At 43.5% G+C, this 56,542-nt stretch overlaps 2 protein-coding genes across 2 annotated transcripts; both read left to right on the top strand.

Annotated features, from left to right (window-relative positions):
• The first annotated feature begins 29,734 nt into the window (after positions 1-29,734).
• On the top strand, positions 29,735-39,049 carry dnajc4 (DnaJ (Hsp40) homolog, subfamily C, member 4). The gene is made up of 8 exons (XM_064955117.1): positions 29,735-29,842; positions 30,562-30,633; positions 30,789-30,923; positions 31,157-31,247; positions 32,791-32,963; positions 34,627-34,794; positions 36,035-36,121; positions 36,286-39,049. The coding sequence occupies exons 3-8, from the start codon at positions 30,832-30,834 to the stop codon at positions 36,383-36,385; spliced, it is 711 nt and encodes a 236-aa protein (XP_064811189.1). The 5' UTR covers positions 29,735-29,842; positions 30,562-30,633; positions 30,789-30,831; the 3' UTR covers positions 36,386-39,049.
• Positions 39,050-39,152: 103 nt separating this feature from the next.
• On the top strand, positions 39,153-55,868 carry LOC135526606 (vascular endothelial growth factor A-like). Its single transcript, XM_064955118.1, has 8 exons — positions 39,153-40,692; positions 46,884-46,929; positions 47,190-47,386; positions 47,581-47,654; positions 47,748-47,780; positions 50,155-50,235; positions 50,642-50,827; positions 51,017-55,868. Exons 1-8 carry the CDS (start codon positions 40,621-40,623, stop codon positions 51,036-51,038), a joined length of 711 nt encoding a protein of 236 aa, XP_064811190.1. The 5' UTR covers positions 39,153-40,620; the 3' UTR covers positions 51,039-55,868.
• Positions 55,869-56,542: the final 674 nt, after the last annotated feature.

Genomic DNA, 56,542 nt, shown 5'->3' with positions numbered 1-56,542 from the left:
TGTTCTTCATACGTCTCTACCACTCGCACAGCCACCACATCAATGGGCCCTGCCTGCCCAGGGAGAAGGAGCCCCTAACCCCCACACCCACCATCAACCAGAGCTATTAGCATCTTTATCTAACGCTGGCCTTAACCCCAATGAAACCCCATGCAGCTATCCGACCAACACCCAGTGGTTTTATTTTACCCTAACCCTAATCACCTTTCTTCTGCTAAACCTCATCAGCTTTAGTGCTGCTTTTGATACCATCGATCACCACATTCCTTTGGAGAGATTGGAAACCCAAATTGGTCTACACGGACAAGTTCTGGCCTGGTTTAGATCTTATCTGTCGGAAAGATATCAGTTTGTCTCTGTGAATGGTTTGTCCTCTGACAAATCAACTTTACATTTCGGTGTTCCTCAAGGTGCGGTTTTAGGACCACTATTGTTTTCACTATATATTTTACCTCTTGGGGATGTCATTCGTAAACATAATGTTAACTTTCACTGCTATGCAGATGACACACAACTGTACATTTCAATGAAACATGGTGAAGCCCCAAAATTGCCTTCGCTCGAAGCCTGTGTTTCAGACATAAGGAAGTGGATGGCTGCAAACCTTCTACTTTTAAACCCGGACAAAACAGAGATGCTTGTTCTACGTCCCAAGAAACAAAGAGATCTTCTGTTGAATCTGACAATTAATCTTAATGGTTGTACAGTCGTCTCAAATAAAACTGTGAAGGACCTCGGCGTTACTCTGGACCCTGATCTCTCTTTTGACGAACATATCAAGACTGTTTCAAGGACAGCTTTTTTCCATCTACGTAACATTGCAAAAATCAGAAACTTTCTGTCCAAAAATGATGCAGAAAAATTAATCCATGCTTTTGTTACTTCTAGGTTAGACTACTGCAATGCTCTACTTTCCAGCTACCCGGATAAAGCACGTAATAAACTTCAGTTAGTGCTAAATACGGCTGCTAGAGTCCTGACTAGAACCAAAAAAATGTATCATATTACTCCAGTGCTAGCTACACTGGCTTCCTGTCAAGGCAAGGGCTGATTTCAAGGTTTTACTGCTAACCTACAAAGCATTACATGGGCTTGCTCCTACCTATCTCTCTGATTTGGTCCTGCCATACATGCCTACACGTACGCTATGGTCACAAGTCGCAGTCCTCCTATTGTCCCTAGAATTTCTAAGCAAACAGCTGGAGGCAGGGCTTTCCCCTATAGAGCTCCATTTTTATGGAATGGTCTGCCTACCCATGTGAGAAACGCAAACTCGGTCTCAACCTTTAAGTCTTTACTGAAGACTCATCTCTTCAGTGGGTCATATGATTGAGTGTAGTCTGGCCCAGGAGTGTTATATCTGGAGTACTTCTCCTGTCTTATCCGGTGTCCTGTGTGAATTTAAGTATGCTCTCTCTAATTCTCTCTTTCTTTCTCTCTCTCGGAGGACCTGAGCCCTAGGACCATGCCCCAGGACTACCTGGCATGATGACTCCTTGTCCACCTGCCTGCGGCTATGGAATCCTGACCTGTTCACCGGACGTGCTACCTGTCCCAGACCTGTTATTTGACCATGCTGGTCATTTATGAACATTTGAACATCTTGACCTTGTTCTGTTATAATCTCCACCCGGCACAGCCAGAAGAGGACTGGCCACCCCTCACAGCCTGGTTCCTCTCTAGGTTTCTTCCTAGGTTATGGCCTTTCTAGGGAGTTTTTCCTAGCCAATGTGCTTCAACACCTGCATTGCTTGCTGTTTGGGGTTTTAGGCTGGGTTTCTGTACAGCACTTTGAGATATCAGCTGATGTACGAAGGGCTATATAAATAAATTTGATTTGATCACCACCACCATTCACCACATATGTAACACATTCGTCTCTTATGTAACAAGGTTCAACCTCCAACCTCACATTATGCCACTTGGTAAATTGTTTTTTCAATCAAAAGGGATTACCTGAGTGTAACCAAAAAAGGAAGAATAAATTAAGCAGTGTTATGGCATTTTTTAAATCAAATGTTTAACTAGTACCAACTACCATCTCATCCTAGAGTTATATATATGGTTTCATGTGATCACAATCATTTTTATATAAGCTAAATTCATCAGTGCATAGCTCGCTAACTTCATAACAAGGTAGCTTACTGAATGACTGGACCATGCCAAATTAGTTACATATAAATATTATTTTATTATTATTATTTATTATTTTACAGGGTTGTCTGTTTCAACAAAACATGACCTAAAAGTGTTTGTTCAATATGTAGAGTACCAGTCAAAAGCTTGGACACACCTACTCATTCCAGGATTTTTCTTTATTTTTACTATTTTCTACATTATAGAATAATAGTGAAGACATCAAAACTATGAAGTAACACATGATGAATCATTTAGCAACCAAAAAAGTGTGAAACAAATATATTTTATATTTGAGATTCTTCAAAGTAGCCACCCTTAGCCTTCATGGCAGCTTTGCACACTCTTGGCATCTCATGTTCTTATTGGTGTCCTTTATTCGTGGTTTCTTTGCAGCAATTCGACCACGAAGGCCTGATTCACGCAGTCTCCTCTCAACAGTTGATGTTGAGATGTGTCTGTTACTTGAACTCTGTGAAGCATTTATTTGGGCTGCAATTTTCCGGATTGACTGACCTTCATGTCTTAAAGTAATGATGGACTATTGTTTCTCTTTGCTTATTTGAGCTGTTTGATTTGTTTAACACTTTTTTGGTTAACACATGATTCCATATATGTTATTTCATAGTTTTGATGTTTTCACTATTATTTGACAATGTAGAAAACATTTAAATAAAGAAAACCCTTGAATGAGTAGGTGGGCCCAAACTGGTACTGTATGTCTGTTATATCCAACAGTTCCAAAATTGGCAAATGTACCATTTGTATGTTAGCACTCAAGGAAAAAGTAATTCATTGTTTTGAGTGTGTTAAGGCACATTTGTACTGAGCCGCTTTCATTGAGAAGCAAGAAGCATGTGGTATTTGTGAAAGAGAGCCACTATATACAGACAGGGTCACTATGTGAGCAAGACACATGAATGTTCTATTGTGTCACAGAATCACTCTCTTCCTCATGATACCTTATGTGTAGATGCAGCTGCTTTCAAGGCATTTGAAGGATCCAGATTTCTCAGAAATATAGAATGTTGATGATAGTGTCATCAAGTGTAGTCTTTAGTGTGAACTGGGCTGAGCCAAGAAGGTTTGCAGAAATAAAGAGAATAGAGGAATGCCCAATACTTATTGGAAAAACAAGAAGAACACGTGTTCTCCCTCTCTGGCCTCTAGGTCACCAGGCTACTCTTTATGGTGCACACCTGTCACTATCGTTACGCACATCAGACTCACCTGGACTCCATCACCTCCCTGATTACCTTCCCTATATATGTCACTCCCTTTGGTTCCTTCCCCAGGTGTTCTTGTTTCTGTTCCAGTGTCATGTCTGTGCGTTGTTTGTGTTTCTTGTTTTGTATTTAGTTGTGTTTATTTATTAAAATACTCACTCCCTGAACTTGCTTCCCAGCGCACTTGTTACAATGCTCCAGATACTCAACTAGTCTAAAGAAGGCCAGTTTTATTGCTTTTTTAATCAGCACAGGAGTTTTCAGCTGTGCTAGCATAATTTAAAAAGGGTTTTCTAATGATCAATTAGCCTTTTAAAATGATAAACTTGGATTAGCTAACACAACACAGGAACACAGGAGTGATGGTTGCTGATAATGTATGCCTATGTAGATATTCCATAAAAGAATCTGAAGTTTCCAGCAACAATAGTCATTTACAACATTAACAATGTTGACACAGTACTTCTGATCAATTTGATGTTATTCTAATGGACAAAAAATTAGCTTTTCTTTCAAAAACAAGGACATTTCTAAGTGACCCCAAACCTTTGAATGGTGGTGTATATCACCGATGGACATCTCGTATCAAGACACAGGTACTTTGGTTGTTGGACACTCTAAAGACCATGCAGGATCAGCTGTGGAGGACAGTCTCTCCATGGTGAACCAGAGAGAGAGCAGCACTGAACCCAGCCTCAGTCTGGGATCTGTCTCAGTGACCATATAAAAAAAAAAATAGTTTAGACAACCTTTCTCTGCCTCTCCACCTCTCATCCTCCTGCCCCCCTCAAGCAAAAAGTATACATTTGAGATCTCTTGTTCTCCAGCCCAATGTCCAACCCCTCAGCTCAGTGCCAGAGGCTGCTGTGCTTCGGTGGTTTCAGGCGCAGGGCGGTAGTGGTGTTCCACTCCACAGAGGAGTGGAAGAGGTGTCTGCAGGAGCAACAGGAGGAGGAGGGGGATGAGATCCCTGAAACAGATTTCCACAAGGTCAAAGGTCAGAGAAATGCAATACAGAAGATAACCAATAAGCAATTACCTTTTATAGGATAATTTTGTGAGCATTCACACAATTCAAAAATGTCTATAGAGTAGCAGCATATCAATTTTTGAGTTGTTCTGAGTTGCATAATTTGCACACAGATTCAGTTTAATGGAGCGACATTCTGTTCACAGCTATACATTGAAAGGAGAACCTAACTGAAGGTATGGTTGTTTTTGATGCTGTGTTGATGTCCTCTCCTCTCCGCACTCATCTCTCCTCTCCTTTCCTCTCCAGTGAGCTGCACTCTAATTGGTGAAAAAAATATGTATATATATATTGGGGGGGGGGGTGGAAACTTGAGTGCCGCTATGACTGTGTAATTATTCCTTAGTATGTTTGGTCTGGTAATATGTCACGCCTTGGGGTTCCTATGGTTACAGCAATAGCGTTACTGATTTTTGGTTTGTTTGTCTGTAGGTTGGGACTGCACCTGGTTCAAGCAGGAGTATCCATATCGTATGGTCATCAGCAGTACTGGGGACCACAGTAGCCCGGATATGTGAGTCATTGTCTATCCAGTCAACCTCTGATAGACGACAGCAGCCCAGATATGTGAGTCATTGTCTATCCAGTCAACCTCTGATAGACCACAGCAGCCCAGATATGTGAGTCATCGTCTATCCAGTCAACCTCTGATAGAAGACAGCAGCCCAGATGTGTGGGTCATCATCTATCCAGTCAACCTCTGATAAATATATTTCACCTTTACATAGTTTCCTTCTATTCCTCCTGATTCATTCATACATTTGTGATTTTTTTATTGATTTAAATGATTTGTTTATAGGATAGGACAGAAATAGACTGGAATGTTAGAGTAGAGACTTGCTGATAGCAGTGGGCCGATTGGAAACCATTCTGCAGTGGTATATGATCTAGGATATCATTGTATGCTGTAGCATTAAGATTTCCCTTCACTGGAACTAAGGGGCCTAGCCCGAACCATGAAAAACAGCCACAGACTATTATTCCTCCTCTACCAAACTTTACAGTTGGGACTTTGCATTGGGGCAGGTAACGTTCTCCTGGCATCCACCAAACCCAGATGTGTCCGTCAGACTGCCAGATAGTGAAGCATGATTAATGACTCCAGAGAACGCATTTCCACTGCACCAGAGGACGCTTGGCATTGCGCATGGTGATCTTAGACTTGTGTGCGGCTGCTCGGCCATGGAAATCCATTTCATGAAGCTCCCGCCAAACAGTTATTGGGTTGATGTTGCTTCCAGAGGCTGATTAGAACTTAGTAGTGAGTGTTGCAACCGGGGACAGACTATTTTTACATGCTACACGCTTCAGCACTCAGCCGTCCCGTTCTGTGAGCTTGTGTGGCCTACCACTTCACAGCTGAGCCTTTGTTGCTCCTAGACATTTCCACTTCACAATAACAGCACTTACAGTTGACCGGGGCAGCTCTAGCAGGGCAGAAATTTGACAATATGATTTGTTGGAATCCTATGACGGTGCCACGTTGAAAGCCATTGAGCTCTTCGATAAGGCAGTTCTACTGCCAGTGTTTGTCTATGGAGATTGCATGGCTGCTTGCTCGATTTTAAGTACAAATACTAATTACATTTTTTTTTGCAGTATCTGTACTTTACTTTCCTATTTATATGTTTACTTCACCACATTCCTAAAGAAAATTATGTTTCACTCCATACATTTTCCCTGACACCCAAAAGTACTAGCATGAGAGGAAAATGTTCTAATTCACACACTTATCTGTCATGTCTTGTTATGTCTGTTCCTGTCCTTTCTCTTCATTCTCTCTCTCTGCTGGTCTTTTTAGGTTACCTTCTGTCTCTCATTCCTCAGCTGTTCTACATCTGCCCTAACTAGCTCTTTCACTCTTCCCCACCTGTTCTCTCTTCCCCCTCTGATTAGGTCTCTATTTCTCTCTCTGTTCCTGCTACTTTCAGGGTCTGATTCTTGTTTGTGTTTTTTGATGCCAGAAGCAAGCTGTCGTCTCGTTTGCTTCCACCTTGTCCTGTCCTGTCGGAGTCTGCATGGCAGGTGCATCCTGCATTATACTACGTTCTTTTGTTCCATTGACTACGTTGGAAGAGGATTTATGCCATTCCTGTTTTTTATTAAAGAACTCTGTTTTCTGTTAAAACCGCGTTTGGGTCTTCACTCAAGTTCATAACAGAAGAATCAGACCAAGAATGGACCCAGCGGCTCCGGACCCTTTTCACTCCGCCGTCGAGATCCAGGGAGCGATGCTAGGCAGACACGAGGAGGAATTGTCTGCTGCTCAACATGCCGTTGAGACCCTGGCCGTCCAAGTCTCCGACCTCACAAGACGGGTTCACCAACTCCACCTCGATCCACCGCCCACTTCCAGGGTTTCCGAGTCTCCGGAGCCCAGGATCAACAACCCGCCGTGTTACTCTGGGGAGCCCACTGAGTGCCGCTCATTCCTCACTCAGTGTGATGTGGTGTTCTCTCTCCAGCCCAACACTTACTCCAGGAGCGCAGCCCGCATCGCCTACGTCATTTCTCTCCTTACCGGACGGGCGCGTGAGTGGGGCACGGCAGTCTGGGAGGCGAGGGCTGAGTGTATTAACCAGTATCAGGACTTTAAGGAGGAGATGATACGGGTTTTTGACCGTTCTGTTTTTGGCGAGGAGGCTTCCAGGGCCCTGTCTTCCCTATGTCAGGGGAATAGATCCATAACGGATTATTCTATTGAGTTTCGCACTCTCGCTGCCTCTAGTGACTGGAACGAGCCGGCTTTGCTCGCTCGTTTTCTGGAGGGTCTCCACGTCGAGGTTAAGGATGAGATCCTCTCCCGGGAGGTTCCTTCCAGTCTGGACTCCTTAATAGCTCTCGCTATTCGCATAGAGCGACGGTTTGATCTTCGTCGCCGAGCTCGTGGAAAGGAGCTCACGTTCTCCGTTGCTCCCCTCTCCACATCACTGCCACCTGCCGCATCACTGCCACCCTCCTCCGCCGGCTCGGATGCTGAGCCTATGCAGCTGGGGGGTATTCGCATCTCGGCCAAGGAGAGGGAACGGAGAATCACCAATCGCCTCTGTCTCTACTGCGGCTCCGCTGGTCATTTTGTCACCTCATGTCCAGTAAAAGCCAGAGCTCATCAGTAAGAGGAGGGCTACTGGTGAGCGCAACTACTCAGGCCTCTCCTTCTGGATCACGCACTACCTTTCCGGTCCATCTCCGCTGGCCCGGTTCATCTGCTTCCTGCAGTGCCTTGATAGACTCTGGGGCGGAGGGCTGTTTTATGGACGAGACCTGGGCTCGGGAACATGACATTCCTCTCAGACAGTTAGGGAGCCCAGGGCCTTGTTCGCTTTAGATGGTAGTTCTCTCCCCAAGATTCAGCGTGAGACGCTGCCTTTAACCCTCACTGTCTCTGGTAATCATAGCGAAACCATTTCTTTTTTAATTTTTCGTTCACCTTTTACACCTGTTGTTTTGGGTCATCCCTGGCTAGTGCGCCATAACCCTTCTATTAATTGGTCTAGTAACACTATCCTATCCTGGAATGTTTCTTGTCATGTAACCTGTTTAATGTCTGCTATCCCTCCTGTTTCCTCTGTCTCTTCTTCACAGGAGGAGCCTGGCGATTTGACAGGGGTGCCGGAGGAGTATCACGATCTGCGCACGGTGTTCAGTCGTTCCAAGGCCACTTCTCTCCCTCCACACCGGTCGTATGACTGTAGTATTGATCTCCTTCCGGGAACTACTCCCCCGGGGTAGATTATACTCTCTGTCGGCTCCCGAACGTAAGGCTCTCGAGGATTATTTGTCGGTTTCGCTCGACGCCGGTACCATAGTCTCCTCCTCCTCCCCCGCCGGAGCGGGGTTTTTTTTTGTTCAGAAGAAGGACGGGTCCCTGCGCCCATGCGTGGATTATCGAGGGCTGAATGACATAACAGTTAAGAATCGTTATCCGCTTCCTCTTATGTCTTCAGCCTTCGAGATCCTGCAGGGAGCCAGGTTTTTCACCAAATTGGACCTTCGTAACGCCTACCATCTCGTGCGCATCAGGGAGGGGGACGAGTGGAAGACGGCGTTTAACACTCCGTTAGGGCACTTTGAATACCGGGTTCTTCCTTTCGGCCTCGTTAACGCTCCAGCTGTCTTTCAGGCACTAGTTAACGACGTCCTGAGAGACATGCTGAACATTTTTGTTTTCGTTTACATGGACGATATCCTGATTTTTTCACCGTCTCTCTCGATTCATGTTCAGCACGTGCGACGCGTCCTCCAGCGCCTTTTGGAGAACTGTCTTTATGTGAAGGCTGAGAAGTGCACTTTTCATGCCGCCTCTGTCCCTTTTCTCGGTTCCGTTATTTCCGCTGAGGGCATTAAGATGGATCCCGCTAAGGTCCAGGCTGTCATTGATTGGCCCGTTCCTAAGTCACGCGTCGAGCTGCAGCGCTTTCTGGGCTTCGCTAATTTCTACCGTCGTTTCATCCGTAATTTCGGTCAGGTGGCAGCTCCTCTCACAGCCCTTACTTCTGTTAAGACGTGCTTTAAGTGGTCCGTTTCCGCCCAGGGAGCTTTTGATCTTCTTAAGAATCGTTTTACATCCGCACCTATTCTTGTTACACCTGACATCTCTAGACAGTTTGTTGTTGAGGTTGACGCGTCAGAGGTGGGCGTGGGAGCCATTCTTTCTCAGCGCTCTCTCTCTGACGGCAAGGTCCATCCTTGCGCGTTTTGCTCTCATCGCTTATCGCCGTCAGAACGTAACTATGATGTTGGTAATCGCGAACTGCTCGCCATCCGCTTAGCCCTAGGCGAATGGCGACAGTGGTTGGAGGGGGCGACCGTTCCTTTTGTCGTTTGGACTGACCATAGGAACCTTGAGTACATCCGTTCAGCCAAACGACTTAATGCGCGTCAGGCTCGTTGGGCTCTGTTTTTCGCTCGTTTCGAGTTTGTTATTTCTTATCGTCCGGGCTCAAAAAACACCAAACCTGATGCTTTATCTCGTCTCTTCAGTTCTTCTGAGGTCTCCACCGACCCCGATGGGATTCTCCCTGAGGGGCGTGTTGTCGGGTTGACTGTCTGGGGAATTGAGAGGCAGGTAAAGCAAGCACTCGCTCACACTCCGTCGCCGCGAGCTTGTCCTAGGAACCTTCTGTTCGTTCCCGTTCCTACTCGTCCGGCCGTTCTTCAGTGGGCCCACTCTGCCAAGTTAGCCGGCCACCCCGGCGTTCGGGGTACGCTCGCTTCCATTCGCCAGCGTTTCTGGTGGCCCACTCGGGAACGTGACGCGCGTCGATTTGTCGCCGCTTGTTCGGTCTGCGCGCAGACTAAATCTGGGAACTCTCCTCCTGCCGGCCGTCTCAGACCGCTTCCCATTCCCTCTCGACCGTGGTCTCACATCGCTTTAGATTTTATCACCGGACTGCCTTCATCAGCGGGGAAGACAGTTATTCTTACGGTTGTCGATAGATTCTCTAAGGCGGCTCATTTCATTCCTCTCGATAAGCTCCCTTCTGCTAAGGAGACGGCTCAGATCATTATCGAGAATGTTTTCCGAATTCATGGCCTTCCGTCTGACGTCGTTTCCGACAGAGGTCCGCAGTTCACGTCTCAATTTTGGAGGGAGTTTTGCCGTTTGATTGGGGCTTCCGTCAGTCTCTCGTCCGGCTTTCATCCCCAGTCTAACGGTCAAGCCGAACGGGCCAATCAGACTGTTGGTCGCATTTTACGCAGTCTTTCTTTTCGTAACCCTGCGTCTTGGTCAGAACAGCTCCCCTGGGCAGAGTACGCCCACAACTCGCTTCCCTCGTCTGCTACCGGTCTATCCCCTTTTCAGTGTAGCCTCGGGTACCAGCCTCCGCTGTTCTCATCTCAGCTCGCCGAGTCCTGCGTCCCCTCCGCTCAGGCTTTTGTCCAGCGTTGCGAGCGCACCTGGAAGGGGGTCAGGTCGGCACTTTGCCGTAATAGGGCGCAGACTGTGAGGGCCGCTAATAAGCGTAGGACCAAGAGTCCTAGATATTGTTGCGGTCAGAGAGTATGGCTCTCCACTCAGAACCTTCCCCTTAAGACAGCTTCTCGCAAGTTGGCCCCGCGGTTCATTGGTCCGTTCCGTATTTCCCAGGTCATTAATCCTGTCGCAGTGCGACTTCTTCTCCCGCGCTATCTTCGTCGCGTTCACCCGGTCTTCCATGTCTCCTGTGTTAAGCCCGTTCTTCGCGCCCCCGCTCGTCCCTCCCCCCCCATCCTTGTCGAGGGCGCACCCATCTACAGGGTTCGTAAGATTTTGGACATGCGCCCTCGGGGCCGTGGTCATCAGTACCTAGTGGATTGGGAGGGGTACGGTCCTGAGGAGAGGAGTTGGGTTCCCTCTCGGGACGTGCTGGACCGTTCGCTGATCGATGATTTCCTCCGTTGCCGCCAGGTTTCCTCCTCGAGTGCGCCAGGAGGCGCTCGGTGAGTGGGGGTACTGTCATGTCTTGTTATGTCTGTTCCTGTCCTTTCTCTTCATTCTCTCTCTGCTGGTCTTTTTAGGTTACCTTCTGTCTCTCATTCCTCAGCTGTTCTACATCTGCCCTAACTAGCTCTTTCACTCTTCCCCACCTGTTCTCTCTTCCCCCTCTGATTAGGTCTCTATTTCTCTCTCTGTTCCTGCTACTTTCAGGGTCTGATTCTTGTTTGTGTTTTTTGATGCCAGAAGCAAGCTGTCGTCTCGTTTGCTTCCACCTTGTCCTGTCCTGTCGGAGTCTGCATGGCAGGTGCATCCTGCATTATACTACGTTCTTTTGTTCCATTGACTACGTTGGAAGAGGATTTATGCCATTCCTGTTTTTTATTAAAGAACTCTGTTTTCTGTTAAAACCGCGTTTGGGTCTTCACTCAAGTTCATAACATTATCAAGAGAACATCGCTGGTCATCCCTACTGCCTCTGATCTGGCGGACTCACAAAACACATGCTTTGTTTGTAAATTATGTCTGTGTTGGAGCGTGCCTCCCCCCACAATGTTTGTTGTTGTTGTGCAGTCTGGTTTGCTTAATATAAGGAATTTGAAATTATTTATACTTTTACTTTTGATACTTCAGTATATTTTATCAATTACATTTACTTTTGATACTTAAGTATACTTAAAACCAAATGCTTTAGACTTTTACTCAAGTAGGATTTTACTGGGTTACTTTCACTTTTACTTTAGTCATTTTCTATGAATGTATCTTTACTTTTACTGAAGTATGACAATTGGGTACTTTATCCACCACTGTACTTTTGTATATATAGTGTACTATGGGGAGTCACACTCTTGCGACATGGGTTGACTTCACCGAGCCCAGAAACGGGCAGTGCAGGGCCAAACAGGTGATGTACCTCATTTCCCTCCTTCCGGGAACAGTAGTTATAGTCATAACTTTATGTTCCCTTTTAGTCAGTCAGGTACAACATACTATTGGGAAATTTACAAAACAAAACAATATAAACACAACATGTAAAGTGTTGGTCCCATGTTTTATGAGCAGAAAAAAAGATCCCAGAAATGTTCCATATGCACAGAAATGTGTCGCACTGCATGAGGTCACACCAGATAATGACTGGTTTTCTGATCCACGCCCCGACCTTTATTTTTAGGTACTGTATCTGTGACCAACAGATGCATATCTGTATTCCCAGTCATTTAAAATCAATAGATCAGGTCCCAATGACTTGATTTCAATTGACTGATTTCCTTATGAACTGTAACTCAGTAAAGTCTTTGAAATTGTTGCATGTTGCATTTATATTTTTGTTCAGTGTATAATCACGGCCCAAACCGATCCCAATGGATACTAAATGAAACGGCCCATTGCAGACCACCCAGACACACGCTGCGCTGCCTAGTGACTAACCCCATCCCAGCTGTAAGCACACTGTGTGTTATACTGGGAGCAGTGACATCCAAGAGATAAAACCTCACAAGTGTGTGTTGATGCTCAAACTCGCCGCAACACAAATGTCTCTTATAATCAAGCAATTAAGCAACGCCCAAGATGCTGCCAGATCCCTGGTAGAGTGGGCACATACACCACTAGGTAAACATTGCCCCTTGCTGCTATATGCCAGGGAGATATCCTCCACAATCCAGTGGAAGAGACGCTGCTTAGAGAGCGCCCTGCCGCGAGCTGGATTAGCAAAACAGGCAAAAAGTTGGTCACATAACCGGATATCCCGGGTCCGTTCAATGTAAGTGCGTAAACCTCGCAGCCGACACAGGGCACGTACCCTCTTGCTCTTCAGAAGCAAAAGTAGGAGGTGAAAAGGGAAAATAGCTCAGAAGCTAAGGACCAGTAGGGCATAGCCATGACTTCCGTGGCGAAGGCCGTATTTGAATGCAACATCATCTTAGAGTCACCGAACTGAGTACAGGAAGGGTGTACGGATAACGCCTGGGAGGTCCCCAACACATTTAGCTAAGGCCAAAGCTATGAGCAGGGAGGTTTTGTAGGAGAGGATCTTCTGACCCCCGACTCCAGAGGCTCAAAGGGTGCCGCACACAGTGCCTCCACAACCAGCGCCAAATCCCATGTGGGCGCAATGGGTTTAGAGACCGGTCTGAGACGATGTACACCATTCAGGAACCACACCACCAGGGGATCAGCCCACGAATAGGTTCTGTCAATTCCCACATAACAATAGGGAGCGAGACCATTTTGAATTGTACTTTACATGGTAAAAATACACAATGATTTAATTGTATATCCCTTAGGGGCAAATCCAGTGTTTTTAGATAGAATAAAAGCCTAATTAGACCAAACCCAGACAGGAACTATTATTTTAGAAAGCTACCTAAATCACACATTCGGCAAGTTGGACAGACATAGCAAAAAAAAAAGGCTAATTCAAGGAACCTCCAGAGGCTGAACAATGTCATCTCTACAAATAATTTGCAGGACACCTGGAGATTACTATTCCCAACTACAAAAGACTAATCCTTTTTTTCTCAATGCAAGAAAAGTTATTCAAGAATTGACTAGGCCTGAATTTGAATTTCCCCAAAAACAGTCAACAATATACTGGGTTAAAAAAATCCATCACATTCTCCTGTATCATGCTGAATAACACCAACTGAAAATACATTTTAAGACATAATATGGAGAATGAACAAAGTGCATTTTCAGACCCGAAATGTATTACATGAATGAAAAAATGTAAGACCTTTACCATTACAAATGTTGACATAGAGGATGGAGAAAAATTGACCCCCGACAAAATGTAGGCGTACATTCAGAAAATGAATATCTCATACTCTGGCAAAAGTAAAATCTGAGTTAGAAATTGAAATTAAAGAAAGATAAATCACCATCTTAGAAAAAGGCCATAAAAGTATTTACAAGGTAAAGATGAAAATACAATCAAGTCTCAACTTGAGCAGGAACATGATATTTTACTTTTGAAGAGAGCCAACAACGACAGGATAAACTCAAATAAAGCATATTATTTAATGGCAAATAAACCTTGGAAACGCCTCACAGCCCTCACAAAACAAATTCATGCCAAACCAGTTATAATTTTAAAATGCTTTAATTATAAACAACAATGCTATTAATAACAATTTTTAAAGCTTCTATGAAAATCTATAGAAATCATAATTTTACAACAGTTGGACTGATCCTACAGCCTTCGTAGACTCAATAACCCTGAAGCAAATATCAGCAGACAAAAAAATGAATCATTCAAAATATAAATCACCCAAAATGAAATACTTTTAAAACATTCGCAAGAAGAAAAGCACCAGGTATGGACAGCTTTCCATATGATTTTATTTGACATTCTGGGACAAAGTAGTGCCCCTATTTACTCAAATGACAACACTCAAATCAGTGCTTCTGAGTTCCATGTATCAAACAGTTATTTCAGTTATATTAAGACCAGGAAAATCTGGAGAATTCCTTGCAGATTACAGACCCATACATTTAATGAATTGCAACAAAATTATAACAAAACTCATAAGCGACAGAATGGTAAAAGTCGTACCAGACTTGATATATATTAATCAAATAGGGTTTATTAAAAATAGACACAATGTCACGCCCTGACCTTAGTATTCTTTGTTTTCTTTATTATTTTGGTTAGGTCAGGGTGTGACATGGGTGATGTATGTGTTTTTGTTCCTATCTAGGGGTTTTGTATGTCTATGGGTGTTTACTAGTCTAGGTGTTATGTATGTCTATAGTTGCCTAGATTGGTTCTCAATTAGAGGCAGCTGTATATCGTTGTCTCTGATTGGGAACCATATTTAGGCAGCCATATTCCTTGGGTATTTCGTGGGTTATTGTCTATGGTTCGTTGCCTGCAGTGGTGGCCGTCAGGGCAAGGCCTTCTCTGCTGGCCTAAACATCATCAGAATATATATATATTTTTTAAATATATTTTCCCACAAATATGTATTAAATTATTCCCCAGAGTAAGAGTTATACTCTTCATTTCATAGCGTTCCTCTTGGTTGCACTGCTTCCAGCCCCAGGTTGAGATTTGGAGGGCTGGTCTTTATGTTAGATCTTTTATCCAATCCTATTCAGCCATCATGTGTTGCCAGGGGTCTAAAATCTGCCCTCAGGCCTTCAGAATCAACCGTGCGGGCGCTTGTAGCTTAAAGTGAATGGAAATTAAAATTTAGTGTCAACCAATCAGCTTTAGAGTTGGCTATATTGTATGCCTGCTGGCTGGCTCCAGTGTTACACAGGAGCCAGCTAGCAGGCGTAGTGCGTGTACGTCTTTTGATTGGATTACCAATATTGAGAGGCAGGTCTATGCAGAACCTCAGAACTAGGAAACTGAATTTGATAAATGAATTAATTTGCGTACTACTAAGCTGTTTTTTCAACCCACAATGGCGGAATGAGGAGAAGATATCGATTTGGTCGAAGATATAATTATAACGGCATTCTTTTCAAGAAAAGTTAGACATTGTAAGGAGAGGTCGCCCGACGCCGACACTACAAAGCCTGTCACAGGCGGGAAAGGGGTTCGTTCGCCACTTTCAAAGTTCCAACTACGAGCGCTATCAATGGCTCACAGGCTCCGAGAAGCACTGCAAACTGTACTGCTGGGAATGCCTATTATTACAATTGAGCGAGAGAGGCGCAGGTTCAGTCAAATCTACGATGACACAGTGCGCATCTCAAGTTCACCCAGCGCACGCAGAGGCCCAGCACAAGGAGACCCTCGCACATACTACCAACAACTCCACAGCAATATTCTAAATCAAATCAAATCAAATTTTATTTGTCACATAAACATGGTTAGCAGATGTTAATGCGAGTGTAGCGAAATGCTTGTGCTTCTAGTTCCGACAATGCAGTAATAACCAACAAGTAATCTAACTAACAATTCCTAAACTACTGTCTTATACACAGTGTAAGGGGATAAAGAATATGTACATAAGGATATATGAATGAGTGATGGTACAAAGCAGCATAGGCAAGATACAGTAGATGGTATCGAGTACAGTATATACATATGAGATGAGTATGTAAACAAAGTGGCATAGTTAAAGTGGCTAGTGATACATGTATTACATAAGAATGCAGTCGATGATATAGAGTACAGTATATACGTATGCATATGAGATGAATAATGTAGGGTAAGTAACATTATATAAGGTAGCATTGTTTAAAGTGGCTAGTGATATATTTACATAATTTCCCATCAATTCCCATTAATAAAGTGGCTGGAGTTGAGTCAGTGTCAGTGTGTTGGCAGCAGCCACTCAATGTTAGTGGTGGCTGTTTAACAGTCTGATGGCCTTGAGATAGAAGCTGTTTTTCAGTCTCTCTGTCCCAGCTTTGATGCACCTGTACTGACCTCGCCTTCTGGATGATAGCGGGGTGAACAGGCAGTGGCTCGGGTGGTTGATGTCCTTGATGATCTTTATGGCCTTCCTGTAACATCGGGTGGTGTAGGTGTCCTGGAGGGCAGGTAGTTTGCCCCCGGTGATGCGTTGTGCAGACCTCACTACCCTCTGGAGGGCCTTACGGTTGAGATTGGAGCAGTTGCCGTACCAGGCGGTGATACAGCCCGCCAGGATGCTCTCGATTGTGCATCTGTAGAAGTTTGTGAGTGCTTTTGGTGACAAGCTGAATTTCTTCAGCCTCCTGAGGTTGATGCTTCACGATGCTGTCTGTGTGAGTGGACCAATTCAGTTTGTCTGTGATGTGTATGCCGAGGAACTTAAAACTTGCTACTCTCTCCACTACTGTTCCATCGATGTGGATAGGGGGGTGTTCCCTCTGCTGTTTCCTGAAGTCCACAATCATCTCCTTAGTTTTGTTGACGTTGAGTGTGAGGTTATTTTCCTGACACCACACTCCGAGGGCCCTCACCTCCTCCCTGTAGGCCGTCTCGTCGTTGTTGGTAATCAAGCCTACCACTGTTGTGTCGTCCGCAAACTTGATGATTGAGTTGGAGGCGTGCGTGGCCACGCAGTCGTGGGTGAACAGGGAGTACAGGAGAGGGCTCAGAACGCACCCTTGTGGGGCCCCAGTGTTGAGGATCAGCGGGGAGGAGATGTTGTTACCTACCCTCACCACCTGGGGGCGGCCCGTCAGGAAGTCCAGTACCCAGTTGCACAGGGCGGGGTCGAGACCCAGGGTCTCGAGCTTGATGACGAGCTTGGAGGGTACTATGGTGTTGAATGCCGAGCTGTAGTCGATGAACAGCATTCTCACATAGGTATTCCTCTTGTCCAGATGGGTTAGGGCAGTGTGCAGTGTGGTTGAGATTGCATCGTCTGTGGACCTATTTGGGCGGTAAGCAAATTGGAGTGGGTCTAGGGTGTCAGGTAGGGTGGAGGTGATATGGTCCTTGACTAGTCTCTCAAAGCACTTCATGATGATGGAAGTGAGTGCTACGGGGCGGTAGTCGTTTAGCTCAGTTACCTTAGCTTTCTTGGGAACAGGAACAATGGTGGCCCTCTTGAAGCATGTGGGAACAGCAGACTGGTATAGGGATTGATTGAATATGTCCGTAAACACACCAGCCAGCTGGTCTGCGCATGCTCTGAGGGCATGGCTGGGGATGCCGTCTGGGCCTGCAGCCTTGCGAGGGTTAAGACGTTTAAATGTTTTACTCACCTCGGCTGCAGTGAAGGAGAGACCGCATGTTTCCGTTGCAGGCCGTGTCAGTGGCACTGTATTGTCCTCAAAGCGGGCAAAAAAGTTATTTAGTCTGCCTGGGAGCAAGACATCCTGGTCCGTGACTGGGCTGGATTTCTTCCTGTAGTCCGTGATTGACTGTAGACCCTGCCACATGCCTCTTGTGTCTGAGCCGTTGAATTGAGATTCTACTTTGTCTCTGTACTGACGCTTAGCTTGTTTGATAGCCTTGCGGAGGGAATAGCTGCACTGGACAACATTCTTTGCCAGATACGAAACAGGTTTCAAGATCACAAAAAATTAATGTTTCTCTTCCTCCTGGACCCCCAGCACTTTCAGACCTACCGGAAAAAATTCCCACAAACAACCTTCTCCAGCTTAACAGAGAGTCACGGAACACTGTTCCACCTATCCAAGCTAAAAACAGAACTGACTGTAATGTATGCTATGACTGATTTTGAAGGGAAAAGTCCCTCTGATCTCCTTTCCTTAAGCAGTAAAATCTGAATGAGGACATGGGGCAACTTTACACATTGGCATGTGTGACATGAAGGCCCAGGCCCCAGGCCCACGGCACGCCACTGGTTCCCTGTGTCTGCAATTGTTTATATATAGCGTCACCTTCGTTTTGTATAGTTTGTTTAGTGTTTCTTCGTTAATAAATTGAAGAATGTATTCACATCACGCTGCGCCTTGGTCTCCTCCATTCAACGAACGTGACACACAAACAAATATGAGAAAAGTATAATAGAATATGCTAAAAAACAAGATGTAGATTTATCAATAATGGCTGTTGATGCCAAAAGGGCTTTCGAACCTCTTGAATGGCCTTTTCTATTCAAAACTTTGGAAGCAATCAACTTTCCATCTGAAATATTTTATATAAATATCTTAAAACAAAAATGTACACTAATTATACATTATGTGATGAAATTGCTTTGGAAAGAGGCACAAGACAGGAATGTCCTCTCTCCCCCATTCTGTTTTCACTGGCAATTGAACCACTTGCAGAAAGAATTAACAGGACCCAAACATAACAGGTCAACAAAGTTGAGGAAATTAGTATTGGTAAACAAGAATATAAACAACATTTATTTGCAGACTGATATTATTATTATTGTATCTGATATTAAACCCTACTATTATTAAACTCAATGACCCCCTCGTTCAAAAATATTGTTGGAATACTGGAATATAAAATTAACATGGGAAAAATGAAATAATGGCATTTGGTAATAGGAAAAATAATAACTCATGATCTACAGCAATCCTTTAAGTGGACCACAAAAAATATGAAATACTTAGGATGCTTAACAACTGATAACAAACAACAAATACATAAAGATAACATCATCCCATTACACAACATAAGAGCAGATCTAATTAAATGGAACAATCTTAACATAAATCCTACAGGTAGAATAAACCTCTACATATCCCTAAGTCTTAGGTTGGTTTTAACCTTCCAGACTTGTAATTGTATCATCTCGCCACCCAGGGCTTTTATTTTTGAAATATTGTTAAATGCACCAGAGAGGAACAATGGGTGAAGATGTGCATTCTCATCCCCATAATCTTTTCATGTGTCTGTTTTCAAAGGATAAAGCTGAGAACATTAGCAATTTCATAGTTAAGAACACTATAACAATATGGAAAAACGTGAAACAGATTCTACAAGAACAAATATCACTCCCAAAAAAACACTCCCCTATGGAACAATCCTTGGATAGCTTTTCAGAATTCACAGATAAATTGTCCCACATGGAAAACTAAAGGACTAGAAACAGTAAATGACTTGCTAATAGGAAATAAAACGATTTCCATGACTGAAATAAAAAGCCATTTTGGACTGACCGATGTAAACATTTTCAAATACACGCAACTTAAAAGTTTTCTATCATGACTTTTTTTCCCTGAAATCTTTTGTACATCAGAACTAAGTTGAGAATTATATTTGAGTCAGAAAGGGATACTCATATGATAGGTAAGATATTTATAACCTTGCAGAAAGCTGACTCAAATACTGACAATGTCTTAGAAAAAACGATTGGATCCAAGATCTAAAAATAAGTGATATTGGCACGAGATGGAGGGAGTGTTGGAACATAATAACTGACAAAATTGTAGTTGACAAAAATGTACTCTTAATCCAGTATAAAGTAATGTACAGAATGCATTATACAAGAGACAAAATTCACAAATTCTACAGCACAGCGGCAGAGTCATGTCTTAAGTGTAATGATTCATGCCTTCTGGGAGTGCTATAAAGTCCAAAATGTATGGGTAGAGTTAGAAAGTTGTCTGTCAGAAATGCTACAATATAAATGTACTTTTAATCCATATACCTGCATATTTCAGACATGGAATATGAGGGTGCTGTGAGATACCCAATGGGGTCGCTGGACCGTACTTTCCTTGTCCATTATTTTGAAAGAATTTGTAAAAACTGGAAATCAAATGACCCTCTTTCATTTAAAGTGGATGACTCAAATGTATTATTGGGCTACAGAGAGAAACAAAATAGTACAATTTGAAGCCATATGGCATAAAATATTACAAGCCCTGGAGATATTCAAAGGATGAGGAAGGAGAAAAAAAATATTATTTTGAGACGGGCAGGATGGGTGTGGATACAGTGGGAATATGTGGATGGCGGCGGAGCAGAAGTCAGACGTTTTACGTGCCCCCAACCGGTTGTGTTTTTTTGTTTGATTATCTGCACTGTTTGTAACAAATGTTTTACTAATTTTGTACATAATGTTGCTGCTACCGTCTCTTATGACCGAAAATAACTTCTAGACATCAGAGATGCATACAAAGCTCTCCCTCGCACTCCATTTGGCAAATCTGACCATTCCTGCTTACAAGCAAAAATTAAAGCAGGAAGCACCAGTGACTAGATCAATAGAAAAATGGTCAGATAAAGCAGATGCTAAGCTACAGGATTGTTTTGCTAGCACAGCCTGGAATATGTTGCGGAATTCCTCCAATGGCATTGAGGAATACACCACATCTATCATTGGCTTCATCAATAAGTTAATCGATGACGTCGTCCTCACAGTGACTGTGCATACATACCCCAACCAGAAGCCATGGATTACAGGCAGAATCCGCACTGAGCTAAAGGATAGAGCTGCTGCTTTCAAGGAAGCTTATAAGAAATCCCGCTATGCCCTCCAACAAACCATCAAACAGGAAAAGCGTCAATACAGGACTAAGATCGAGTCGTACTACACTGGATCTGACACTCGTCGGATGTTGCAGGGTTTGCAAACCATTACAGACTACAAAGGGAAGCACAGTCGAGAGCTGCCCAGTAACACGAGCCTACCAGACGAGCTAAACTACTTCTATGCTCGCTTCGAGGCAAATAACACTGACACATGCATGAGAGCACCAGCTGTACCGGAAGACTGTGTGATCACGCTCTCCGCAGCCGATATGAGTAAGACCTTTCGACAGGTCAACATTCACAATGTTGCAGGGCACGACGGATTACCGGGACGTGTCCTGCGAGCATGCGCTGACCAACTAGCAAGTGTCTTCACTGACATTTTCAACATCTCCCTGTCCGAGTCTGTACTACCAACATGTTTTAAGCAGACCACCATAGTACCTGTGCCCAAGAACCCTAAGGTAACCTGCCTAAATGACAACCGACCCGTAGCGCTCATGACTGTAGACATGAAGTGCTTTGAAAGGTTGGTCATGGCTCACATCAACACCATCATCTCAGAAACCCTAGACCTACTCCAATTCGCATACTGCCCAACAGATCCACAGATGATGCAATCTCTATTTCACTCCACACTGCCGTTTCCCACCTGGAGAAAAGGAACACCTATGTGAGAATGCTATTCGTTGACTACAGCTCAGCGTTCAACACCATAGTGCCCTCAAAGCTCATCAGTAAGTTAAGGACCCTGGGACTAAACACCTCCATCTACAACTGGATCCTGGACTTCCTGATGGGTCACCCCCAGGTGGTGAAGGTAGGTAACAACACATCCGCCACACTGATCCTCAACACAGGAGCCCTTCATTGGTGCGTGCTCAGCCCGCTCCTGTACTCCCTGTTCACTCATGACTGCACGGCCAGGCACGACTCCAACACCATCATTAAGTTTGCCGATGATACAACAGCAGTAAGCCTGATCACCGACAACAACGAGACGGCCTATAGGGAGGAGGTCAGAGACCTGGCCGTGTGGTGCCAAGACAACAACCTCTCCCTCAACGTGATCAAGACAAAGGAGATGATTGTGAACTACAGGAAAAAGAGGACCGAGTGCGTCCCCATTCTCATCGACAGGGCTGCGGTGGAGCAGGTTGAGAGCTTCAAGTTCCTTGGTGTCCACATCACCAACAAACTAACATGGTTCAAGCACACCAAGACAGTCGTGAAGCGGGCATGACAAAACCTATTCTCCCTATTCTCCCTCAGGAGATTGAAAAGATTTGGGTCCTCAGATCCTCAAAAGGTTCTACAGCTGCACCATGGAGAGCATCCTGACTGGTTGCATCACTGCATGTTATGGCAACTGCTCGGCCTCCGACGGCAAGGCACTACAGAGGGCAGTGCGAACGGTCCAGGACATGACTGGGGCCAAGCTTCCTGCCATCCAGGACCTCTATACCAGGCTGTGTCAGAGGAAGGCCCTAAAAACTGTCAAAGACTCCAGCCACCCAAGTCATAGACTGTTCTCTCTGCTACCGCCCGGCAAGCGGTACCGGAGCGCCAAGTCTAGGTCCAAGAGGCTTCTAAACAAATCAAATCAAATCCAATCAAAGTTCATTTGTCACGTGCGCCGAATACAACAGGTGTAGACCTTACAGTGAAATGCTTACTTAAAGGCTCTAACCAATGATGTGGGAAAAAAGGTGTGTGTGTGTGTAGGTAAGTAAAGAAATAAAAACAACAGTATAAAGACATTTGAAAAAAGAGTAGCAAGGCTATATACAGACACCGGTTAGTCAGGCTTATTGAGGTAGTATGTACATGTAGGTATCATTAAAGTGACTATGCATATATGATGAACAGAGAGTATCAGAAGCGTAAAAAGTGGGGTTGGCGGGTGGTGGGACACAATGCAGATAGCCCGCACTGGTTGGTCGGGCCAATTTAGGAAGTATGTACATGAATGTATAGTTAAAGTGACTATGCATATAAGATAAACAACTTCTATTCCCAAGCCATAAGACTCCTGAACATCTAGTCAAATGGCTACCCAGACTATTTGCATGCCCCCCTCCCCTCTCCACACCACTGCCACTCTCTGTTGTCATCTATGCATTGTCACTTTAATAACTATCTAAATGTACATACTACCTCAACTATCCGGTGCCTCCGCACATTGACTCTGTACCGGCAACCCCCTGTATATTTTGTTATTTTTTACTGCTGCTCTTTGATTACTTGTTACTTTTATCTCTTATTCTTATCCGTATTTTTTTAAATAAACTGCACATTTGGTTAGGGACTCATAAGTAAGCATTTCACTGTAAGGTCTACTACACCTGTTGTATTCAGCACAACATTTGATTTGATCTGAGCAAGTGTGATGTCATCAATGTTTGTAGAAATTAATTTACGTAAATGTTAAGTTGTCTATTGTCTTTGTTTAAGTATGTTTTTTAAGAAAACTCAAATAAAATTGTACAAAAAAAGGAGGTTGATGCAAGCCACCACTGACATATTTTCGGTTCTGACCAGCACAAGCCAGCCTGACAAAAACAGGGGGATGTGCCTGAGTACCAGATACTCGGGGTAATTGACATCAGTGTCCTTACCCCCTGAATCGAGTTACAGCAAACCCCACCCTCCGTGGGGATAGAAAAGTGTGATAAGAGAGTGAGTCTAGCTAAAGACCCAGAAACGGAATGCGTTGAGATGTCGTCAGACAGCTTTTTTTCTGGTTTCTTATGAAGCCTAGAGACTAAATACGGGACAGTAGCATGGTTGTGTGCAACACTGTTTTCCCCTTGACTCCCCCGCCACCAGCCAATCGCTGTAATAGCATTCTGAATACGTAGACTCCGAGGTGCTTGTAGGCCTAGAATGGGACGCAAAGTCCCGTCCCTTTTCGTAACCAGGAATATCAGCTGTACCTGCAGTCCTGGATCTCTGACATAGCAACCACTCGGACTGCTTGCTTCTGGAAACAGAAGGATATTTCCTCCCTCAAAACGAGCACTGAGGCCTCGGGAACTGTAGATGTGATGAAGCTGCAAAAGTGTGGGGGACTCACAACAAATTGTAGCCTGTACCCTGACATTACTGTTTGCATGATCCAGGGTGATACTGCGCATGCGCACTATTGGTTGTAGCAAACAGCGGGTACCATCTGAAGGGGTGGGACGCCATCTTCTGGACTGGGAGAGTTTGGTTCTTCTTCCATTTCCACCACTCTTGAGAACCGTGTGACTGAACATGTTTCCTCAAACTCACATACGGGAGACAACACTTAACACCCGTGAACACTGTGGAACTCAGTTGAAATGTGTTTAATGTGCCAAGGTTTGCTTACAGCCTGGTCCACTCTGGGCACACGTGCTTCGGCGATCAGTGATGTATCCTGATTGGCCATGCCACTTGGGGGTACTATTGTCACAAGTAGCCTCACTCGGTTTAGGTGGTAAGATGTGTTCAGGTAACCAGCTGGCACCCAGTGCTGGACCGCACATATTAAAAATAGCACACATTAAAAATAGACGCAGGGAACTTATCATGGAGGTTAACCTACCGACCAGTCATAGGTACTGGCGACAAAGCACTTTGTAAAATGACTGGAAATGGGACAGAGAGCTCTGAAAAACTGACACTTTTGGTTGTAACAGAAAGGGCCGATTTGTAAATTAATCTAATTCCCAGGGACGAAAAGTGTTAAACTGGAGACAGACGGCTCATTCGGAGGTTAATATGAACCATAGAGTCTGCGTGTGGGATAATAGTGAGGTCATGTCCAACCCTGCTCGTTCCCTCAAGTCCACTATCAACAACTAATCGCCTATGGAGCCCATAACCTGTACAACTAGACACTTCATAGGGACTAGTGAGCTACAGGCAGGAATTAGCAACGAATTCCAGTAATAAGCCATTTATGTAAGAATAGTTCATGTTTTTGCTGATGGGCGCACTGGTCACTCAGACCCGTGTCAAGGACCCTCGCTCCGGGAGTCACCCCAGCCAAGTACTCGGGTGGCTGCTTCTTCATCAGAGGTGCACGCAAACCATGTTTCCTTCACTCCCCCCAAGTCCAGGAACTGAAAATAAGAATGCGGTTGCCATAAAGCCAGGTGAAAGCTAGCAGGTTTCCTTCTCGGATGTTAAGCATGATAGCTAGCCTCTTTGGCCACAGCATGTTCCGTTTAGAATAACCAAGCGACTTAACACAACGTATACTCGACAAGACAGCTACCCAAGCAACTCCGCCATGGGGAGGCAGAAATAGCTAGTAATAGCTAGCTTGCCTATGTGAGTTATCCAGCCTGGTTAGCACGCTATGCAGTACTCAAAGTTCTCAGTGATCAATGCCTCATTGCCTGCGTCCGTAATGGGTCTGCAGTAAAACAACCACCCCTCATCACTGTCAAACGCTCCCTAAAACACTTCAGCGAGCAGGCCTTTCTGATCGACCTGCCCCGGGTATCCTGGAAGGATATTGACCTCATTCCGTCAGTAGAGAATGCCTGGTTATTCTTTCCTCACCATCTTAAATAAGCATGCCCCATTCAAAAAATGTATAACCGGGAACAGATATAGCCCTTGGTTCACTCCAGACTTGACTGACCTTGACCAGCACAAAAATCCTGTGGCGTACTGCATTAGCATTGAATAGCCCCCGTGATATGCAACTTTTCAGGGAAGTTAGGAACCAATATACACAGGCAGTTAGGAAAGCAAAGGCTAGCTTTTTCAAACAGAAATTTGCATCTTGTAGCACAAACTCCAAAAAGTTCTGGGACACTGTAAAGTCCATGGAGAATAAGAGCACCTCCTCCCAGCTGCCCACTGCACTGAGGCTAGGAAACACTGTCACCACCAATACATCCACAATAATTGAGAATTTCAATAAACATTTTTCTACAGCTGGCCATGCTTTCCACCTGGCTACCCCTACCCCGGTCAACAGCCCTGCACCCCCCACAGCAACTTGCCCAAGCCTCCCCATTTCTCCTTCACCCAAATCCAAATAGCTGATGTTCTGAAAGAGCTGCAAAATCTGGACCCCTACAAATCAGCTGGGCAAGACAATCTGGACCCTCTCGTTCTAAAATTATCCACTGCAATTGTTGCAACCCCTATTATTAACCTGTTCAACCTCTTTTTCGTATCGCCTGAGATCCCCAAAGATTGGAAAGCTGCCGCGGTGATCCCCCTCTTCAAAGGGGGGCACACTCTTGACCCAAACTGCTACAGACCTATATCTATCCTAACCTGCCTTTCTAAGGTCGTCGAAAGCCAAGTTAACAAACAGATCACCGACCATTTTGAATCCCACCATACCGTCTCCGCTATGCATTCTGGTTTCCGAGCTGGTCATGGGTGCACCTCAGCCACGCTCAAGGTCCTAAACGATTTCATAACCGCCATCGATAAAAGACATTACCGTGCAGCCATATTCATTGACCTGGCCAAGGCTTTTGACTCTGTCAATCACCACATTCTTATCGGCAGACACAACAGCCTTGGTTTCTCAAATGACTGCTTCTCCTACTTCTCAGACAGAGTTCAGTGTGTGAAATCGGAGGGCCTGTTGTCCGGACTTCTGGCAGTCTCTATGGGGGTGCCAGAGGGTTCAATTCTCGGACCGACTCTTTTCTCTGTATACATCAATGATGTCGCTCTTGCTGCTGGTGATTCTCTGATCCAGACGACACTATTCTGCATACTTCTGGCCTTGTGTTATCTAACCTCCAGACAAGCTTCAATGCCATACAACACTCCTTCCGTGGCCTCCAATTGCTCATAAATGCAAGTAAAACTAAATGCATGCTCTTCAACCAATCACTGCCCGCACCTGCCCACTCGTCTAGCATCACTACTCTGGACAGTTCTGACTTAGAATATGTGGACTTCTACAAATACCTAGGTGTCTGGTTAGACTGTAAACTCTCCTTCCAGACTCACTTTAAGCATCTCTAATCCAAAATTAAATCTAGAATCGGCTTCCTATTTTGCAACAAAGCATCCTTCACTCATGCTGCAAAACATACCCTCGTAAAACTGACTATCCTACCGATCCGTGACTTCGGTGATGTCATTTACAAAATAACCTCCAATACCCTACTCAGCAAATTGGATGCAGTCTATCACAGTGCCATCTGTTTTGTCACCAAAGCCCCATATACTACCCAACACTGCGACCTTTATGCTCTCGTTGGCTGGCCCTCGCTTCATATTCGTCGCCAAACTCACTGGCTCCAGGCCATCTGTAAGTCTAGGCTAGGTAAAGCCCCGTCTTATCTCAGCTCACTGGTCACCATAGCATCACCCACCCATAGCACGCGCACCAGCAGGTATATTTCACTGGTCACCCCCAATTCCTCCTTTGGCCGCCTTTCCTTCCAGTTCTCTGCTGCCAATGACTGGAGCGAATTGTAAAAAACACTGAAGCTGGAGATTCATATTTCCCTCACTAACTTTAAGCACCAGCTGTCAGAGCAGCTCACAGATCATTGCACCTGTACATAGCCCATCTGTAAATAGTCCAAATAACTCTGTGTTGTTGTTTGTGTCGCACTGCTTTGCTTTATCTTGGCCAGGTTGCATTCCACGTAAAACCGAATCACCAAGTTGGGACCGGACCCTTCATCAAAAAGTCTGGGAAGAGAGGCAAGTGGTGCTTGACCGAGGCAGACAAAGGCGGTGTGGGGGTACCCACCGAATCTGACCGCCCTCTCTCTTCTCGTAGCCTCCCGTAACTGGCAACAGTGAGCAGTCACCGTATACCCCATAGCTAGGCAGACAAGACATTTGCTCTGACCATGGTCCCAACCGAGGTACTGGAAAGTTGCCATCTGTAATTCCTAGCTTCCCCAAGATTGCTACATGTCTTTCCAGGGAGTGTGTATGTAGTACGTAGCAATATGCACACGGACTGGTTCAAAGGAGGGCAGTTTCAACGCACTCCAAACTAAGAGAAACTACATATAGATTGTGAGTATCTTTCAGAGAAATGCTATAATCACATGACTGGAGGCATGATCTCGTCCCCAATCCCGGCTTAGCCATCGTCGTCTCGCTTGTTTTCTTAGTCCTTTTACTAATTACAACAGTAAATTGAAGAATAACAAATGGTTTGAGGTTAGAAAATTAGGAGAACAAGTACAACCTTCAGCACACAACGTCCAGTGGGTGAGCACGCTCTACCACTAGGGGAAAGTTTTGTTGGCGCAACGTAACACAGTCTTGTTTTCCAATTGTTTGCTTAGTAGTGTGAATCATTCCTGTTCACACCGAGGTGAAGAGCAGAATAATTGAAGGAATAAATCCCAGCCTCACATTTTTCACTTGTGGAAGGTGGGGCTTCCAGCGAGGCACTGATTTCATCGGGCTCGTCAGGCGTGATTGTAGATCCTTCAACCAAAGTCGCGGGAGTACCGAAGTGTGATGCTTTTCATGGCACTCCGATTCCGAAGTGACTTTTTCATAGCAGGTTAGGAGACTAATGTTAGGAAAATGGTTAGCGAAAATGTTCTCCCAACCTGCTACAAAAATCACTTTTCAAAGTGTTGTGGAAACAGTGTGTCCCATGCAGGAAACGTATTTGAATTAATCTTCGGGCTGAATCGGTTTATAAAATGTTCCCGAAATTACAAGAGTCCAATATTGGGAGAAAACTGTAGCTAAGGAGCTGCTTTAAACTGAATAGCTAGTGAACTGGCTTGGTAGTAGCCCTTCATCATGACTCTCAGTTCCATTAGATTTCACATACAGTGCATTCAGAAAGTATTCAGACCCCTTGACTTTTTCCACATGTTGATAAGTTACAGGCTCATTCTAAAATGGATTACATTAAAAATGTTCTTCATCAATCTACAATGTGAGTATTCAGACCTTTTGCTATGAGACTTGAAATTGAGCTCAGGTACATCCTGTTTCCATTGATCATCCTTGAGATGTTTCTACAACTTGATTGGAGTCCACCTGTGGTAAATTAAATTGCTTGGACATGATTTGGAAAGGCACACACCTGTCTATATAAGGTCCCACAGTTGACAGTGCATGTCAGATCAAAAACCAAGCCATGAGGTCAAAGGAATTGTCCGTGGAGCTCTGGGATAGGATTGTGTGAGGCAAAGATCTGGGGAAGGGTACCAAAAAAACAACTGCAGCTTTGAAGGTCCCAAAGAACAAAGTGGCCTCGATCATTCTTGAATGTAAAAATTTTGGAAACACCAAGACTCTTCCTAGAGCTGACCTCCCAGCCAAACTGATCGATCGGGGGAGAAGGGTCTTGTTCAGGGAAGTGACCAAGAACCCGATGGTCACTCTGACAGAGCTCCAGAGTTCCTCTATGGAGATGTTAAATCAATTTCTCGCCAATATTCGTGTAACTGTTTGAAATAAACAACACCTTGTCCTGACAAGGTAACGTAAACAAAAATAGATCTAGTTATAAAGATGCTTACCACATACAGTTCCCTCCACCGCTCTAGCATAAAGCCTGAAAAACCTGAATAAGCCTGAATAACGAACATGTTTCGTTACAATTTCTGGAGTCGGCGCTGACTGAACTAAAGCCTTGAGCGTTTGGTAAAGTCATAAACATGTTCAAAAACAGTCGGTGAGAGACACAAGTGTGTGGTCTCAAGTTTAAACAAAAGTAAGTCCAGGAAGTGGTTTTGGGGATAGAGGGTCATAACAATCAGGTCAGCCTCGCCCACTCTCACAGTAGAGTTGTGTTCAGTTCGCTTGAACATTTACTACGTTGCGGAACAGTTTGTACTGAACAACACGTTTCCCCAATACGTTATTGAAAAGACTTTTGATTTAATGTAGATAATTGCTGTTAGCAAGAAAAAACAATCCACTTTATGCATCTCTTGTAGAGAATGGAAAGGCATGAAAGGGTTAACCTTCAAAATAAAAAACGTTTAGTCGCGTATGGTCGTGCTCAGTATGGAAAAAACGTTTAGAAAGGGAATGAAACTGGGTACTATCGTCCTGAATTTGTCAAATAGGAACACATGTGTTTTCCGTTGCAAAACATTTTTGTTACAGCGTCCCTTACTGAAAACTACCCTACCCAGACAACAATGTTGCAGACAGCAGCACTGCACTCTGTAAAAGACACTTATGTAACAACCCGTTCCCATTATTTTTTTGTTATGAAACGAAGAAAATGCCGTTTTTTGGTACGTCTGTGCTTCTTTACCCTTGATTCTGTCTTTTGTTAAAATACTAGTGTGTTTTTGCCACATGAAATCATAGGTCAACAGTCTCTTTAGTTGATTTAGTTAGCTAACGTTAGCTACTACTGGCTAAATTCTACCTAGTTAGCTAGCTAGCCATGCTAACTAGAGTACACTGTGTGTTGACTGTACAATTTCGACCGATAATAACTAAATATATATGCATAAAGTAAGTTTACTGGGTAGCCGGTTATGCCCACAAGTGTATAGCAACAAATACTATCAAGTTTGTTTAATGCTTCTCCACACCAGCTAACTAACGTTAACTAGCCAGGACAGCTAACAAATGTTCAAAACATAATCAATTGAGTAACTAGTTAGTTGATTTGCAAGGGACAGGACAACGTGTAACTTGCTGTGAATTACTGTAGATAATGACTGAACTGTTGTTGTATTCATGCTGTGACTACAGTGTCTTCAAACTCTTCTAATTTTAAAATGGCCAGCGTCAATCTCAGTGGAAAGATTCAAGGGACTAGCTATGTTGACTATATTTATCAAGTAAAAAAAAGACTAGCTCTGTTGACTATATTTATCAAGTTAAAAAAAAAAAGACTAGCTCTGTTGACTATATTTATCAAGTAAAAAAAAGACTAGCTATGTTGACTATGCTCAAAGCCTGCAAAATATATGACGCCCTCTTTGCTCTTGTTATGTTGCAGTGACTGAGTGGACTCTCCTCTTTGTCCTGTTGCTGACCACTATCTTTTCAATGACATCCTACTGACTGAACGGTATATGTGACAACGGCACCCTATTATCACATTATATGGGGAAAGTATTTGTAACTGTCTTTGATGTAATAGGCATGTGATTGATAACTCATCCCTAGATATAGTTTTTATACTTTCCACTACTGATATTGTCCTATGTCTTTTCTCCTCCGTAGGTAATTTGTTTTGTAAACTCTATAGGCAACAATACTTCCCACCATGCAGTTGGAGGCCCAGTTGCGTCTTTGTCAGAGCTGTCTATGGTGCTGCAAGAGCGGACTGCGCCTGCTCTTTCAGAGCTCTGTGCACAGGTATGCTCTCTCCCTCTACAGTATTTACCTTTGTGCACAGCTATACAATGTGCATGGTAGTGTGTTTGTGTGCATTTGACACTTGTCTAGTTACACTGTACTTACACTAGTATGCTTATGATTGTGGTCTGTTAAGCATTGTTGAGTCCAAGGTCCCAATACTGTACTGTATGTGGTCCCAGTACTGTGTGTTGTTATCCTGTATAATTAGCATTCATTGTGTCTCATTGCAGAGCGGCATTTAACCACTACGACCTTCTTGGTGTAAAACCTGATGCCACACTGGAGCAAATCAAGAATGCATTTTTCGATAAATCAAAAAAGGTACGACAATCTCCTAACCTATCAACTAAAAGCTTTAAATACTTAGTAAATTCATAAAAGGCACATGGTTTAAGCAGCACATATTTAGGGTTTATTGTTGCATGCAATTCTGGTTTATAAGGAATTGCAGCTTCTCTCACCGACCACACGAGTGCACTCTTCCACAGTATTTTTCCACAGTATCTTCCAACATCACATTCCCACTGTGTTCATGAATAAATATACAGTGAGCTCCAAGTATTTGGACAGTGACATGTTTTGTTTTGGCACTGTACTCCAACACTTTGAATTTAAAATGATACAGTGACTATGAGGTTAATGTGCATTTTCATCCATATTGGTTGAACTTTTTAGAAATTACAGCATGTATTGTACATAGTAACCCCATTTTAGGAGCCCAAAAATATTGGGACAAATTCACTTATGTCTTTTAAAGTTGTCAAATGTAGTATTTGGTCCCATATTCCAAGCACATGATTACATCAAGTTTGTGACGCTACAAACTTGTTGGATGCTATTGCTGTTTGTTTTGGTTGTGTTTCAGATCATTTTGTGCCCAATCAAAATTAATGGTAAATAATGTATTGTCATTTTGGAGTCACTTTTATTGTAAATAGGAATAGAATATGTTTCTAAACACTATATTAATGTGGCTGCTACCATGATTATGGATTATCCTGAATGAATCATGAGTAATAATGAGTGAGAAAGTTAGACACACAAATATCATACCTCCAAGACATGCTAACCTCTCACCATTACAATAACAGGGGATGTTAGCATTTTTGGGGGGTGTTATGATATTTGTGCATCTAACTTTCTCACTAATCATTATTCACGATTCATTCAGGACCGCCTGTAATCATGGTAACATCCACATTAATGTAGAAGAGACATTCTGTTCTTACAAAATGATAGTCACAAGCGAGATGTAATCATTGCGCGCTAGGAATATGGGACCAAATACTAAACTTTTGATTACTTTAATAAACATATAAGTGAATTTGTCCCAATACTTTTGGTCCCCTAATATGGGGGGGACTATGTATAAAAAGTGCTGTAATTTCTAAACGGTTCACCCGATATGGATGAAAATACCCTCAAATTAAAGCTGACGGTCTCATACTCACGTATCATTTCAAATCCAAAGTGCTGGAGTACAGAGCCAAAACAACAAATGTGTCACTGTCCCAATACTTTTGGAGCTCACTGTTGTACTGTTTGTTTTGGTGTTGTTAGGATCTCTATGTTAACCGGAATGTACAGTATATTTACCAGTACATATTTGTATTGTGTGTGTGTGTTGTATTATGTCAGTACATGAGTATTTTGCAGTTTGTAGCTACGCAGTAAGTTTATATCTATCTGTATGTATGCATGTACAGTAGTAACCCTGGTTTGTCCAAATCCTCATCCTGACTGCTCAAATGTAGTGTACACAAATCCATTTAGCACCGACTGAAACAGCGGGACCATTCAACAGTGTGATGGTATCTACTGCTTTTTCATCACTAATCCTCACTGCCCCCTGTGTCTCTACCAGATGCACCCAGACAGTGACCCGTCTAACCCGGGGCTGCATGGCCAGTTTGTGGAGCTGAACGAGGCCTACAGGGTGCTGAGTAAGGAGGTGTCCAGGAGAGAGTACGACCTGCGGCAACGGCACCCTTACACCGGGGGACAGGCCTTCAGACCCACCTCCACATACAACCCCAGGTACATAAACAAATGTGTACACACTCAAGCAAGCAGGAACTAACCCATGCACACACACACACACACACACACACACACACACACACACACACACACACACACACACACACACACACACACACACACACACACACACACACACACACGTGTCCCATTATGGCTGGTGAAAACCAAACACTGCATTCCACAGTAAGAAGCTCATACAAATGATCAAGCCTGGTGTTGGTGGTAGTGTGATGGTTTGATGCTTTCCTGCCTCAGGACCTGGACGACTTGCCTTAATAGAAGGAACCATACATTCTGCTCTGTATCAGAGTATTCTACAGGAGAATGTCAGGCCAGAATGTCAGGGCATCTGTCTGTGAGCTGAAGCTGAAGGACAGCTGGGTCATGCAGCAAGACAATGGTTCTACATAAAAATGGCTAAAAATAAACACATTTGAAGTTTTGGAATTTCCTATTCAAAGTCCAGACCTAATCCCAATTGAGAATTTGTGGCAGGCCTTGAAACGAGCAGTTCATGCTTGAAAACCCACATATGTCATTGAGTTAAAGCAGTTCTGCATGCAAGAGTGGGCTAATATTCCTCCACAGCGATGTTAGAGACTGATCAACAACTATGGGAAGTATTTGGTTGGAGTCATTGCAGCTGAAGGTGGGGCGAAATTACTTTTTCACACAGGGGAATCAGGTGTTGCACAACTTTGTTTAGTAAATAAATAAAACAAGTATCACTTTTGTTTATTTGTAAACTCAGGTTCCCTTTATCTAAATTAGGTTTTGGTTGAAAATCTGATAACATTCAGTATCAAAAATATGCAAAAGTAGAGAAAATTAGAAAGGTTGCAAATACCTTTTCACGGCGCTGTTTATACTGTATTTGTATTTATTATGGATCCACATTAGGTCCTGCCAAGGCAGCAGCTGCTCTTCCTGAGGTCCAGCAAAATTAAGGCAGTTTATACCATTTTAAAAACATTACAATACATTCACAGATGCTATCTTCTGTATACCACCCCTACCTTGTCACAGCACAACTGATTGGCTCAAATGCATTAAGAAGGAAAGAAATTCCAGAAATTAACTTTTAACAAGGCACACCTATTAATTGAAATGCATTTCAGATGACTACCTCATGAAGCTGGTTGAGAGAATGCCAAGAGTGTGCAAAGCTGTCATCAAGGCAAAGGGTGGCTACTTTGAAGAATTTCAAATATAAAATATATTTTGATTTGTTTAACACTTTTCTGGTTACTACAGGATTCCATATGTGTTATTTCATAGTTTTTAAATCTTCACTATTATTCTACAATGTAGAAAATAGTACAAACAATGAAAAAATGTTGAATGAGATTGTGTGTCCAAACTTTTGACTTGATTTGATTTACTGTATATATAATCTGGACCGTGAAATTGCTCAACCTAATATTTCTTAGTTCCGTTCTTTTACGTTTTAGATTTGTGTGTATTGTTAGATATTACTGCAGTGTTGGAGCTAGGAACACATGCATTTCGCTACACCCACAATAACATCTGCTAAATATATGTATGTGACCAATAGAATTATATTTTATTTGACACACGCACAAACAGCCCTGTGTGAGTTCATACACAAATCTCAAGAGTTTTTCCCCTTTTCTTTCTCTCTGTCTACCACTCTCAGGGCGGAAGCTCAGGAGAGTATGCGCTACTGGGATCAGTTCAAACACTCTCAGCCTCAGGAGACCACAGCTGAGGAGTGGGAGAGGAAGAGGAAGAGGAACTTTACAATAGTTAGCTACTGTATGCTCATCATGGGCCTGAGCATCAGCGCTCACGTTCTCTTCTTTAGGTAACATCATGGGCCTGAGCATCAGCGCTCACGTTCTCTTCTTTAGGTAACATCATGGGCCTGAGCATCAGCGCTCACGTTCTCTACTTTAGGTAACATCATGGGACTGGGCATCAGCGCTCACGTTCTCTACTTTAGGTAACATCATGGGACTGGGCATCAGCGCTCACATTCTCTACTTTAGGTAACATCATGGGACTGGGCATCAGCGCTCACGTTCTCTACTTTAGGTAACATCATGGGACTGGGCATCAGCACTCACGTTCTCTACTTTAGGTAACATCATGGGACTGGGCATCAGCGCTCACGTTCTCTACTTTAGGTAACATCAAGGGCCTGAGCATCAGCGCTCACATTCTCTTCTTTAGGTAACATCATGGGCCTGAGCATCAGCGCTCACGTTCTCTTCTTTAGGTAACATAATGGGACTGGCCATCAGTGCTCACGTTCTCTACTTTAGGTAACATCATGGGACTGGGCATCAGCGCTCACGTTCTCTACTTTAGGTAACATCATGGGCCTGAGCATCAGCGCTCACATTCTCTTCTTTAGGTAACATCATGGGCCTGAGCATCAGCGTTCACGTTCTCTTCTTTAGGTAACATAATGGGACTGACCATCAGTGCTCACGTTCTCTACTTTAGGTAACATCATGGGCCTGAGCATCAGCGCTCTCGTTCTCTACTTTAGGTAACATCATGGGCCTGAACATCAGCGCTCACGTTCTCTTCAGGTAATATGGGAAAAGACCAGAGTGAAACTGATACTTGGACATTAAAACTGTATGTGTGTATGTACACTCAGCACATAATTAAATATGAAATACAGGACTTCTGTCACGTTCAAGGAAAGGAATCACACTTCTGTCACTCAAATGCATTTCTGAGTAATTTTCCAAAATGTGACATTTGACTATTACTGCTATTACTATGTTTTTAATCATTCATAGTCTAGACTAAATGGTCTGTAGACTCCGATAACTGTCTGTTTTGTAGGCACAGGTGCCCCTGGCTCAGACTCAGGTTGTGCTGTCATATATCTAGTAATCTGTGTTTTGGCACGATGACTTGAAAGCACTTTTATTGTTTGTAGAGATTCAACTTTTCCTGGTATGACTATTTGTACTAGTACGGAATAATAAAACATGAATAATAATCAAAATACCAATTGAACTGGCAACGATATTCCACTGTGTGGAAGTCAGTTGTCTGACAGGTCTCTCTGTCTTCCGGTCACACAGAAAGTTGGAGTCAGTCCATAACAACTTCATGGACGAAAAGGACAGGGTCATCACACAGATCTACAACGAGTCCAAAGAAAGGGCAAGGTGTGTGAGAATTCAAATGTGTTATAAGTCTTTATTACATGTGTTACTACACTGTTCTAGTTACGGTAGTGGTAATTATCAACTTTGCATCGAGTATGTATTAATATGATTTGTTTGTAGGATATACCTGAGACTGGACCTGATTTCTTCATTTTGATTTGCAGAGTGAACGGGTTTAAGAAGCAGACAGAGATTCTTAGACAGAAACATGCAGACTTCCTGGAGAAATACAAAATCACTCGCAACAGTGGAGAGGACAAGTAGGAGTTTCGTAGAATAAGAGTACACCTTAAAACAAGGTGGATTGAGTTGGCGGAAGGCCAATGAAGAGGAATGGAGTCAGTCAGGAAGGGGAGTGAATGGTTGAGTGTGTTAGGAGTACCTAGCTTTCAAAGAAAATAACATTGGGGCAAACGATGATGTGCACAGCTGATGTTTGCTTGGAGCTCGGATACTAAGCTGAGGAGTAAAAAGAATATGTGTATTAACAACAGTATGTAATGCCTGGTTGAAACTGGAACTGGAACAGCATATGGGGTACGTGTCTTTGTCACAGTAGAAAGTCGACCCCAGACGTTCTAGGTTTCTTCAGAAGGACAATGTTTGTGGAGGTTTGGTCCGTAATCAGAAGACTAACAGCAGTAGGACCTGGTCGTTATAGCAACACATCTCTTCCTCTGTTGGATGGAACCAAGACTCCTGTTAGCCAGTTGCTAATTGGTTCACAGTGACATGCCATTTTCCCCCATGCCCGTTCAGAGGAAGTCTGATTGGGGTTCATATGACAGTGGGAATTTGCACACTGGAGATCCAGTACAGTGTTGTGTACTGAAGACAAATCAAAGGTAAAAATCCCTTCATGACGGATAGGGGGTGCTGTGTACAGCTTCCCTTGAACCAATGGGATTCAGTCATTGTGCCTCTCTGTGAGTCAATGATATCATGGAACTCTTGACATCGCTCCTGGGCCCATGGTGGACCCAAATACAGTCATAAAGAGTTTTTCCTGACAATGATACCTATAGGCAATATTTCGGGCCTAGAGCATTTCCTGGTAATATGATGAGGGAAAACTGTTCCCAGATACAATGCATTCGGAAAGTATTCAGACCCCTTGATTTTTTCCACATTTTGTTACATTACAGCCTTATTCCAAAATTGATTAAATATTTTCCCCTCTCATCAATCTACACACAATACCCCATAATGACAAAGTATAAACAGGTTTTTAGAAATGTTTGCAAATTTATAAAAAACTGAAATATCACATTTACATAAGTATTCAGGCCCTCTACCCAGTACTTTGTTAAAGTACCTTTGGCATTATTCTCTGCCGTTATTCTAAAGCTCTGTCAAGTTGGATGGGGAGTGTTGCTGCACAGCTATTTTCAGGTCTCTCCAGAGATGTTTGATCGAGTTCATGTCCGGGCTCTGGCTGGGCCACACTAGGACATTCAGAGACTTGTCCCGAAGCCACTCCTGCGTTGTCTTGGCTGTGTGCTTAGGGTTGTTGTCCTGTTGGAAGCTGAACCTTCACCCCAGTCTGAGGTCCTGAGTTCTCTGGAGCAGGTTTTCATCAAGGATCTCTCTGTACTTTGCTCTGTTCATCTTTCCCTCAATCCCGACCAGTCTCCCAGTCCCTGCCGCTTTTAACATCCCACAGCATGATACTGCCACCACCATGCTTCACCGTAGGGATGGTGCCAGGATTTCCCCAGACGTGACACTTAGCATTCAGTCTTGGTTTCATCAGACCAGAGGATCGTGATCTCTCATGATCTGAGAGTCCTTTAAGTACCTTTTGGTCACTACCATAAAGGCCTGAATGGTGGGGTGCTGCAGAGATAGTTGTCCTTCTGGAAGTTTCTCCCATCTCTACAGAGGAACTCTGGAGCACTGTCAGATTGATCATTGTGTTGTTGGTCACCTCCCTGACCAAGTCTCTTCTCCCCCGATTGCTCGGTTTGGCCGGGTGTCCAGGTCTAGGAACCGTCTTGGTGGTCCCAAACTTCTTCCAGTTTAGAATGATGCAGGCCACTGTCTTCTATGGGACCTTCAATGCTGCAGAGATGTTTTGGTACCCTTCAACATGATCTGTGCCTCGACATAATTCCGTCTCTGAGCTCTACGGACTATTCCTTCGACCTCATGGCTTTGTTTTTGTCTGACATGCACTGTCAACTGTGAGACCTTATATAGGCAGGTGTGTGTGCCTTTCCAAATCATATCTAATCAATTGAATTTACCACAGGTGGAATCCATGTCAAAACATCTCAAGGATGATCAATGGAAACAGGATGCATCTGAGTTCAATTTCGAGTCTCATAGCAAAGGGTCTGAATACTTGTGTAAATAAGGTCTTTCTTTTTTAAATGTATACATTTGCAAACATTTCTAAACACCTGTTTTCGCTTTGTCATTATGGCATGTTATTTGTAGATTGAAAAAAAATGTATTTAATACATTTTATATTAAGGCTGTAATGTAACAAAATGTTGAAAAGGGGAAGGGGTCTGAATACTTTCTGAATGCACTGTATAATCAATTTTTTTTTTATTGAAAGGACATGGAATCAAGAAAAACTTGAAAATGAAGTCATATTATGACTTTCTAAAATTGTATTTAATTGTACCCTTGTCTGATGTTGACAAATAAATTTTAGGAATGTTAATTATAAAAGGGAAATATTTGATTTATTGCCCATGTGGGCAACCTCAATCTCTGAGATGAGGATATTGTATTTAATTTATTGCTATGTTGACTGCCAACTGACACTTACCATAATGCCTTGTTTCAGTGTCTTATTAGTCACAGATTGTGTTTCAGAGTGATTTTTTTATGACCGCATTTAAAATAACTCTTCCCAGTGTCATTATAGATTCATTCAATGATAAATAAATACTGTTCCTCTGGTCTCAACCCAAATCATCCAATGTTTATTTTTGAGTTTGTTTTTCACTGATTCCACTATTGCGTGTCGTGTCAAGTTTGAGAGTGAGTGAGGGGTGCTGAAAAACATGGGGTGCAGAGTGTGTTAATGACTCTCTGGCCTCATGTTGTTTCGCAAGCCCTTAGCTGAAACCACAGGGAAGATAACAGGTCCTGGCATACCCACATCCCCCATCTGGTGTATGAGTGCCCCCTCATAACCCAAACACACAACACTGACAGACTCTTCTTTCAATGTAAAGACAAACTGATGGAAGACATGGTTCACTGTAGTCTGTGCTGCTGACAGAGGTTTTGTAACTGTGACTTAAAGTAGTTGGGGCAAATGTGTTATTCTTTTCAAATAAATTCACTGGGGTGGGGATGATCAGTTATTGCTTGGGGTGTTTTGTGTGTCCTGTCAGTCAGATAGATCTTGGAGGAGGATTTTAATGAATGATAAAGGGATTTTAATGCGATACAATACCCCTTTAATTGTGTTCTTAGAAAAAAATGTATCATGTGGCTGAGAAAGTGAAGTGGTAAATGATTGACCGGCTGAATGATTAATTGAAGGGCGACGTTCATCTGTATCCATTGCGCGGGTGCGTCAGTGTCATTTTGAAAAAGTTGGCAGTGCAACGGTTACGCGGAATTCGGAGTGCGTCGAGTGGAGTGCGCCTTCTAATTGTGATCTGAAGGGCAAAGGATATGAGGAACCGATCATGACAAACCAAGAAACGCTGTCAAGGACATTTTCTCTTTATGGACTGCTTTGGCACGACGAACTTCAATATCTTATTCTCAAAAGAGGACATATTGCTTAAGCGAAACGTCATCTATAGGCTCTTTCTCAGAGACACCGCTCTGTATAGGCTACGCAGTGTCATGAAATGTGCGTGTGGCACCGTACCTTATGTGATTCAAGACAGTCGTGTTGGAACTTAAATAAGGGATATTTGTCCTATTTTAACGTTCCTTAAGACAAGGATGCAATATTGAACATTTTCTACTCAAGACTATAAATGGACCTGCAGTCACGCCACCCCTGACGCTCACCCACAGACCGTTTCATGGGTTCCCGACCAACAATGGGCGAACCTAACCGGCTTACATGCCCAGACCTCCGGCTTTAGAATATTGGGTGACATCATTCAAAGTTCACACAACTCTTAGTAAAATAGAGGCAACCAAATTGTATTGCATTGAAAGTGATCGACTGAGATTTATCAAATTAGGCTATTTGTAAGAGGCATCATATCTGTGCGCTTGATTGCCAAGAATGATTATCGATGGCATAAGATTATACGTTGTTACATTGTAGCTAATTACATTGTGTAATTGTTCATTAATTAATCAAGTTACAGTTTCAAGTCAATCATTGGAGTGTTTGCCTCCTCATTTGCTCATGGTTTTTCACGTTCATGCGTAACGGTATGGGAATGCCACCAGCGCTGTCATTTTATAGGATGGAACCTGAGGACAACAGATGGAATATTGATTGAGTGGAGAGAAAAGCAAAACACCAATTAATTGACCAACATTTGGCGTGACTTTTGGTGTACTGCACAATGGGGGTTTTGCTTCAAGTTATTCTAGGAATGTTCCTCTTGCTCTCAAGAATACGCACGTCCCATGCCAAGGTACGTCAAATAACTAACTACACGCTGGTAGACTATTGTCTGCATGGGAATCTACAGAATTTAGATTGTTGTATTCCTCTGCACTGTGTTATGCTACAAAGCATTTGGTTTAGTTGAAGGGAAAGTAGAGATAGGAATACAATGAATTTAGTAGCAGTAAAAAAACATCTAATAAAAGTCTATTTTGAACTGATTCTTGTGTATACATTTCCCACTTTTGGAGATTACCCCCATGGTCATTGGTGGTCTTGTATGGAGATTACCCCCATGGTCATTGATGGTTTTGTATGGAGATTACCCCCATGGTCATTGATGGTCTTGTATGGAGATTACCCCCATGGTCATTGATGGTCTTGTATGGAGATTACCCCCATGGTCATTGACGGTCTTGTATGGAGATTACCCCCATGGTCATTGATGGTTTTGTATGGAGATTACCCCCATGGTCATTGATGGTCTTGTATGGAGATTACCCCCATGGTCATTGACGGTCTTGTATGGAGATTAACCCCATGGTCATTGACGGTCTTGTATGGAGATTAACCCCATGGTCATTGATGGTCTTGTATGGAGATTAACCCCATGGTCATTGACGGTCTTGTATGGAGATTAACCCCATGGTCATTGACGGTCTTGTATGGAGATTAACCCCATGGTCATTGACGGTCTTGTATGGAGATTAACCCCATGGTCATTGACTGTCTGAGTTTACAAAGGTTGATAGAATTGTGTGTAGCACCACTCGCTCAACTCTGCCATACTGACGGGCTGTACTTTGTAACACAAGGCAGATGTAGGCTACTGTACATGAGTTACATATGGGGACAGATAATAATTTACCAACACAGTAGTCTCCATAAACTTTCAGACACACAATTCTTCACATGGCAGATTGGTTTTATTTATGTCTGGAGTCTTCATATCAAGAACATGTAGTGCCCTGAAGCTGCCCGCACTGATTGAGCTGTGTGGACGTGGGATATATCAGGTTGGAGGTCCTGGGAATCATCCTGGAAATCATGTTGCACTGGGGCCCCCATATCACTCACACACACACACACACACACACACACACACACACACACAGACACACACACACAGACACACACACACACACACACACACACACACACACACACACAGACACACACACACACACACACACACACACACACACACACACACAGACACGCACACGCACACGCACACGCACACGCACACTCACACTCACACTCACACGCACACGCACACGCACACGCACACACACACACACACACACACACACACACACACACACACACACACACACACACACACACACACACAGTGTTAGTGTTCACAATGGCTTTTTCTACTCGTCCCCCTGGGAAAGGCTGGGTTAATGGTGGCAGTTAGAGGGTAGAAGCCTCTGATGCTGCAGCTAGCATTGTGTGGTCTGTTGCAAGAGCTTGGCTGGCACTGTTTAGATTACTTGTGTGTGTTTTGAGAAAGCGCAAGTGTGTGTGTCAGAGAGGGAGACAGAGTGAGAGTATGCCAATGCCTGTGTCGGACAGGATCAGATATAACCAGACTGGGAGAGGAATTACAAGGAACAATTACAAGGAACACACACTTGGGGTGACAGTATCAAATTCTTCTAGGGGGCAGTCTGTGGAGTTATAGCCCATTCTACCCCTTCTAGGGGCTAGTTTGTGGAGTTATAGCCCATTCTACCCCTTCTAGGGGCTAGTCTGTGGAGTTGTAGCCCGTTCTACTCCTTCTAGGGGCCAGTCTGTGGAGTTATAGCCCGTTCTACTCCTTCTATGGGCCAGTCTGTGGAGTTATAGCCCACCCTACTCCTTCTAGGGGCCAGTCTGTGGAGCTATAGCCCACCCTACTCATTCTAGGGACCAGTATGTGGAGCTATAGCCCACCCTACTCCTTCTAGGGGCTAGTCTGTGGAGCTATAACCCACCCTACCCCTTCTAGGGGCTAGTCTGTGGAGCTATAACCCACCCTACTCCTTCCAGGGGCTAGTCTGGGGAGCTATAGCCCACCCTACTCATTCTAGGGGCTAGTCTGGGGAGCTATAGCCCACCCTACTCATTCTAGGGGCTAGTCTGTGGAGCTATAGCGAACCTTACTCATTCTAGGGGCCAGTCTGTGGAGCTATAACCCACCCTACTCCTTCTAGGGGCCAGTCTGTAGAGCTATAGCCCACCCTACTCCTTCCAGGGGCTAGTCTGGGGAGCTATAGCCCACCCTACTCATTCTAGGGGCTAGTCTGTGGAGCTATAGCGAACCTTACTCATTCTAGGGGCCAGTCTGTGGAGCTATAACCCACCCTACTCCTTCTAGGGGCCAGTCTGTAGAGCTATAGCCCACCCTACTCCTTCCAGGGGCTAGTCTGGGGAGCTATAGCCCACCCTACTCATTCTAGGGGCCAGTCTGTGAAGTTTTAGCCCATTCTACTCCTTCAAGGGGCCAGTCTGTGGAGCTATAACCCACCCTACTCATTCTAAGGGCCAGTCTGTGGAGCTATAGCCCACCCTACTCATTCTAGGGGTTAATCTGTGGAGCTATAGACCACCCTACTCATTCTAGGGGCCAGTCTGTGGAGCTATAGTCTGCCCTACTCCTGGAGATGTGTACTGATTGATTTGTGATATGAATGAAACACCAGTGTGATCTGACATGTTTCTTGTTGCTCAGACACTTACGACAGTAAAATGGCCACACACACATCGGTAAACTCAGAATCAAACTGTGCCAAACCAGAAACTGTGTTGAAAGCACGTGGGTGGTGGGGTATGGGGGTGTGGCGATTGAAATGGGGGCAATTGGGCAAAGTCTACATTCACTCAGCAGTGGCCTTGGTCTACTCAGACCTAATAACGACATTGTGTGTGTGTGTGTGTGTGTGTGTGTGTGTGTGTGTGTGTGTGTGTGTGTGTGTGTGTGTGTGTGTGTGTGTGCGTTCTTTCATGCTTGTGAGAGTGTGTGTGTAAACTACATAGTATGTATTTTGTGTGTTATTCACCTGGCTAAGGAATTTGATGTCAGTGTAGAGCGTGACAGTGTAGTAGGGGCTGTGAGGTACTAGGGGTCCTCACTGTATATAGGGTTATAAACACATTGACACCAGGGATATAGTGCTGTCGTAGCGCGGTTCAGTGGTGTTCCCTCATGTTTTTCAATTTGAAAATACACAGAGCTGGTAGAAATATTTCTGGAAAATTTATTTGGATAAATTATATTAAAATTACCACTGAGATTCCATGAAAACAATAGAAAGACAAACTATATAAATACTGTATATAGGCTATAGCAGCCTATAGGTAGGAAAATGTTCTTCCCAGTCTTAGCTGTGGTGCAAATGACGAATAACTGTAGCATGTGCAGAGGGTGGCGGGCCTTTGGTTGGAAGCTGGACCACTTTGAGTGGAATAAAGTAAAATCTGATGTAACAAGAACTGCCACAGACAGAAAACTCCAGGGATTGCTAAAACGACTGTCGTCAAAACAGTTTGTTATGCATTTGGGCTCATGTATGACGCACTTCAACTCGCCTTACTGTCCAGATGCCTAGCTTACAGAAACGTACCACCTCTATTGCGTATGCAGACAAACTGAATCCCCACATGAACCTTATCATCACACCAATGAGATCTAGGATCCAAATTCACTGGGTGTCTGCCTTGATGTTCATAAAACTCCACAGAGCCCATCTTGTGCAGTGGAACCCAGAACGACATGTGACCACTTGTTTAGGATGCTGTCCTTTCAGCACTACTATTCGAAGGGTGCTCGAACCACTTAAAATAACCCTCATAACCAAGAGCTGTTGCCGACACCTAATAGTTCAACTCATCACTTACTATTAGATGATCACTTTTCACAATGGTGCTTGTTTAGTAAAGCTAGATCAAAGCTGAATCAATGTCTCGCAAGATCACAATGATTCATTAGTATTTTACATAACAGAACCAAATATCATCGCATATACTGTATCACAGTTACACCAAAAACACCTCTTCAGTAATTTCTTATCCGAAGGCGTTCAAAACTCAACAGAGCACCATTAGGCAGGATATACAGTTGAAGTCGGAAGTTTACATACACCTTAGCCAAATACATTGAAATTCAATTCCTGACATTTAATTCTAGTTAAAATGTCCTCTTTTAGGTCAGTTAGGATCACCACTTTAATTTTAAGAATGTGAAATGTCAGAATAATAGTTGAGAGAATTATTTATTTCAGCTTTTATTTCTTTCATCACATTCCCAGTGGGTCAGAAGTTTACATACACTCAATTAGTATTTGGTAGCATTGCCTTTAAAATGTTTAACTTGGGTCAAACTTTTCAGGTAGCCTTCCACAAGCTTCCCACAGTAAGTTGGGTGAATTTTGGCCCATTCCTCCTGACAGAGCTGGTGTAACTGAGTCAGGTTTGTAGGCCACCCTGCTCACACACACTTTTTCAGTTCTGCCCCCAAATGTTCTATAGGATTGAGGTCAGGGCTTTGTGATGGCCACTCCAATACCTTGACTTTGTTGTCCTTAAGCCATTTTGCCACAACTTTAGAAGTTTGCTTGGGGTCATTGTCCATTTGGAAGACCCATTTGCGACCAAGTTTTAACTTCCTGACTGATGTCTTGAGATGTTGCTTCAATATATCCACGTAATTTCCATCCTCATGATGCCATCTATTTTGTGAAGTGCACCAGTCCCTCCTGCAGCAAAGCACCACCACAACATGATGCTGCCACCCCTGTGCTTCTCGGGTTGGGATGGTGTTCTTCGGCTTGCAAGCGTCCCCCTTTTTCTTCCAAACATAACAATGGTCATTATGGCCAAACAGTTCTATTTTTGTTTCATCAGACCAGAGGACATTTTCCTAAATGTACGATCTTTGTCCCCATGTGCAGTTGCAAACCGTAGTCTGGCTTTTTTTATGGCGGTTTTGGAGCAGTGGCTTCTTCCTTGCTGAGCGGCCTTTCAGGTTATGTTGGTATGTGACTTGTTTACTGTGGATATAGATACTTTTGTACCTGTTTCCTCCAGCATCGTTACAAGGACCTTTGCTGTTGTTCTGGGAATGATTTGCACTTTTCCTATCAAGGTACATTAATTTCTAGGAGACCGAACGAGTCTCCTTCCTGAGCGGTATGACGGCTGCATGGTCCCATGGTGTTTCTACTTGCGTACTATTGTTTGTACAGATAAACATGGTACCTTCAGGCGTTTGGAAATTGCTCTCAAGGATGAACCAGACTTGTGGAGGTCTACATTTTTTTTCTGAGGTCTTGGCTGATTTCTTTTGATTCTCCCATGATGTCAAGCAAAGAGGCACTGAGTTTGAAGGTAGGCCTTGAAATACATCCACAGATACACCTCCAATTGACTCAAAAGATGTCAATTAACCTATCAGAAGCTTCTAAAGCCATGACATAATTTTCTGGATTTTATCAAGCTGTTTAAAGGTACAGGCAACTTAGTGTATGTAAACTTCTGACCCACTGAAATTGTGATACAGTGAATTATAAGTGAAATAATCTGTCTGTAAACAATTGTTGGAAAAATGACTTGTGTCATGCACACAGTAGATGTCCTAACCGACTTGCCAAAACTATAGTTTGTTAACAAGAAATTTGTGAGTGGTTGAAAAAACGAGTTTTAATGACTCCAACCTAATTGTATGTAAACTTCCGACTTCAACTGTATGCTTTGATTGAAACAAAATACAAGAAAGGCAAATTGTTTGTTCACATCATCTGCTCAAGTGATGTCACGAGACAGGAATTAAAGAAGATCTCAATGCATATTCCCATGAAACTGATTGAGATCAAATGATTGGCATGGAGATGCAGTTTGGACATGTCACCGGTAAAACGTGAAGAGTTATCATTTACTATTAACAGTGATGATGGCCTATTTTGAAACTAAGTATGCCTAACTTGGTGTTTGTTTAACTTCAAAATCTGAAGTTTACTGAGATAATATGTGTGGGCCTAGGCAGACGTAGCAATTGGAGGATGCATTTTATGTCTATAATAATATAATGATATTCAATAGGCTTCCTCCGTCAATGCAATCTTTGATTGAGAAATTATAACGTCATTTAAAAAAAGATGTGCGCTCCCTCACCTAAAAAAGTTGCACAACACCACTGCCTGACACGCCTCTTCTTCTGCCACTCTCCTCTTCCAGCTAGCCCACTGGAGACCTGCAGACACCACCCCCAAATCCAGAGAAGGTACTTCCTCTTCCCCAATGTGATAATACCAGCATATGTGAACAGGCTGATGATGAGTAACTATGTGTGTATAAATAACAGATGTGAGAATTAATACTATATTTGTGATGTGTAGTGACCTTGTAAAACTTGTGCATCTGAAATGTAAATCTCCCTCCCTCCCTCCCTCCCTCCCTCCCTCCCTCCCTCCCTCCCTCCCTCCCTCCCTCCCTCCATCCATCCATCCATCCATCCATCCATCCATCCATCCATCCATCCAGTGCGTCGGTGGTTGGAGGTGTACTCTCGTAGTGTTTGTGAGCCCAGGGATACCCTGGTGGAGGTGTGGCAGGAGTTGCCAGGGGAGACGCATCACCTCTTCGTGCCCTCCTGTGTGTCTGTCCGCCGCTGTGGAGGGTGCTGCTCTGACGAGGCACTGGAGTGTGTGCCCTCACTCACACAAACTATCACCATGGAGGTACGCACACACACACACATACACACACACACACACACACACACACACACACACACACACACACACACACACACACACACACACACACACACACACACACACACACACACACACACACACACACACACACACACACACACACACACACACACAGAATTATTTGTAACTATAGTTTGTGTCTTTGTACTCTGCAGCTAATGAAGACCTCCTTTATGAAGCATGAGCTCATCGAGCTGGACTTCGTTGAGCACAGCCAGTGTGAGTGCAGGTGAGCACACACACACACCACACACACACCACACACACGGTATATGCATAAATGTATTCTCAGTGTGTCCTCACATAACCTCTCTCCCTTTAGACTAAAACAGGATCTTCAGTCAGCCCCAACCAGGTACAGTACTGTATGTATGTGGCTATCTGTACCATTCAAAAGTTTGGGGTCACCTAGAAATGTCCTTGTTTTTTAAATAAAAGCACATTTTGCGTCCATTAAAAGAACATCAAATTGATCAGAAATACAGTGTAGACATTGTTAATGTTGTAAATGACTATTGTAGCTGGAAACTGCAGATTATTTTATGGAATATCTACATAGGCATACAGAGGCCCATTATCAGCAACCATCACTCCTGTATTCTCGTTGTGTTAGCTAATCCATATAATTTTAAAAGGCTAATTGATCATTAGAAAATCCTTTTGCAATTATGTTAGCACAGCTGAAAACTTGTGCTGATTTTAAAGAAGCAATACAACTGGCCTTCTTTAGGCTAGTTGAGTATCTGGAGCATCAGCATTTGTGGGTTCGATTAGAGGCTCAAAATGGCCAGAAATAAAGAACCTTCTTCTGAAACTCGTCAGTCTATTCTTGTTCTGAGAAATGAAGGCTATTCATTGTGAGAAATTGCCAATAAACTGAAGATCTCGTGCAACGCTGTGTACTATTCCCTTCACAGAACAGCTCAAACTGGCTCTAACCAAAATAGAAAGAGTGAGAGGCCCCGGTGCACAACTGAGCAAGAGGACAAATACATTAGAGTGTCTAGTTTGAGAAACAGACGTCTCACAACTGGCAGCTTCATTAAATAGTACCAGCAAAACACCAGTTTGCTGGTAATATTTAATGAAGCTGCCAGTTGTATTGCTTCTTTTTTATTTTATTTGATTTGACCCCCTTTGTCTCCCCAATTTTGTAGTATCCAATTGTTAGTAGTTACTATCTTGTCTCATCGCTACAACTCCCGTACGGGCTCGGGAGAAACGAAGGTCGAAAGACATGCGTCCTCTGAAACACAACCCAACCAAGCCGCACTGCTTCTTAACACAGTATGCATCCACCCCGGAAGCCAGCCACACTAATGTGTTGGAAGAAACACCGTGCACCCAGGGACCTGGTTAGCGTGCACTGCACATGTCCCGCCACAGGAGTTGCTAGTGCGCAATGAGACAAGGATATCCCTACCGGCCAAACCCTACCTAACCCGGACGACGCTAGGCCAATTGTGCATCGCCCCATGGACCCCCCCGGTCGCGGCCGGCTGAGACAGAGAGTTTAATTGCTTCTTTAATCAGAACAACAGTTTTCAGCTGCGCTAACATATTTGCAAGACGGTTTTCTAATGATCAATTAGCCTTTTAAAATTATAAACTTGGATTAACTAACACAGCGTGCCATTGGAACACAGGAGTGATGGTTGCTGATATTGGTTCTCTGTACGCCTATATAGATATCCCCATAAAAAATCTGCCGTTTCCAGCTACAGTAGTCATTTACAACATTAACAATATCTACACTGTATTTCTGGTCAATTTGATGTTATTTTAATGGACAAAAAATGTGCTTTTCTTTCAAAAACAAGGACATTTCTAGGTGACCCCAAACTTTTGAACAGCAGTGTACATTTATAGATACTCGTGTAAATGTTAATTTTATGTGTCCTAAACTGTTTATCACATCAAATTGTATGCACCGAATACAACAGGTATTTCACCTTACCGTGAAATGCTTACTTACAAGTCCTTAACCAACAATGCAGTTTTAAGAAAATAGAGTGAAGAAAATATTTACTAAATTAATTAAAGTAAAAAATACAAAATACAGTTTTTGAAGGGTGCTGAGCTGTAGAAAGTTATGATTTGTGCAAAACGAAAGTGAGTCTAAGGCAAGGCTTTTGACCATACAGAGGGAGAGCTACTTTTGCTCTGTCACAGCCCACCCCTGACCCAGTGGCAGACTGACTAGCTGGCCTTAGACCAACAGAGCTGGTCAACGCCCACAGAGAGGAAAGTTAGGGAAATGGTGGGAACAAGGGGACAGAGGTCAACGCCCACAGATAGAAAAGTTAGGGAAATGGTGGGAACAGGGGGACAGTGGTCAACGCCCACAGAGAGAAAAGTTAGGGAAATGGTGGGAACAGGGGGACAGAGGTCAACGCCCACAGAGAGAAAAGTTAGGGAAATGGTGGGGACAGAGGTCAACGCCCACAGAGAGGAAAGTTAGGGAAATGATGGGGACAGAGGTTAACGTCCACAGAGAGAAGAGTTAGGGAAATGGTGGGAACAGGGGGACAGAGGGAAAGAGTGAAAGCTAGAAACGGAGACGGAGGCAGACATTTTCTTTTTTAGTAAGGCTGTTGGACTCAAGGGAATCCCGCAAAAAATTTCATTTGAGGCAATAACTCAAACAGTAATTAACATATCTATTTAGATTTTGATCTGCTATAGTGATAAATTGTTGTTTGACACTGATTTATGTCTTTGGGTAACAGACCTGCAAAGCCTCTGAGGAAAGGCAGGGAAAGGGACAGAGGAAAATCCAAAAGAAAGAAAATTGGAACTATCAAAACCACGTAAGTTCAACTAAACATGCAACTCATACAGGTGCCTCAAAATAATAACCACTAAGTTGTAGCTTCTTTTTCCATTTACAACACTATCATTTAAAAGCTTTATCACAAGTCTAAGCAAGTGTCTGTTTCTCTGCGGGTTTGTGTGTTTCTGCCCACAAACATAATTCCTAGAAAATCGCTCTACCCAGAGAGCAAAAAGAGAGAATTCAGTCCTTCTCCTTTGTCATCCCTTTTCATCAATTCTCCACTCATCATGCTGTTGTCAGTTATTTGCTGTTATAGGGGTCAGAGTTCACTCAGTGTCTCTCAGGCTCATCCATCACTCAGATCAGAAAGCCAACGGTGTCTGTTTAAAGGTTCTGTATTTATTCTATTCATAAATAGACTATTCTCTTTACCACCCCAGACCCTCCAATCCCCCCACTACCCCGTTTCCTCTCCCTACCACCCTGTCTTCCTTGCCACGCTCTCGATGTACCCCCTGTCCTGGGAGGAAGTGGACGCTGGATTTACAGTCTTGTCTGTGTCACTGCAACGTGACCACAGAGAGCTGCAGTCAGAAAGGAAGGAGACTCAACCAGCACCTCTGCAGGTCAGTGTCCAGTGACAGCAAACCGCCATCAGAACCAGAGCCATAGAATGAGAGGTCTGACCACTACCACATACACAGTACCAACCGTGACCATGCATCACAACCACATTCAACATGGCTGAACCACAACCAAACATTAGGCATTTGATCAATCTGATCTGAACTCTCTCTTATTTCTTTTTGTTTTAGATGTGAGGCCATGAGGCGGTGATGATCTCTCTCCCCCCTCTCTCTCTCTCTCCCCTCTCGCTGTCTCTCCACTGGTTCCAATGTCACTCTCAGCCATGCTTAGCGCAATCCTGGGTACCTCTCTGTCAGGGGTGGGGTGGAGAAGCATATTCCTAAGTACTCCCTTCTGTGGCCCCCCTTGTCCTCCAGAAACACCTTCGGGAAGTTTTCAGACCCCTTGACTTTTTCCACATTTTGTTAGGTTACAGCCTTACTCTAAAATTGATAAAATAGTTTTTTTTCTTCATCATTAATCTATACACAATACCCCAAAGCAAAAACAGGTTTGTAGAATATTTTGCTAATTTATTAAAAATGTAAAACTGAAATATCACATTTACATAAGTATTCAGACCCTTTACTCAGTACTTTTGTTGAAGCACCTTTGGCAGCGATAACAGCCTCGAGTCTTCTTGGATATGACGCTACCAGCTTGGCACACCTGTATTTGGGGAATTTCTCCCATTCTTCTCTGCAGATTCTCTCAAGCTCTGTCAGGTTGGATGAGGAGCATTGCTGCACAGCTGTTTTAAGTTATCTTCAGAGATGTTCGATCGGGTTCAAGCTATTCCTATGTTGTCTTGGCTGTGTGCTTAGGGTTGTTGTCCTGTTGGAAGGTAAACTTTTGCCCCAGTCTGAGGTCCTGAGCACTCTGGAGCAGGTTTTCATCACGGATCGTTCTGTACTTTGCTCTGTTCATCTTTGCCTCGATCCTGACTCGTCTCCCAGTCCCTGCTGTTGAAAAACATCCCCAAAGCATGATGCTGCCACCACCATGCTTCACTGTAGGGATGGTGCCAGGTTTCCTCCAGACGTGACGCTTGGCATTCATGCCAAAGAGTTCAATCTCGGTTTCATCAGACCAGAGAATTTTGTTTCTCAAGGTCTGAGAGTCTTTAGGTGCCTTTTGGCAAACTCCAAGGGGAATGTCATGTGCCTTTTACTGAGGAGTGGCTTCCATCTGGCCACTCTACCATAAAGGCCTGATTGGTGGTGCTGCAGAGATGGTTGTCCTTCTGGAAGGTTCTCCCATCTCCACAGAGGAATTCTGGAGCTCTGTCAGAGTGACCATCGGGTTCTTGGTCACCTCCCTGACAAAGGCCCTTCTCCCCCGACTGCTCAGTTTGGCCAGGCTGCCACCTCTAGGAAGAGTCTTGGTGATTCCAAACTTCCTCCATGTAAGAATGATGCAGGCCACTGTGTTCTTGGAGACCTTTAATGTTTCAGAAATGTTTTTGGTACCCTTCCCCAGATCTGTGCCTCGACACAATCCTGTCTTGTAGCTCTACTGACAATTCCTTTGACCTCATAGCTTTGTTTTTGCTCTGACATGCATTGTCAACTGTGGGACCTTATACAGACAGCTGTCCAATCAATTTAATTTACCACAGGTGGACTCAATCAAGTTGTAGAAACATCTCAAGGATGATCAATGGAAACAAGATGCACTTGAGCTGAATTTTGAGTCCCATAGCAAAGGGTCTGAATTCTTATGTAAACAAGGTATTTCTATATTATTTGTTTTAATACATTCTAAAAACCTGTTCTTGCTTTGTCATCATGGGGTATTGTGTGTACATTGCTGAGGATATTTTGTTTTTGAATCGATTCTAGAATAAGGCTGTAACTTAACAAAATGTGGAAAAAGTCAAAGGGTCTGAATACTTTCAGAAACCATTGTATATATACATGTGCACCAACTGTGTCTAGATCTGTATATGTGCAGTCAGTCTCATCATCACACAGCTTCTTCAGGCACTTAGTCAACATGTTTAGAAACGCCGTCTCCTTCACAAGGGACAATGATGGGACCAAATGTAAAGCACAGTATTGATGTCCGGTATCATGATGGCAGTGGGAGGCCAGGACGTTAGTTGTGGACACAATTCAACACTCACACCTCCGCTTCTGTATGAGACATTGGGACATGAAGAGGATTTAGAGACTGATCACAGATTAGATATAACAGACATGTTCATGTTGAGTTTTGTTGTTGTCTTCATAGACACGGTGGGTCAGTGCTGCCCATGAACTGCAGTTGGACTTTTTTTGCAGAAAGACAATGGCAACAGTGATGATGATCCTGGTCTTGAAACACGTGTTATATTTTCTACAGGGAGACTCCGATAGGAGAATGATTCCAGGGTCAAGTCATTAAAGTGCAGTAAAGATATAGAATAGTGAATGGACACACACACACATGGACAAACACATGCACACACACACCAGCTATGTGTATAAAGCCGTCAGGCTGCACCCCCATAGACCAATAGCTAAGTGAGTTGAATAGCTGCATAGACTGTATTTGTGTGGTCTACACACAGATTGGCACAGATGGGTTACCCTGCTGTCTCTCATTCACAGTGTATGGTCACAGGCTGAATCACTGAAGGGTTTTCTGTCACTTGTTTGATTTGGTTTTTGTCTCCATCTTTCTGCTCCAGAGTGAAAGGGCTGTTCACGCCAACAGGGCAGTGAGGGGAATGACAATGATGAAGCCTGGCTATGGTCCAGGGGTTCACACACACACACACACACACACACACACACACACACACACACACACACACACACACACACACACACACACACACACACACACACACACACACACACACACACACACACACACACACACTTCTAAATATAAATGAATGCAGGTATCTTATAAGCTTTTGTTTTACATGCAATATAAAGAGTGGAAATAAGTATAACATTTTTAAATCTAAATGTTTTTTATACTTCATTTTATTGTATTTGTATAAGTTGTTATATTTTGGCATAATTTTGTCCTGTTGACTTAAAAGATGATCTATATTATGAAATGTTTCTTTGTTTTTGTTTGTTCTTAATCCGTGTACATAAAGAGTTCCTCTGGCTGGCCGACTAATACCACGATGTAGACATGAGGCGTCTAAACATATGGACAACTGTGTAGCATTTAAACAGGGAGAGAGTTCTCAATGGTCAAAAAATCTGACACAATATACATTATAATGTGCAACAAAAATATTCACCAGGGAAATGTTGTCTCGTAAAAAGACAACATGTAGTATTATACAGCATTATCTGGTGTTTGTATTGTTTTGTGGAACTGAGATGGGATGGGTGTCTGGAACATAACAGATTTATTTACTGATAGAGTCTCTCCTACCCCCATATAGTATGTCACTGGTGAAACAGGATTTGGTCCATAACTATGGTCCATGGCCGTGTCAGAATTGATCAGTGTTTGAACAACTTGGCCATTAGCATGGTAAGCAAGCTACAGATACAGTTACGGGTCTATTTACTTTGGGTAGCCATCAATCTGAATCAGGGTGGCAGGCTTTCTGTCTGTGAGGGATGCTTAGAGCTGTGTGGGTAAGGATACAGCTTCAATATAATATTGGTTAACAAGAATCTCATTCAACAAACAAACAAGTTTCTCATCAAGTTTCAATACCTGTTAGCAGTTCTAGAACCCTCCTAATGTAAAACATATTGCAATTCCAGAACCTGAGTGTCACATTCCTAATGTAAAACATATTGCAATTCCAGAACCTGAGTGTCACATTCCAAGTGTTATTCCACTGACATTCCTTTTATATTGTCCTTTTATTTTGAACTCGGTCTGAAATGTTTATTTTCACTAAGCAATAAGTATGTGGCCTCTGATTCATAGACTGGGATGAGCATACAAGTATTTTAGCTGAAGTAGCAGATTCCTCTCCACAAATAATGAGATGACAACATATCAATGATTCTCCTGAAGTCTGCCTGTTAACAGATATAGCTGAGGGATTTGTGAGCTGTATGTGAAAAGTGTGTTTGAATTCAGGCTCTGAGATTGGTCCTGTGATAGCAGTCAGACCAGACACTATGCAGCTCTACTGAGTATGTATCCCCTCCCCTCTCTATACATTGAAGCATCTGTGAGCTCCTCTCCTCTTAATGGTGGCCTGTGAATGCCAAAACAACCCCCCTGCTGTGTAGTTTGCAAAGCGTCATTGTCAAACTTTGTGAGGGTCCACAGGAAACTGTCCGTGAGCCCACTCTCTGAGGGTGTCTCAGGGAGAGTTGGGATACGCAAAAAACACATTTACAATTTACACATGCATATAATACACGCTTGTGTATGTGTGAAACAGGACAGATATAACCACCCCACATTATCATTATGAAACTTGCCAGTTACAGAAAGACTTGGAGAAGGGACTATATTCTCCATTCATACAGTAATATACTACAAATGTCCATTACATATCCGACATGAATGTGCTGGTTGCTCCTCTTTTCTGCACGCACCTAGTCTTCCCTCAGCCACTGTGTTGTTGACCCATGAGTTTGGCAAAGCGAGTCTAGAACATACCCTATCTACTGTCTAGGTAGACCTATTCAAGCCCCAACTGTCTTATACTCCGCTATAGCAGGCAGACCCTGACTAAATGTAGATCATAATAATAATACTATATAATGTCTTATATCCAACCACCATCATGTGTATGACGTAGAGCATACTTTAGAATGTCCTGTAATTCATTCCAGCTATACTCCCATGTTACAGAATCTACAATTACAAATGCGTTGTAATGTGTATAACACTGATATTGCTGCTACACCATTTATGCCCTATTTGATGTGTGTGTGCCGCTGTACCATACCGTTTTGTGTCACAGTATATTATGACGATGAATCAGTTCAATGTCTATGTAAACAAAGAAGCATACTGTACTGCTGAGGATGTTAGTACTACTAGGAAATGTTCAAAACAAAACAACCATGATACAATGTTCCAGATATTATTAAAGGAAATGTCTTATTTTTCGTAAAATGTTTTGTTATTGGTAGTCTCTCCAATGCTTCCACTGCCCTTCCTGTAATCTCTTTGATGTCATCCCTCTTTTACCACCATCCCTCCTCCCTCTCTTCTTTTTCATCCCTCTCAGCAGTAATTAAAGATAAACAGGCTGATGATTGAAGTGACACCCTGGGAGTGAGGGATGGAGGGATAGTGACACCCTGGGAGTGAGGGATGGAGGGATAGAGAGCGTGTGAGTGACGTGATGATATGAGAAATAATATTGACTCTCCTCCTGAACTGTGCTGAGTCAGCCGTGTGTGTGTGTGTGTGTGTGTGTGTGTGTGTGTGTGTGTGTGTGTGTGTGTGTGTGTGTGTGTGTGTGTGTGTGTGTGTGTGTGTGCGTGCGTGCGTGCATGCGTGCGTGTGTGTTGTTGAGTGGCAATTATTTTAATCTTCGATTAAGTGATGATAGTATGATTTTATGGGAATATACTCAATCGTCCTCATACTGACTTCACATGTCAGAGGCTGTGAGAGGCAGTGACAATGCCATTTCGATAGCAGATTATATCTTGAAACTGGCTTCTGAGAGGAGTAATTCTTTCTCATCCAGTCTCTATATCTCTCTCGGTGATGCAGTTCATCTTTTGGGTCCCTCCCCACCCTAGCTATCTCTCTCTCTCTTTTTCTCTCTCTCTCTCTCT

This window comes from Oncorhynchus masou, chromosome 32 (genome assembly GCF_036934945.1).
Source record: "Oncorhynchus masou masou isolate Uvic2021 chromosome 32, UVic_Omas_1.1, whole genome shotgun sequence".
Taxonomy (NCBI): Eukaryota; Metazoa; Chordata; class Actinopteri; order Salmoniformes; family Salmonidae; genus Oncorhynchus; species Oncorhynchus masou.
The sequence above is the reverse complement of the archived record's forward strand: the minus strand, read 5'-3'. Positions and strand labels throughout refer to the sequence as shown.

Bases quoted from the DNA above. Each gene is read 5' to 3' on its own strand.
- dnajc4 (XM_064955117.1), top strand. From the start codon at position 30,832: ATGCAGTTGGAGGCCCAGTTGCGTCTTTGTCAGAGCTGTCTATGGTGC. The intron at 31,248-32,790 runs GTACGACAATCT...TGTCTCTACCAG, and splicing joins TTTTCGATAAATCAAAAAAG to ATGCACCCAGACAGTGACCC. The intron at 34,795-36,034 runs GTAACATCATGG...CCGGTCACACAG, and splicing joins GCTCACGTTCTCTTCTTTAG to AAAGTTGGAGTCAGTCCATA.
- LOC135526606 (XM_064955118.1), top strand. From the start codon at position 40,621: ATGGGGGTTTTGCTTCAAGTTATTCTAGGAATGTTCCTCTTGCTCTCA. The intron at 47,655-47,747 runs GTGAGCACACAC...CTCTCCCTTTAG, and splicing joins CACAGCCAGTGTGAGTGCAG to ACTAAAACAGGATCTTCAGT. The intron at 50,236-50,641 runs GTAAGTTCAACT...TTACCACCCCAG, and splicing joins ATTGGAACTATCAAAACCAC to ACCCTCCAATCCCCCCACTA.